Source organism: Notechis scutatus, chromosome 6, assembly GCF_049901735.1.
Source record: "Notechis scutatus isolate UNSWTSFEM ecotype Mainland chromosome 6, rNotScu1.2, whole genome shotgun sequence".
Classification (NCBI taxonomy): Eukaryota; Metazoa; Chordata; class Lepidosauria; order Squamata; family Elapidae; genus Notechis; species Notechis scutatus.
The window spans coordinates 56,010,245-56,082,333 of record NC_142014.1 but is presented as its reverse complement, the minus strand read 5'-3'; the positions used below and the strand labels follow the sequence as shown (position 1 = coordinate 56,082,333).

The 72,089-nt window shown below is 36.9% G+C and overlaps 2 protein-coding genes across 14 annotated transcripts; both read left to right on the top strand.

The window, feature by feature from the left end:
• Nucleotides 1-18,771: 18,771 nt before the first annotated feature.
• On the top strand, nt 18,772-34,718 carry HMGXB4 (HMG-box containing 4). 10 transcript variants are annotated; one of them, XM_087968391.1, is made up of 11 exons: nt 18,772-18,946; nt 21,299-21,392; nt 22,505-22,576; nt 25,617-26,268; nt 26,536-26,603; nt 26,981-27,062; nt 28,485-28,549; nt 28,807-28,912; nt 30,050-30,219; nt 33,307-33,429; nt 33,883-34,718. In XM_087968391.1, exons 4-11 carry the CDS (start codon nt 25,707-25,709, stop codon nt 33,925-33,927), a joined length of 1,221 nt encoding a protein of 406 aa, XP_087824517.1. In that variant the 5' UTR covers nt 18,772-18,946; nt 21,299-21,392; nt 22,505-22,576; nt 25,617-25,706; the 3' UTR covers nt 33,928-34,718. The 10 variants fall into 10 exon arrangements, with proteins under 10 accessions (XP_087824517.1, XP_087824518.1, XP_087824519.1 ...); XM_087968392.1 differs by having other exon boundaries at nt 18,772-19,219; XM_087968393.1 differs by lacking the exon at nt 21,299-21,392.
• Nucleotides 34,719-38,944: 4,226 nt separating this feature from the next.
• TOM1 (target of myb1 membrane trafficking protein) lies at nt 38,945-64,999 on the top strand. Of its 4 annotated transcripts, none has more exons than XM_087968383.1 (16): nt 39,343-39,624; nt 45,444-45,528; nt 46,185-46,263; nt 47,839-47,988; nt 48,737-48,871; nt 50,025-50,171; nt 51,025-51,141; nt 51,367-51,500; nt 51,603-51,636; nt 52,878-52,986; nt 53,365-53,485; nt 59,305-59,380; nt 60,489-60,551; nt 62,802-62,861; nt 63,331-63,370; nt 63,900-64,999. In XM_087968383.1, the coding sequence occupies exons 1-16, from the start codon at nt 39,573-39,575 to the stop codon at nt 64,049-64,051; spliced, it is 1,554 nt and encodes a 517-aa protein (XP_087824509.1). In that variant the 5' UTR covers nt 39,343-39,572; the 3' UTR covers nt 64,052-64,999. The 4 variants fall into 4 exon arrangements, with proteins under 4 accessions (XP_087824510.1, XP_026550739.1, XP_087824509.1 ...); XM_026694953.2 differs by having other exon boundaries at nt 52,872-52,986; XM_087968384.1 differs by lacking the exon at nt 60,489-60,551 and having other exon boundaries at nt 38,945-39,624.
• The last annotated feature ends 7,090 nt before the right edge of the window (nt 65,000-72,089 follow it).

The following is a 72,089-nucleotide window of genomic DNA, read 5'->3' as shown; positions in this document are numbered from 1 at the left end:
TAAATAACTTAATAAATAAATATTTTGAAGCAGGTCTCTGCTGAATATAAAGAAGCTGAATGTCTCTTAAAGGATTAAAAGGCAGTAGATATGAATGCATTAAAGGAAAAAATATCCATCATCCTCATCCCAAGACAGAACCAGATAAGGAAACTGACCCGTTGCATAATATAGATTGCTTTTCAGTTTTTCTGCAAAAGTGGGGTAGGTAAAAGTCATAAAGTAGTTTTCAGGAAGGTCACCAGAACAGGCTGACTGAATTTGTGTAAGATAAAGAACTGTTTAACTACAAGAGTGAACAGTTCTAAGGAGTCATGGCTAAGGCACTTGAAAAGATCAAACATTTTCTGCAAAACAGATTGCTTCTCCCTATGTACTCAGCCACACTGACAATGCAATGGCCACTAGGTTGCAAATCAATAAAACTATAAAACTATATTTGTGGAATAGTATTAACTTATGGAAATCCTTGCCTTTAAGAGGTCATTTCAGCAAAACTTTTATTTAAGAAGGCGGTTAATATTATAGGTTTTTTAGTAACACTTTTACTGCAAAAGCATAAGAATAATTAAAAGGAACTTTTGAGGTCATCAAATGATTGCTTTTGAGGTTAAATAACCCATTAATTTAGCAGGCCTACTATGGATTGGTCGTCTGATTGCTTCCTATACTTCTTCTCTTTTAATAGCCTCATTCAAAGATCATTTTCCAGAGCCTGATCTCTTTCTGAAACAGTAAGAAATTTGGTTGTTGATTTCAGTGGAAAAAATCTCACCCTCAGTGAATTAAAGTATAGCCCTTCAGCTAAGAAACAAGAACTAATATTAGTCACTATTTTCTAAATTTTCAGTTGTGCAAGGCAAGTTATAGGAACAATGAAGCTGCAGTCCTTAGAAACTCATCCAACAAATTTAGAAAATGTATCCACAATGGAAAACCACTTCTGAAAAAAACCTTGCAGGGGACCTGCCAAGCAGTCACCAGGAATCAAAAACTGACTTGAAGGCACACACACACAAAATCCACAATGCACAACAAAGCAGGATATTTTCTTTTGTTTGTACTAGTGTACTAGCGTAGCACTCCAAGGGGACAAAAATCCAGATATAATCATTCTTTTGTATCCCTTAATAAATGAGTAAGGTACTAATATTTTAAAGCAGAGGTAGATGACATGACACATTTATGACCTGTAAGAGGTGGATGACATGACACATTTATGACCTGTAAAGAAATATGATTCAAGTACTAATGTTTTACAGGCTTCCCAAATTTAATCAAGGTTAAGTTTCTCTTCGCTATACTATACTTGCAATATTCTTTTTAAAAGATATGGCATTGAAGAGTGGTTTTGTTGCTTGTTAAACTGGTATCTGGGCTGACTGGAGATTTTTTATTAGCTAAAGTGAAGGACAAAATTAAATTTCTTGTACAGATTCTGGTTGAATCTTACTTCAGTACAGACAAAATAAAAATCTCCCAGCAAAAGAGCTTAGAGATCAGGACTGGCCACAAGGAAAAGAAAGCTCTCCCCTTTAGCACAAAGAGACAGTTAGAGTCTTAAGATTAGGATCTCCATTGCTGTGACCTCCAGCTTCATTACCACTCTCTAATGATGGGGTTGTCCCAGTGGTGGGATTCAATTTTTTTTACTACCGGTTCTGTGGGCTTGGCTTGGTGGGTGTGGCAGGGGAGGGATACTGTAAAATCTCCAGTCAGAGGTGGTATTTGCCAGTTCTCCGAACTACTCAAAATTTCTGCTACCACTTCTCCAGAACTGGTCAGAACCTGCTGAATACCACCTCTGGGTTGTCCTTCCCTCTTGTTTGTTTTGGTACAAGTTTCTGTGACTGCACATTTATGGCTGATATTTTTGACAGGCCTTTGAGAATATGCAGCATTGTTTATCAAATTCTAAGTGACCCTGTTCCAATTATCCTTAACTTTATAAAGCTTTGATAGCTTTAGCAAAATACATAACTGATTACCAGCAGTCATTCTATCCCAACACTGTTATGCAAGAACTTTTAGAACAAATGGGAAATCTTGCATTTGCAGAGGATCTACTTTAAAAAAAGCAGACATCCTGAAAGGAAGCAGCGCAATCAACTTCTGTACTGCTGCCAAGAAAATTACATGGATACGTTTGTAAATGAAGCTGCCAGAACTTCTGTTTGATTTGAATTAGACTTTTTATTATAGCAAGTCACACTGAAGACTAGAAAGTATCTCTATTTGTTATTTCTTATACAAAAACTCCAACACAGAAAAATGAGTACAGATTTAGAACTTATGTTCATTTTTTGAACCAAAAGCTTACTTATTTCAAATATGCATGCATACCTTCCAAAATAAAATTATAGTTGATTGGGTGGGATTTTAGTTCCAAAAGAATCAAAGCAGGAAGCCTGTATGAAATGTTCATTCTATGTGAGATCTCTAAAGGACTACTATTACTATACATTTTTATATCATTCCAGAAAGCTGGAGCAATTCCACCTGTCACTTTTCTTTTTCAGAGTTCTTGGTACTGTTCCACTGGAATATTATTGCTTCATCCACTTTACATGGGAACCATCTGCTCTTATGGAAGAAGGAATAGCAGAACCTAGGGGTGGAATGAAAAAGGGATGAGCCTAGGATTTCTACGTAGCCACAAGCAACGTCAAATCTCCCTTGAGTGCTGTTGACTCTTATCTAATTCTAACCAAGTGCTGATTGTTGAGAAAATTCCTGTGCATAGGCTTTTAGCAATAAATCAGGTTAATTTAACCTTCAAGTGTGGACCTGGTCTTTCACACCTGACAGTTTTTTCTGAAATCAACTTATATTTTGAGAATCAGACCTTCTAAGATCACTTCATTCTGATATTTTTCTATGGGTTGCAGAAACTGCAATCCTCCCTTCTGTCTCCATGACCTGCTGTGAGTCTCATGTACTTATTCTTTTACATATAACTATTCACACATATTCACCTGAAACTGTATGTTGCTATACAATATTATATAATGATTAGCATCAGATGGAGATGGATGGAGGAATGGATGGATGGCATATTTAATAAATATAACTGTTATAGACCTACAGATGTTTTCAGGAAGCCCATCAGAAAGCTATCTCTAGTCCTCAAAAGGAAGCTCTTATTTCCTCTCTTCTTCCCTCCTCCATCCCTCCCTCTATTTTTCCAGTAATAATTTGATTATGCAGGTGGAGAGAAATTACCTCTTCAAGTGTCCACAAGGGAATGAATATAATTATATATAAATTATCCCTACATATAACACATCAGGTATTCTTTTCTCTGTCATTTCAAGTTCAATACATAGAGCAATACATTTATGAATGAGTACTGATACCGATGAGGTACCCTTGCCAGTATAACACACCGTTACACTCTGAGATAATGGTATTGTGGAATGCTTCTGAAAATACAGTATAAATTAACAGGGAGGATGACTAAATAAAGCAAGAGGTCCTGGGTTGGATTTCTTGCTCCATTTTTCATAGTAATATCAAGGTAACACAATACATGGCTTGTAATCATCACACTGAATTCCAGTGCTTCCTTTTTTCTATCAGCTTTAATGATGGAAGACAGTGGTGAAGAAATACAAGTGCATGATAACATTATATCATAAATCATGTTCTGCAGGTCTGTACTTGATTTTTCAAGACAGACAAAAAGAAACAGCTCTCCGGATGTTGTTACTATCTGATTCTACTGTACAGTAGCCTTATATTGGTTGCCCCTAACTTGTTGACTTTGAGCAAGGGAGGAAAGAAAATATCTTGAAAAATGTTGAAAGTCTTTAGCTTGAGGTAGCATTAGCATATTTTCTAAAAAAAAAACACTGGATAGTATAGCACAGTGATATGTAATTTTGTTGAAATGCATGTTTTAAAACAAGTCAAATTAAATGCAAGGGGCATTTCATTTTTTCAGAATAAAAAAATTAGGTTAGTCACCGACTGTTCACTCAATCACTGTAAATTTACTTATACCATGAGAAATTCATCCTGAACATTAGTTATGCTTTATGCATGTCATTTTAAAAATCTTCACTGCTTCTTCAAAATGCAAGATGTGAAAAGACCTCTAAAATGCTGAATGAAGTGAATTAAATTCCTTGCAGAAACATATTTGGTGATCTACTTTCAGACTTGGGATGTTGTAGCTCCAGCTTTACATGATACCCAGATCTTTTTTCCTAATTTTTTATGTACATCTCAGAAAGGTATAGCAGTTATATTGTTAGTGCAATAGTAGTTTATATGGGAGATGAAATTAACATCAGGCTGCGGGCTAGTGCTTCTGTTTTCTTAGATATTCTCCAGAATATATTATAGGCAAAATCATATCCTCTCCCCCACAACAGACGTTTTATGGATCACACGACTCAATTATCTTTCTATCTATAAATGAATTTAGATGAGTTGTTGGGATGTGATGAAGTTCACTAAAATGTATTTAGCCTGAATATTAGTTTGCTGTTCAAATTACTTTATCAGAAATCTATTATACACATTACCATTTTTATTTTCAGAGCAGCTAAGGTGATTTCTTTTCTTCCTGTTCCAAGCCAACATAGTTACAATCTACTTTTATAAAAGAAATTGCTATAAATTAAGTTAGCAGCAGCATAACAGAGAGGTAATAGATCTCTGTCTGTATAGTAGCAACTGACAAGTTTATGCAAACTCAACTTGTCATATCTATTTTTGAGTTTATTCCGATGCTGATGAGGCTCCATTAATTTTCTCTCTCACTCACTATTTCCTCTTTTTATTCTAAAGCCTCTGGGACAGGAAATTTTTATGACAGATTCCTTCTGATGAATTTAGATGATAGCTCTAAAGGCTAAGCTATATAGCATATTAGGCAGGCTTATTTATTTGAACAATAAAACTTTATTTAATTATAACATAACAAAAATTTGATGGCATTCAGTGCATTTAGATCCATACAGGCTTGCTAATTTAATTTTCAAGTAATATACAATGGAAATAAAATGTTGGTTAAAGACATAAGTCTGTATGAACTTTGCTATTTTCAAGCCATTAGTGAAACTTTTCAAATACGGATCTGCATGTTAAATATGGTTGAACAGAAGTTATGGTAGATGTTAGATGTTAGAAAAAGCATAAATTCAATTCATTAGAAAAGTATGATTGCTGGGATCCTACAATTTAGAGTTTGAGCTGAAAATATTTTTAAAAAAACTTTTAAAACATTTTTCTTTAACAGGAAAAATGAAAAAAATAGAGGAAATATGGACCTCCATTTTATAGGTTTTGCCACAGTGTCCAGAATGTCCAATAACTGGTAGCCATACTAGCTGGAAATTGTAGAAGATGTAACCCTAATATACTTGGACAGCAATAAATTGTGAAACATGAACCTAAGACATGAGTGTCAAACTCGATCGCATCACATGATGTATCACAACATTTTTTTGCCTTTGCGGAGCCGGGGTGGGTGTGGCCTGCACATGACACATCTGGCCTGCAGGCTGCCAGTTTAACACCCCTGATCTAAGAGAAGCTACCTCAGATGATTTCATATGACCTTGTGATCCCCAGTCTCTTTCAGTCAGGCATATATGAAGCAGGGTAATAAACTGCAGCACAATATGAGCTACCACATACTATTAGGATTGTTCATTGTTGAGTGGCATATAGGTTCTCAGTTCATACTCTAGGATATCTGAAACCATCTCTTTCCAATCTAAAGCCTTGCATAGCCCTGATAATAACCACAATCCTTCACAACCCTGCTAATAAAGCTTTTAATTTTAGTGCTGGCATTATTAAGCACAGTAGTGATTAGCCAAAGGACTAATTGGAAGGCAGCTGCACATTAACTCTAAGGGCCATATCTGATTATGTTCTATTCTGGGGAGAGTGAAGAGCAATAATTAGATAGTCCCAGGTTTAAGCATGATAGTCAGCACAAGGAATAAGCAAGAGAGGAAGCCAAGTTTGAGCAACAGCTGTAGCCATAGCCATGATCAGGAGATTGACTTAAAGCATGTGCAGCAAATAGTTAAGTCAACAACTGTGTGGTTCTCTCTGAACACAGATAAACTTTTAGTTGTTTGTTCAGTGAGATGTATGGCTGTTAATGCTCCACCTAGTCCAATCTACAATTGCCTGGCACATGACTAAGCATAACTGGTCCAAAGAAAAACAGATTTGCACACTCAGGCTTGTGCCATTCAACTTCCTAGCCTTCTGCACAATAGCACAGTTGTTTTATCTTGGGTTTAGGTCTCACAACCCTGGTTTAGACTCTATGAAAACAGATGGAAAAGATTCTCATTTCAGCTGTCTATCAGAGTGTGAATCTCCAGATTTTCCAACCATGATTTTTAGGTATTGGGCCTCAAAATTTCCCCCTTTTCCTCTGAATTCAAGCCATTCTTTGTTTTAAAAAAAATAACCTTTTTTACACAACCAAAGGGCCCTCTGTAACAATATTTTTCCCAAGTAGCTATGAAATACTGTGTTTTAAAAGAAAACATCTTTAAAAGAAGACATCTTAAAGAAAACTCTTTGCTGCCATCTGGTGCTCATCTGGGTTTTTGTAGCCCAGGTATGATATGTGTAACACAGAGAGAGACATATGTATGTATGTATGTATGTATGTATGTATGTATGTATGTATGTATGCATACACACCAACACCGACACAGTGAAACACAGATACACACACAATAAAAAGAACAGTTAATATATATGGGATGTAGGGATGTCAGGTAATAATATCCTATAACTTAATAAAATGATTAATCTTGAAGGTACTAAGAAGCATTTTATTTTATTTTAACAATAAAATATTATTGTTTAGATCAGATGCCCCTCTGGTAGTCAGCACCATCATTAATTTTCTTTAAATCCTATCATAAAGATTTACATCCTGGATAATAAAAATGCTGAATATTTCCAATAAATTGTCCAGAAGGGAACCAAGTAATATTGAATGGTATCATTATATTAAGTTATAGCCCAGCTAAAGATTGCATATACCATTATTAGCATTTTCTGTCTCTTTGATATAATTGCTTCAGTTTTCTACCACAGAATCTGAAGAAGAAAACATTTGAAGGAGAAAAACCAATCTCACAGAGACAGAGATATATGTTACATGCACCATTCTGAAGCAAAGCTGGTTTATTTTACTGCAATCTTTCAAATTTAATGCAGTACTTTAGCATTTAGAAGCCTGATCATGCTTTGCTATGATTATATGTTAGAACAACTATGGCATACTGCCATTTAGTAATTTTAATCAGAAGTTCAAGCTAAAAGACAAAAAATGGAAAGCTTGGTTAATAGCACCACCAAGGGGACATCTATAGAAATAGAAATTAGAAATAGAAATAGAAATGCTTACCCTTCAACAGTGAAAAGTTGCACAAGCATAGCACTTAATTGTTTTGGAGGAGGAGGGGTGGGGGCAGAAACAGAAGTTTTGTGGGATTTGTAATATTTTCACTTATTTACAAATCTATATATGGAAAGAGATACTTTTGGATGTCTGAATGATTAACTTTTCTTTTTTGTTCCATTCTTTGTCTAAACTCTAAACTGAAGTCTCTGTCTTTATACATATACAGTTAGCAAATTTCTGGCTTGCCAAATTAACTGTGTGGCTGTTTGCTGAGACTCAACAATCAGCAATAATTCTGAATGAGCAAAATGATGCCAGAATTAAGGCCCAGAGTTCCCTAGCCAGGGATTTAGGGGAATCATCAATACCTCTTTGGCTAAAAAGATGTTTGTTCACGTTTCTGGTACTGATAAGCTGATTATCATTTTCCAGAGACCTTATTTAAGGATGAGCTTTTACTCTGGTGTTTGTTAGACAAGTAAGAATCAGAAACTTTTACCAACTGATTGCACATTCAGATCAAGTATTTCTACTGACATCAATCACATCATTTTTAATTGGGGCAGTAGGACAAATATTGCTCTAACAAGTATTTCCTAGCTATTTTGAGGACTATTGATTAAGAACTAGTTCATCAACCTAAGTAAAGGTACTTGCTGAACTCTGCCAATTGCTTTTAAAACTGTTTGCGGTCATCCTAAATCCAGTCATACATTATTAATTTTAAAGACAAATTTACAAGAATGCTAAAATGGCATCAACACATCAGTAATTATAAGTAAATAATTAGCAACATTATATTCATTTACCAGCCCCTGGAGAAATGACCTTTAATTACCACCATTATCCTCATGTTATTAATGTGCTTTATAACTTGTTCAGTAGTGTCCTCTTTCACTTTGAAATGTGAATCTTTCTAGATTGGAGTGGTAAATAAATCCCAGTGCATGCACGCACACACACACACGCACACTGACCCATCAGGTAACTAAGACCTAGTTTTCTTAAAAAGACAAAACTGAGTATCATTCAAGTATCATACTTATGTAGATATTTTAAAAGGAGGCTAAGAGTTCATTATTGTAAACATTTTAAAAAGGATTTTCCCAATCATGAGTTTAAAATTTTAGTAAATGCAATGCCATGGAAGTAAATACAAAGTGATGCACATTCAAGCAAAAGAGTCAGTTTTTATATACAGTATACACTAATAAAGTCTAAACTACAAATGATGGTCAAGAAAAGATCAAGAGTTATGATGTCTCAATGAAAATGTCAAACCTATTTGTAGCTGCTATATAGAAAATTGATATTTGACTGCTATACATCAGCAGTAGAAGGAATGAAAATAAAGCTGTAAATTTAATCATGGCTTCAGAGGAACTCTGTGATCACACTAAAGAGTATTGCCCATAATTCAGTTTGCCATATCTCACAAAGAGTATTGCGGAATTGGACAAAGTACTAAAAGGGTAATCAAAATTACTCTGTCTGAAAGCTACAAATTTGGGACTTTCTAATTTAGGAGATTGCCAAGACAGGATATAATACATGATATGTAATCATGCCCTCTCTCACACACACAATATTAGATCTTGCTGAGGCCCTTCTGTTCTAGTTTCAATTAAACTAGCTGCCATCAGATGCAGCAGGAGAGTCCATTTATTATTAGCTATTATTAGTTTACTTTACTGGCATTGCACCTCGTACAATGAAATCAAACACCATCTTCAGTGCATATCATAACCATGACCATGAAAATAAACACAAACACATATCCTTCACCCTCCACACACTGAACCGAAAACCCCCAACACTGTACCAATACTGCACTATACAGCAGAATTCAAAAGAGCTATTGTTTAGATAGTTGGAAGAGTTTCAGCAACATAGTTATTTGTCTCAATGGTTCTATCTCACTCCAGAATCTAAGGCAATATAAATTGTTTCTTCAGTTTTCTCCAAGTTTTCTTAGTTTTCTATCCCAATTTCCTTATGAGATCATAGTGGTATCTCAAGAAAGTCCAAAATTGTAGGCCTCGAAAATTAATATAAAATACTTTTATTATGGAAGAGCATTAAAGTGTCTATTTAGTCCATGTCCACAAAGTAAAAAATCATTTGCCCTCAGGAAGTCTTGAACCAGAGTTTGAGAATTCCCACATCAATTTCAGTGTTTTAGAAATTACGGTTTTTCTACATTTATGTTGGTAGTTTAAAAACTCACAACCACCACCCCAAACATAGTTTTATACTTACGTTTTCTTGCTACACATGTGTATGGAGTATAATACTTTACCTCCCAATTTATCTGAGGAGCAGATGCTACCTTATGACTCAAGGTTTCGTAGGTTTTCAAAGATTTTCTTTTTAATTTAGATATTTACCATTCTATCCAATAGTTGAAATGTTATGCAGTTTGGACAATTATTCTCCTAGCTACAGAATTATGTATACATGTATAATTCCATGGAGGGGGTGGAAATAAAGGAACACTGTGTAGAGCACCTTGAGTTTCTGAAGAAAAAGTTAATGTGGATCTAATATTTTATGGTAGTATTCCATCAATTTTAGACTATTAACCAGATGGCATTTGTATTCCTATATGTATAAGCAACACCCTCTGTGGCTACCATCTCATTTGATTATTAACTATCCGACTTAATTATACAGGATTATGAAATAACTAATACTGTACATGGAGGTATTTCTTTTCTTCTTTCTTATATCATGGATCTTTGATTCTAAACTGGGTGGCCATAATATGCAGCTCTCCAAAACCTGGTTTGTTTTATTTGTGTGTGATTAATGAAGTTACTATGTGATCAAGATTTTAATGTAATAAAGTTTGGCCAATCCTATCTTAAACTGTTATTTTAATCCCATCTTCCCCAGGCACCCTGTCGATATATTAGAACTACAACTCCCAGAATGTCTATCCCCTTAAGAGCTAGAAAATATAAGGAGAATCCTAACAGATCTGAAGAATTCAAGACAAAGAAAAGCCATTTTAAACTGCAAACTGGATAATTTGAGAGAGAAATGGTGCATGTAAAGGCAGGACAACAAATCAGTATGAAATGAGAAAGGCAAGGAACTGGCTATGAAGCCAATATAATCCAAGAGGTCTGTTCATGTTCTTCTATCGACAAATAAAAACTTCTGGTAACAGACTGTTTCAATTAGTGGTTGGAACTGTAATAGAAGACATGCCTCTAAATCACATAGATCTCCAAGTAGTAATAATTTTTTTCTTCTTTTTGTATATATTTTTTGTATGTGGAACAAATAATAAATCAAAATACAGAAACATCATGGTAATTTTATATTGCTGAGATAAAGTAGCAGGTACTGTCCTATCTTAGCATAAAAAGTAATGAAGTTATGAAGGTAACAATGGAATGTTTTTCTTTCTTCATCTTCCTCCTTATCTTTTCGGTTCCCATGTTCAATTGAACTTAATTTATCTCTAATTTTCACTACAAATATAGCTGAATTTCATGTGAAAAATGTTTTCAAATTTATTTACATTTATTACTGCAATATATGCATGCTAACAGCTGTTCGTTCTTGCTAATTTTACCAAAGCAATTTATGAGGGTGGTTAAGCATTGATCATTTACAAATCTATTAGTCATCATAATTTTTCCTTTGAGTTTCTTCAAGTAGAAACAATTAAGGAACAAAAAAAACCTCAGAAACAAGTTAGAAAGAACTAAAATAGGCTCAGTAGGAGATCTCCAAAGAAAATAAAAGTACATTTATTGTGGACTGAATAAGAAATTAATGCAACTTTTGCCATTAAAATAGATATATTTCTCATGGTAGAGAATGGGAAATGCTTTATAGTATTATGTACACTTCAGTTAAATTAAATGGCACTTACATCTGATAATAATACCAGTATATGACCAGAGAGCTAATTTGTATTAAATCCAAATACTGTTTTCAATTGGGCTAGATATCAGGTATGGAAAGCCCATTCTTTCATCTGTTGAAACAACTGCTCTCAAATTCTCCAGGAGGAATTGGGCTATTGGTGGAACACACCAATTTGTTTTGTAAGCAACTAAGCCCCCTATGTTTATAGAAGACATATAACTATATGACAGAAAGCCTAAAGCAAGGATGTCAAACTCAAGGCCCACGGGCCGGATCCAGCCTGCAGGGTGTTTAAATGTGGCCCACAGGGCCAGCCTGGAAATATTGTGACCAGCCCACGGTGCCTCTGGTTACTAAAACGGGCCGTATGTGTGGGCCCTGCGCCTGGTTTTCATCCTCCATGGCCTCCTGCAGCACTCTGCCAGCAGAAACCAGGCCAAAAACCGGGCCAAAAACCAGGCCGAAACAGGCCGAAAACAGGCTGAAAAATGCCCAAAAAAACAGCCCCAAAATGGGCCACACAGCCTGTTTTTGGCCAGCAGACTGCTGCAGGAGGCCATGGAGGGCAAAAATGATGGGGGTCACATGCAGACCCCCCCGTGCCCCATTTTGGCTGTCAGGGTGTTGCAGGAGGCATCTGTCCTTCCCCCCACGGCCACCCTGTCCCCACCTCCACTACCGTCAGCCCGCAGAGGAAAACTATAATGCTGATCCAGCCCTTGAAGAAATCAAGTTTGACCTCCCTGGCCTAAAGTGTGCTTTAGATAAAATCTGTATATATCCTCTTTATGCCAATTCCATTTCCAGGGAAGTCCAAGTACACATAATTGATTTGAGTCTACAGATTAGCTACTGGAGGCTGTTGCTAGATAGAAGAATTCAAAGAAACTTTCTATTTTCTGGAAAATTTTAGGGCCCAGTATTCTAATTAGAAAAAGAGCTAACATCAATCTATGAGAGAAAATTAAACTCATTTGAATTCAATAAGGAGCCCTGTTTTCAAGTTTAATCAGTCCATTGTTAACATTTATTGACAATATTAAACATCAAAGACAACAATAATAAATGCAAAATAATAATAATTTCCTCGGTAGCAGCCATATAAATAGCACTTCACAAAGAACGGATGTTATAGTCCTCTATCATCATGTGCTTTCAATTTTTAAGCAAAAAAAAAAAAACTGGAGCAAGAGAACAGGAAATAGAACTAAACAGAAGAACATACAATGTCATGTCTGGCTTAACAACAGAACAGCTTTTTTGCAATTTGGCATTTTCCAGATGTTTTGGGATTGGGAATTGCAATCCCACAACTGGATGATGCCAGACTAAAATAGAATGCAATTGTTCCAAATGCTTCATGAAAATAAATGATATTGAGCTGTACAGCAATTTAACTTTGAAGATAGCACATTTTTAAACAGCTTTCAGGGGAAATTCATTATGTGAATTCTGTATGCTTTTGGACAGGATATGGCAGCTTAAAGCAAAAGCAGTGAGTGGAGTTTTAATTAAAATACAAAACTATCAAGGAACCCAGACATTTTAAGAATGAAATGAGGTCTTTTCAACCATGTATGGAATGCAACATAGTTCCACTTCTAAATCATTGGTAAAATAACTGACCTTCAAAGGGACTACATTTATGCTTCCCATGAAATGAAACAAACACTAATCTTCCATCCTCATTTTCTAATCATACTTCTATTTTTGTCTTGACAGCTTGTTTATTAATAGACTATTAAAAAATCTTCAGCTTCTGATGCTAAAATTGCCTCCAGTGTGTTGATCTTCTTGAGGGTTTACATACAGAGTTGAGCAGTATTAGATTTGCTTATATAAAAAGTTCAAACCGGGCTTTAAAAACCAAACTCCACCAATCACTCATGTCATATCAACATCTTGCAGAAATATATAAAAGTCTGAATTAATTAGCAGTAATTAGCAACATCCTTAGAGTAATGCAACATAAGCCAAATGATGTCGTTAAAACCTGATTGAATGTTATGTTCTAATTAAATGTTCTCTGAAATAAATTCTGAAATATCTTCTAATATAGTGTATAAGTAAATTTCATTATATATGCATACAGTTAAGTGATTATATACTTCAGGAGTGTCAAACTCACGTCGTCACAGCAGCATCACATGACATATTGGGACTTTCCCCCCTTCGTTAAACCAGGTGTGGGCGTGGCCAGCACGTGACACATCCAGCCCAGAGGCTGGAAGTTTGACAACACTTATATACTTGGTAAGTTTTAGGATTTGCACTATACCTTTTCTTAATGGCTCCCTCGCTGTGGACCATCATTCCACAGATTAAGATTAATCCCCACCTTATTATTTTTCTGAAAGGCTCTGAAGACATGATTCCATCAGTGGGCTTGGGGACCTCCGATTATGGAGCCGATCAAGTGGCTTGTTTGACTGTGGTTGTCACTGCCATGGGAGGGGAGATCAAAGTTCAGGGTTTTTATTGCTGTGTATCATCTGGCATACCATGTGTGAGCTGGGCAGCTATATAAATTTGTTTAATAAATAAATGAATCCTCTTATGTCCTGTGATCTTGAGCTTTAAGTTTAGATTTTGCTGGTTTTTAGTGCCTGGTGCAACAGTGTTATGCTTTTGTACTATTGTAGTTCACGTATTCCTACGTTTTGTTAAGGAACTCAGGTTACTTTAGACAGTACTCTTTCCTCCTGTTTTCCTGTTCAGTCCTGTGTGATTGGTTGGGCTGAGTAGAGAATACTATTGATATTAGCAGCCACATTTTTAGATCATTGTAGTCCAGCTATGATGACCCAGGGTGTGACATGAAAGCAACACAAGCAAAGAACAAGTTTATCTCCCCTTTATTGCGCCAACTGTGCCCCCAAACATTCCCACATTCACTACACCACATTCCACATTCCTGGAACAAAGCTCTCACACGCACCTTCAGAAACCTCTGGCTGCGAGTAGTCCAGTAAGCAAAGTTAGCCACACAGCAACCAGGGCCAGCAGTCCAGTAAGTCAGGTTAACCAAACAGCAATTAGGGCCAGCAGTCCAATAAGCCAGGTTAGCCAAACAGTAACCAGAGCAAGAAATTTAGCGAAGCAGGCAAACCGGGCAAGCCCCACAAGACACAGCACAGCAATCTCCAGGTGTTGGCAAGTGCACACAAGGCTCCACACATTCAATGTTTGTTCCCGACAAATGCCCCTTTCACCAGCACCTCCTTACATCTCAATCCCCAGGTGTGCCTTGTGAAAGCGGGTGGGGCACTTTCTTCTCTCATAGCCAGCTCAATCTGGGTTGATCTTGCTGTCTCTCTTCCCTCCTTGCTCTCGGATCAGGAGGGAGCAGTCCTTGCTCTTCACCTGAGCTCTCCCTGTCTATAGGCCTTACTAATTCAGAAAAGCCTTGCCTGGATGGACGAGTTTCCTCCAAGGCCAACAGAGCCGCCCTCTCAATTTGTCAGCTCTTGTTCCAGCTCATCTTCCCCCTCAGATTCAGACTCTGATGGGGGCATGACACCAGCAATGAACAACACACTTCTTCAGATGGCCTTGTGCCTGGGAGTAACACAAGCTGACCCAAAAAATGCTATTTAAGAATTTATTCAATAGGTAGATTGGAAAATCAGACTATGTGCTACCTGCCACCTAACCTATAGTAAAACTGGCTAATGGGATCATTTAAATTTCAATTGCTAACACTAGAAGCATTAAATTCCTAAAGTGTTTTTTATTTTGATTTCCAAGCAACTGTAATATCATTTTTATCTGAAGAGCCATCTCTCCCCAATGGGACAAGCCTGCCCTACTCACGTCAGAGGCCTGCTATGGATCCCATCTGCTAGGAATTGGAGCAGGCAGGATCGAGAAGAGCCTTTTTGGGTGTGGCCCATCTCTGTGGAACATTCTACCACTAGAGCTGAGAACAAACCTCACCCTTTTGGCCTTCCAGAATATTAAAACATGGCTTTGCCATGTGGCCTGTGACCCCAAGGACACTCACTACCAGTGGTGGCTGATGAGGTAAGACCTCATCCCCAACACATCTGGCTCTTAGCTCTCTTAGTTTCAGTTACAGCACAATTTTTGGTACTTTAATCTGGGTAACTTTACTATATTGTTTTAATTAATATACTGCATCTTCTATAAGGACACAGACTCAATTTGTAATACCTTACCTAATAAAATATCTGGAAAATACTGATCTTTTTTGTGTGCAACTATTATGAGTAAAAGTAGTTTCTTTGAATGTGGCTAAATTTTGCTATGTAAAATTACATACAAACTTATAAACTTTAACTGCCCACTGATAATCCACCACCAACCACAATATTAACTGCAATTTATTCTGTCTGCCTTTTATTTTTATTTTTTACTATTATTGTTGTTTTTAATGCTTTTGTTTGGGGTATTGGTCCATGACCATAATAAAGACTGTTGTAATAAATAAATACACTATTGTAAAATAATTCCCTTAGCCAAATTTGCTGAGCTAACATGGACTGCCACTCTACCTACTCTGGCAACTCTAAAATCAAAAGCAATGAAGACATTTCAAATTTGAAATAAAGCATGTCGCACATGTCTCTACACCTAACCGTGTAATTCCTCCTCTCACCACAAAACAAGCACCTCCTGAATCATTTAAAGCAGGGGTCCCCAACCACTGGGCCCCGGACCGGTACCAGTCCGTGGATCATTTTCTACCAGGCCGCTGGTTTGCTGGGCGCCGCCATCTTGTTTCGACGAGAAAGTGCTTCCGAGTGAGTTTTTCCAGTTGGAAAGCGGTGTTTGGGTCCTGAAGGAATCCTCGCGCCTTAGTTTCATCAAAGGGGGGGCGGCTTCAAATGAAGAGCCGTCCCGATGGCGGAGGAGATTAAGAAAACACAAAAAAGCACAAAAAAGGTACAAAGGAGGAGTTGAAGGTGGCGGAGAGAAGCGGGGGACGGCTGGCTGGCCGGTCGCTTGGCTCGCCTTGCCTTGTCATGCGTGCTGATGCCGGTACCGGGCCGCGAATCATTTTGTGATGCCGGTACTGGGCCGTGGCACAAAAAAGGTTGGGGGCCACTGATTTAAAGAACTCTCATTCAGATCTTAGATGCACTCGTGCCTTTTTTAATGCAATTATTTCACCCTGCCATTTTTCCAATTTCAAACAGCTTAAAAAGAGGCAATTTACAGTCTACTGAAGAACAGGCTAAGAGAAGCTCTTAAAGCGAACTCATCCTTAAATCATGCCTTTAAAGCTAAGAGATAGGAAATCTTTTTAAAGAAAACTCAAACTGTCTTAAAGAAGAAATGAGAACATCTTTCTCCTGTCCTGGCCACTTTTTACAGAGGCACAATTGAAGAGTGTTTTAACGAAGTGCATGATTGTCCATACATGTGTGTGGTAAGGACAGCCGAGAAGCTGAGAAGCTCGCTTCCTGTTAAGAGACCCCACACACCTACTTTATGGTCTGTTTCTGTTGCTCCCCTCTGGGAGGAGGTTTCCAAGTATTTCTAGCAGGACCACCAGATTTTGTAACAGCTTTGTTTATTTATTTATTTATTTATTTGATTTGCCAATTGTTTACCAGATAATAAGGTTAAGTGTATACATAGTTGTGAATACATGAAATGGGTACATATAAGAAAAATAAAAGAATAAGAGAAACAATAGGACAGGGACGGTAGGCACGTTGGTGCGCTTATGCACGCCCCCTACAGACCTCTTAGGAAAGGGGTGAGGTCAATAGTAGACAGTCTAAGGTTAAAGTTTTTGGGGTTTGGGGAAGAAACTACAGAGTCGGGTAGAGTATTCCAGACATTGACCACTCTATTGCTGAAGTCGTATTTCCTGCAATCAAGTTTGGTACGGTTTACTTTGAGTTTGTATCTATTGTGTGCTCTTGTGTTGTTATGGTTGAAGCTGAAGTATTCATTGACAGGTAGGACATTGCAATGTATGATTTTATATACCATGCTTAAGTCAGACCGAAGCAGGCGTAATTCAAGGTTTTCTAGTTCTAGAATTTCAAGACTGGTGGCATAAGGTATTCTACAACGAGTAGAGGAGTGGAGAACTCTTCTTGTGAAATATTTCTGGACTTTCTCAATTGTGCTAATATCAGATACGTAATGTGGGTTCCAGACTGATGAACTGTATTCGAGTATTGGTCTAGCAAATGTTTTGTATGCTCTGGTTAGTAGTGTGATATTACCAGAGAAAAAGCTACGTAGGATTAGGTTAACAACTCTTAATGCCTTTTTGGCTATGTAGTTGCAGTGGGCTCTAGCACTTAGATCATTAGAGGTGAGTATTCCAAGGTCCTTTACAGAGCTTGGGTCATCAACAAGTTCTTGACTATTCAGCTTGTATTTTATTTTCTGATTTTTTTTGCCAATATGTAAGACAGAGCATTTATTTGTTGAGATTTGAAGTTGCCATTTGTTTGACCATTGTGATACATAGTCAAGATCTTTTTGTAGGGTAGCAGTATTGTCTGTGGTATTGAACAGCTTTACATCATCAGCGAAGAGAACGCTAATTGCTCTTAATATGATCACAGAGGTCGTTTATGTAGAGTATGAAGAGAGTTGGTCCTAGAACACTGCCTTGGGGGACACCACTATTGACAGGTACTGGATTTGATAGGACGCTCCCGATTTTGACCATTTGTTGTCTGTTTGACAGGAATGCTTCTATCCAGTTATTCAGTTGTCCAGAGATACCATAGGATTTTATTTTTAGGAGTAGTTTGTCGTGTACCACTGAATCAAAGGCTTTACAGAAGTCTATGTAGATTGCGTCTATTGCTTTGTTCCCTATGCCATCTAGTAAAGTCGCAGGATAGTTTTTCTCGCTGGTGTACATGTATACATCCAAATTAGACTCTGCTGTTTCTCTGTGTCATCTATGTGGGTATGTGCATACTATTTATGCATTTATTTATTCATTTGTCACGGGTATGTAGTGTATGCAACGAACTGTATGCAACGAACTTTCAGTTTAACGCATGCCGATTAGTGTACGTTTAAAGCGACAATGAAGTTATTTTAAGTCTAAATTTGATTTGTGAAACATATATGACTATCGTTTGAAATGTCTGTCGTTCAGCAGGACTAGGAACGCCCGAAAAGCGCGCCAAGGGTCCTCGCACCAAAGAAGTAGCGGGGGCGGGGGGGCGGACTACACAGTCCGCGCCGCGCCGCGCCGCAGAGACTTGAAGAACGTAGGAAGGCTTTGGTATCCGTGCCTGAAGTCGAACAGTGTCCACTTCCATCCTCAGCAGGGAAAAACACCCCGCTTTTCCACCCTTAGCCTGAATTCCAGCAGCCCCATTACGGAGAACCGACGCCACTCATCCTGCCTGATTTCAGCCGCTACCAAAACACACAAGAGACAAACTTGCAAAGGCCGCATCGTCTCCCGTTGAAATCTCGCGCGATGTCTAGGACGCCGCCCCTTGCGGGATCTCGCGCCTCCCCTCCTTCTCGCGAGGGGCGGGACTCTGGTCACTGTCAGAGCGGCCTCCCGGAGGCTGCGGGGTCCCGGCGGCGCCTTTGCGGGCCGGCGCGGACTTTCTTGTTCTCGGCGCCAACCTCTTGCAGTTGTTGGAGGGAGAAGACGCTTCCTGCCGGCTCCTTACGGCTCGTGCTTGGCTGTCTGCGAGAGACCTGATCTCTCTGACTGTAAGCACAACCGGGAGAAAAAGAGGCGCGCGTGTTGGCTCGGATGAGAGCGCGGGGCTGTTGGGCCACCTTCATGCCGTTAAACAAGCCTGTGGCTGAAGGCCAGTGGCGCCGAATGAGCAGCGGGCTGCAGGACAGATTTGTGGCGGGAGCTGTTATGACTTATTGCTTGATGGAGGGTGGTCCTGAACCTTCGGGATTTGTCTTCCAAAGCGTTATATAGCGCTTGTCAGGAATGGAGACTGACTGACTGTTGAGCTTTGTGTTTCCCAGGTATACCGCGTTACTTGGAAACGAGGGAAAGTTTTTCTGTCGCGGGGAGCGCATCAGTTGTAATTTGGCTTCATTTGGTTGTTCTTTAGAAGTGGAGGTTGAAACTTGTTTATATAGAAACAACAAATTTTTTAAAAAAAATCTGGAGCTAATATTTTCTTACCTTATTGTAATGCTCAAAAACAATTTAAAAACCCTTTGAAGTGTGCTGGGGGAGAAACTCATGCAGATGTCATTCTGAAAGGGCAGAAGGGAAGGCTTCAGTAACAAAGGTAACAGCAGCTGCCCTTCTCACCTGAATTGTCATTCTTGAGCCAAGATGATGAACCTCTGAACAACCGGGGTCACAAGAAGCTAGAAATGCTGCAGAGGCCCAGGGAAAGTTTTCCTTTTTCCTGTCGTCTTTCTTTTTATTTATTAGAATATACAATACAAAGGTAAATGAAAACAATGGGAAAGTAAGGGAGAGAAAAGACAAGAGAGGGAAATGTAGGGGGGAAATGAAGAAGGGCATTGACTTCTGACTTTTTAGCACAGTAGAATAACATACAGTCTCAACTTTTTATTTTTACATAGTAGTATATACTAACCATTTCTACAACAACAAACTTACCTCATCAGCAAAACCCAAAGTCACTGTTTCATTTTTCCCCCTCTCTGTAATAAAGTCCAAAAGCGGTTTCCAAGTGGATTATTCTATTTATGTCTTGACATAATCAAAAACTATCTTGGTGGCAATTCTATTTGATATTCTCATTCTATATAGCCTTTACTTAAAATACACGGAATTAAATACAACTCTCTGTTTGAAAGGCCATATTGTAAAAGCCATTTCAAGAAAATTTGGAACATAGCATCCAACTACTTGAAATAGAATAGTAGCTATCATCTTCTCTGCCTAATGATAAAGACATTGGATACATGAATTTCTTGTTAAAATTATATCCTTTCTCTGTGCTTTGATCTCTTTGAAAGGTAAAGATAATAAGTTGTAGATAGTAGCATCTCTTCATTCTTCTTTTCATTCTTTCAAATATTTAGTCCCTTTCTGCATTATGATTCCCACTTTATAGGAGGATTATTCTTATTTTCTGTTTCTTATACCTTATCCTGTAGTTGGGAACAGGAAGGACATGGCAACACATTCCCAGATCCCTGCAGGAGAGCCATGGCTTATGATGACTCCAAGGAAAAAAAAGCTAGGATTGTTTCATAATCTAAGCGATGTTGCAAAAAGTATACTAGTTTACCCATGTCTAGGGGAAAAAATCCAGTGCCTTGCATGGATTGGGTGTTTTTCATATCCTTTCTCCTTATTCTCAAATTTGAGGGAATCAGGACTGGAACAAGAATGTCACAAAGAATAGTGTAGAATGTTGACAGGGTAGAATTTTGTCTTAATTCTATCAGCTCCAAACAATAATAATTCAATTTAGAGACTGAAAGCATAACTTCTGCATGGCAGAATACTAATATCTATGTCCTTGATTATACGAGCAGCCTTTTCAGTTCTTATAGGGAAGGAATTGAGTAAAAAAAACGTACTTACAACTTAGAACCACTGATGTTTAAGTGTGAATGGGTGTCTTCCTGTCTTGTATGCTTTCTTTTCTGCATCATTTATTTGGAGCCATAATGTGGTATCTTATAATGAAAGCTTCCCTTCATCAATTGCATTCCTTTCTTAGGTAATAACTAAATAGATGATGTGGGATTAGCAACTAGCAGAACCCCAAAATAAAAGAAACATTCCTGTAAGGATCTACTTCCAGAAAAGAAAAAGACAGCTGCTAAAGTCAGGGGGAATACAGAAAATAAGAGGTGAGAGAACTGAAGATGAGAGAACTGAGAGAGAATGATACATTTTTTTACTCTGATTTTGTTAAAATGGTAACAGTTGAATTAGGAGTGAATTGACAGTGAGTTTATTGTTCAGTGCCATTATTTCATTAACTGAAATACAAGTTTCAGTATCTAAAAGAATAATTATGAATGTTTATTGTTATTACCATTGCTACTAATATTACTATTTCATTTTATATTCCATTTTTCTGCCCGTGGGAATTCCATTCTGAAAAGTGGCAAGAATGGGGACCAAGTGTAGCTCCTGAGGGACTATCCATGGCTTGAGAACAAGAGAAACTACTGTGATCCAGCAAACAGACCTTGAAAAGTAAAGGCAACTTCAAGAGAGTTTCTTTTGCATTTTGTAGCAAAAGTTCTATTGGATAGGATAGATCTAAGACACTGGATGTTAAAACAAGAGTGTTAACCTGTTTTACAGAATAATTGGCAATAAGTGCTGAACTTTTTAACACAAGTGTAATATACATCCAGTATCATGCATGCTCTGCTGCCTTTTTCACTAATTGAAATTTCCAGAATATTCAAAAATTCTAGAATACATAAGCATCATGTAAAATACATTGCTGTGATCAGTTTGGGATGTAGCCCAGACCTGTATAAATGTATGTATTTATTATTAAATGATGTCGGACCCAATTAGATGTACCTTTCACCAGTTTGAATGTTAAAAATGGCTGAAAAGCACTCCCAGCTATTGCAGACCTATTCTTTGAAGTAGTGTTTTACTATCCAGAATAAGGTAAACCCCAATCCTGATCCAGGTTTCCTGTAGCCCAGCAGCACTTTTCACATGTTTGAATTTAATTTCAGCTTTTTAACTTTGACCATTGTTGAAGTTAAGTAAACGTCTAAGAACTCAAGAAGTTCTTATTGTTATTATGTAAAATACTGTGGAGTAAGTGAAAAAAATGACAATAAAATAAAAATACTTTTGCTGAATTCATCCATTCAGTGAAGCATTCTGTTTCCAAAGCTGATTAGTGGGATTTGAATTATAAACAGATCATTATGAAGGTCATAATTTCTGTTCCCTTCCTCTATTGTTCAGATATGCTACTTTAAATATAAAAGATTTAATGTAAGCATATGGGGAGGGGAGGAATAGGGAATAATTTCTGGGAAAGGTTCACAGTTTTTCTTTAAAACAATAATTCATTTTTTCATGATTTTTGGTTTTCTAATGGGAAAGCACATTTTTTTAAAAAAATGTATTCAGTTTTCTCTTGAGGGATAATTTTTCAAATCAGAATGGTTCCAATCTACTTCCATTTTGTAATCACAAGATACCATGTGATCAAAATGAAGTACGCTAAGTATATACAGCTTCCAGTATTAACTATATCAGAATCAAGATCTCTGATTCTGTTTTTCTCAGATATCTAATTTATATTACTTAAATGAAAACTCTTTTCTTTGCAGGAGAGCAACTTCTTGCTGGGGACAGAGTCAGATAAAAGAGGAAGTACTCTTCTAACAAAAATTGTTATAGAGGTATGGTTGGCAATAAAACTCGGGATATGATGAAGGAAAACATTTACACCTCTAAATATCTAATCATACTTTATAAAATGTATGATTATATTTCTTGAAGATAGCATAAGGGATAGGGCCATTTTGTTCTACACGCGTCATCTAAAACCTGATAGAAGATTAAATTTAAAAGAATTAGCATGATATCTCTCTTCAGTTATCAAAATAATTATAAAATTGTGATGGTAGTAATTTGGCATTAGTTAAAAATATAGACACAGCCAAAAGATGATCTAGGCAATAAAAGAACATTTCAATAACAGAGAATGGGAAAGTTACAGACGAGAAACAGTGTTCCTGATAACTGAAGTCAAACTGTTTGGAAAAATATAGGAAATTTGTGGACGTTTAAAAATAACAAGAAATAATACCATTCAGAGAAAAATGTATATAATAACTAATATTTAACTCAAATCTTCCCAGTCTTTCACAGTTCACAATCCTTAGTGCCTCAGTAATTTTTACACAGCCAAAAGAAATACCCAAGTTCTGTTTATTAAATCATTAGGTCCAAACAACATATTATATCCTAACTATTTAGTAATCAATTGACAAAAATAATTAACATAAATTGAAAGAAAATATATGTTTACTTCATTCTTAAATAACCATGCTTACTTACTAATAGGTTTTGTTCCATTCTTGGGCACTGCACAGTTTCTTAAAGTTTGGAATCAGATTGGACACCATCATCTTCATTTGCTGCTCCACATTGATTTTTGTATGTTATTTGCTTTTTATCACAGCCACCACCAGAAACCCAGCTTTGCAAATGAACATCACAAAAATATAAAATATTCCATGGCATCGCTGTGACTCCAAGAGATTACAACCATCATAAATACATGCTGGTTGCCAAGCACCCAAATTTGATCACATGATTATGGGAATGTTATTTCTCATGATCTGATGATCATAACCTGAAAACTACCTGTACCTTCACTAGCTAAATTTACAGGATTTTCCAAGCTTCCCAAGCACTGTTCTTCAGGATTTCAAGCTACTGGATGTGACTTTCTGTTCAGCTGAATTAATCAAAATGTGTTCTTTCTGGTCACTTTCTCACTTTTTGGTCATTTTCCCCTTCTTCAGCTAATCACTTACTATTGGTAAAGATTATATGTATGATAGCAGGCTTTCTTATTCCCTCTTCCATGTTCTGACAAAGTTGTTAACAGGAAAGCCGTTAACAAGAAAGGAGGTTGTGAGATCTCTAATGCTGGGCAGAGTTTGAATATCCAACCTGGGTCAGGATAGATAAAAGCACTTATTGTTGCTATCATGTGGCTCTTGTAAGCTTGTATATCTGACCACAACAATTTCATCCCTATCTATGTTGTCTATCAAGCAATCTATAATAATGATATTTTGTTATGAATTTCTGTACAGATATACATTTTCTTTATGTACAGTGCAATACAACCTCTCTTTATTGTTACAATAAAATGATTTATAAGATACAACCAGAGCTATGTGTCCATCATGTGTCACTAAGTTCAGTAACGCCTATGAAATATTTGATATCTTGTATGAAGTGTTTCAGGTAATATAATTCATCCATACATGAATCACCTTCCACATGTTAGACCTCTGCTACGTTGGTTCTGCAAAGAATCGCCAATCACCACTTCTTCCTTATTTGGTTTCTTTGACCTATTGGGTCCTGAATCTCTTCCACCTTATTCCAAGAAATCAGAGTTAGCATGCTTTATTAGGGTAACCATGAATTGTCTTCTAGAACAAAACCAGCTGCCAAATTCTCTTGCTTTTTGGGGCGTCACATTTTTCTACTTGTCTTCCCCTTCTCTGGTGTTCACTTTTCTGTTTCTCTCCTGAGGAGTTTCATCTGTCTTGTCCAGGAACTTCTCACATTTCCAGGTGTGGTAAAACCGTGCTCCAGCATAGCACTCAGTAATTAACTACAATCAACAGTGCAATCAAAAATTCAGCAATCAATAGATGTTAGGAACCAGTAGTAATCATTGAGCAACCTTCTCAACCTTCTTGCTCTCTTATCTCTTTTCTCTCAAATGGCTTCTAAAAATACCTAAATTGGTTTCTAGTCTATCTGATTAATGTTGCATTAATTTAATCACAATTTATGATGTCAGCCTTTAAAAGTAATCAGGTGGATCAAAATATTGCTACTAGTGTAATTTGTATTGGACATCATGAGTATATTAAGAGTATTCCATCATGTTCACCAGGTGCCATTATATTTTTGAGTCTACATCAAAGTATTGCTTTTGATCTCTAAAAGCTTTCTGGTTCTTGATATTTGAAGAGCTTACACACACACACACACACACACACCCCTTAATCAAGATCCAAACATATTTATCTAAGAAAGGCAAAAGCGCAGATGAACATTCTCTTAGGAGTTCCATGAGGAGGGAGTGTCAAAACAGTAAAGATGGCAGGTGTGATTGTACAGTTGAAGCCCTGCTCTTTTTTTAATGGTTGTAATGTCTATTTAAAACAGTGCAAGGGTCTAATCATATTACCTATCTTGAGGGTATTCAGTTAGTTGTGGAAATCCCTGTTGCAGAAAATCGGCCAGGTACCTGTTTAATATATTTCTGGCCCTAGACAAAAACTTCTCAGTTGTTTTAGATATTTTATGTTTTAGTTTTTGCTTCTTCAACCCTTTCCTCTGACTTCTGATTTCTTACTCTAAATACTGTTTTCTGTTCCTTACATAATATAATTTTGGATATTGATAATATATTATATTTTGCAATTTTCCTTTCTTGCAAATCCAGGAAGTGAGGTATAAGATGTTCAATAAATTGTTGCATTATTTATAGAATTCACTAAAAGAGAATATAATATTGTGAATATAAAATTAATAATATCTAGGGCCAAATCCTGGGTAAGAACAGCAACTGAAGTTTTCCATCTGGATAGTTGAATAATCTGATGTTAGTTTGTAAATAAAGATACAGTTGATTTTGACATCCTGTGCATGTACTTATTTTTACCTCTTTTCTCTGTATTCTAGACTTTTGTCCTTTTGAACTTTCCCTGCCTTTGGACTCATCATGAAAGAATAGAAAAAAAGTATTTTTTTCCATTCTCTGCTAACATTGCCATGGATTTGCTTAAAGCCATCAACACTCCTTTAGCCACCAGCTCCAAATCATCTAAAAGGACTTTGGAAAAATCATCTCATTCTTCATTCAGTGCTCCCAGTTATTCGGAGGGTAAGAAGGAACATCACAAGAAGAAGCTGAGTGGAAGCAGCGATCCACCCTTGGATGATGGTACTTTCCACAAGTCCAAAAAAATAAAACAACCATATGTTAACACTGAAATGCTGACCTTACGTGAGCCTGATGGCTTAAAAATGAAGCTAATCCTCTCACCAAAAGAGAAAGGGGGTACCATAACAGAAGATCCCTTTCCACATTCTGGAGCTACAAAAAAGACCGCTAAGAAACCTGTTCGGGATGAACAAAGCTCGCAGCCCTCAAGCCATGATACACACAGCTTCCTGAAATCCCGTAAGAAGCACAAGCCACCTACAGATCCCCATCACCTTTCTCCTGCTGAGGGATTCAGCTCAGACACATCCCTCTTCCCTGAAGGCCAAAGCAGTGATTTTGAGCTTTCAAACTTGGAACCACAAATGGAATCTGGATCATCATCTGGAGGTGAGTTGGAAGCTGGTGAACTAGTCATTGATGATTCATATCGGGAGATAAAAAAGAAAAAGAAATCAAAGAAGAGTAAAAAGAAGAAAGACAAGGAGAAACACAAGGAGAAAAAACACTCTAAATTGAAGAAGAGTTCTGGACTCTCTTCATCACCAGCAGCAGTGGAAATAACACCACAACTGCCTGTTTCTCCAGCTAGCATCCAGTTTGTTCTACATGCCCCTCCTCCTTCTCCCTCACCACTACCACCTGTTTTCTGTACAGATAGCCTGAATGAGAAGAAGAAGAAGAAAGAAGAAAAAGAGAAGATTGAGAAAATAGAAAAAGAAAAGGTAAAACTGCATAGCAAGTGAGTACTATAAGTTATGATTGATTCTTGTAATAACGAATTCAAAATGTTTTTTGTAACTCCAGATTTGAAGCCATAATCTATTAAATCTAGAGTTTTTGTGTTGCAAAATGTTTTAGGTTCTGTCTTTTTTCATTATCATTATGAAGGCATTAAGAAATACTGCATTTTCCCCTCCAACTATAAAACTGTGGTTTGTTTTAAAAAATATACTACATAACAAAAACTTCAGCTCAGATACTAATGTATAAAGATGTGAACTATGAGATGGTTTTTCAGGTATTTCAGTAGGCATTAGAAACAAATTGAAACTAGTACATACTGTAAAATATTACCTCCCTCCCCCTTTTTTCTAATTAGCCAAAGAAGAAAAATATGTCTGCCTACCAAGTATTCTGTAAGGAATATCGTGTGAACATTGTGGCTGAGCATCCAGGAATAGGTAAAATAACAGCCCTGTAAGGGTTGAGTTTTTGTTGTTTGCTTAAAATTCAACCTCTCTTATATTTTCTTTAACTTATTTGCATAAAGGTTAAAATATTCATTTGAGCAGTAAGTAAGGAGATTATGCACATGCTTATAGAGACACATTTTTAAAATACGCACTTTCAGGAAGAGATACTTTCTCATAAGTCTCACAATGAGAAAGTACATTTTTAGTGATACCATCTGCATTTCATATTCAAACATAAAAAGACATTTTAGCTGGTTGCCGAAAAACACAAAACTCATCATTACATGAATCGTCCTGATGGGAAGATTCCAGATTCGAGATGTCACCTCTAAATTTCTTTTCCTCGTTATTAATAACATTAGAACCCAGAGAAGAATATTTGATACTTACTGTAATAACTTGTCTGGCTATCTTTAAATTAGAATTATAAAGAATCAATTTTAAAGATATTTCCCAGTTCTATTCTAGTGCTTGTGGTTTAAAACAGTTGCAGTTTGTTGTAAGGGCAGGCCCACATAAAACATACTACAATAATTTATATTTTGGCATAAAACAGGGCAAACAGCTTTTAAATTCTCAAGACAACATGGCCAATCGTAATTCGGGTTCCCTTTGTCTTGTTACACAGTTTTTGAATTAAGCAAGTTGTCAGACAGTGTAGCTAGGTGCAAATGTTGAAACCATCTTTAATATTTTTACAGTGTAGGGAACTTTTTGTATAAGGAAAAAAATAAAAGTAAATATTAAGTTTTTATTCAAGACAATTCAGTACTCACTACCTCTTAGTTCAGGTAAGTACATGTACTGTAGGATTACTACTTATTGTAAAATAATTACTTCAGCAGATGCTCTTTTAATTCTTAGTAAAACTAAATAGTTTGGTTAAAGTATAAATTGATTTCCTCTCGGCTCAGTTAAATGTTGATGACTTTTATATCATAAATTTAAAAAATGGTTGCCATCGTAGCTATAATCAAATATGTTAGTAATTACATTTGCAGTACCAAAAGACAAGCATACTAATTTTTGTTAAATATCTAAATAAATTAATAGTACATTCACACTTATCAGTAAGAATTTGTTTTACTGATCCCCTAATAAAATCAGGATAACTAAATATCTATTATTTTGTTCTTTTAGTAGGCAGATGCACCAGTTCCTTTCATACAATTTTTTTTTTAGAACTGCTTGCAGTCTTATGGTAGTAATTTCTATAGCCAAAATATATAAAATCATTCATTTTGGGATGCTGTTGCTTTCTACATTTAATATAAAATCTGACATTGTTACATGTGTTGTCAATATGTCTTATAATGGATTTGGTGATTAAATGTTCATGAATCAGATTCCCCATTAAAATTAGAAACTAACTGCTTTTATTCTGAACCACCTTCTCTGATTTCTTGCTAGATTTTGGTGAGCTGAGCAAAAAGCTAGCAGAGGTTTGGAAACAGCTTCCAGAGAAAGATAAACTGGTAAATATTTGAGAAGAAATTTTAAAAAGAAATCTGAGTTGGGCTTACGCCCGGGATGATGCCACCATGGTGCTTGCATTAATTTACTCCCCAGGGTAGTTTATGTATAGCAGTCCCCATCACATTTAATAATTATGACATGCTTGGGATCTAAGTACTGTATTCTTAACTATGTGGGCTGCATATTTTGCTAATCAATTGCCTAAACAATGCAGTTTTCAGTTCGGTTTTGTTTTCCCTATTTCCTATTTCTCTAGGTTTGGAAGCAGAAGGCTCAATATTTGCAACATAAGCAGAATAAAGCAGAAGCGACAACAGTGAAGAGGAAAGCAATGTCATCAGAAGGTTCCCCAAAATTGAAAGGTAGTTTCCACATTCCATTACATTCATATGTTTTCCTCCCAAGATAATTCTTATCATTATAACTAAATATATTGGGATATTTACCTATTTTATCAAACTGTTCCAAGATTCCACACATGAATTTTATCATTAACAGATGATAAGATGATCTGGTGAGAAATTGGCAGATACTGGCTTTGGTTTTCTCCCAGAGCTCAGAATTCAAATATGAAATTCTGAGAAATATCAGAAAAGCTGCTTTAGGCCAGGATTGCTATTAGTCAGACTATCTAGATAGAATAAGTCTACATAGATTAGAACAATGAATTAAATACCAAAACATCATAGGCACCAAAAATGTAAATTTGTTTCATTTTTTGATAATTGTGTATTAAACTGATTTGACTTTTAGATGATTACCTTTTTAGATGATTGCCTTTTTGAAATAAAGCAATAGATGGAAGGGTATGAGAGATCTAGGAAAGCATTGGTTGAGGAGTTGAGTTATCTGAGAAGAACACAGTCCAAACAGTATATTCAAAGAGACTCCACTTAAATTAATTCATTGTGACCAAAGTTGAGAATTTAGTTTTGCTGTTGTCAAGATTTTATTTTAATCCAGACTTAATGATATTTTCTTGAACTCTCTATTATTCTTGCTTTTATCACCTAAGTAGAGTTTGAACTAATCACAAAAGATTCTTATTCAGTCAAAACCTTTTAACTCCCTGAATTGAACAATTAATACAAAATATTCACAATGTGAAATAGGCACAAATATGAAAAGAGGGAATTTTGGTGGAGCAGTGATTGGAGAGCCGTCTTTCCCAATCTGATGCTGTCCATGTATGTTAGTTTTCATGCCCCACAACTACCTGGAAATTGTGAAAATTCAAATACAATATAACAGAAGGTTAACAGTTTAGGGAAAGCTTTGGACAGAGCCAACAAAGCATGAGTTATTTGATTTGTGAGGGAATTTGATAATAATTATTAAACCTCTATGTTTTCTGGATCTCTGGGCAGCTTTTCCAGCTCTTCTTTTTCCAAAAGGCATGAATTAGACATGTTCATGTTTATGAGATATTTTCCTGTTTTAAATTTTTTGTATATTGTATAAGGTGTACAATTTTAAAACTATTTTATTGTCTTTTTCAGCTTCTCTAACAAGCGTGCCTTCACCCCATAAAAAATCCCCAACTAGCACGATGGTATTATCCTCTTCACCAGTGAAGTTTCCTGAGACAGATCCCATTGATGTAGCTGCACATCTGCAATTACTGGGAGAGTCTCTGAGTCTTATTGGCCACAGACTGCAGGAGACTGAAGTAAGTACAATAGCTATCATGCAGTTTCATTCCACTTTAATATTTGTATAAAGAATACAAGATCTTTTATTAGGCAATAGTGAGTGGAAACACATTTTAAGTCTACAACAGACAGATATTTCGAAGCAGTTCAGATAGGCATCTCCCTAATTCAGGCTTATAATGAGGAAGAAGCACAGTCAGACTTGCATGGTGTTATTATTATAGCCAATCTTAATAAAAGTAGTATTACCCTTCCTGTGTAGTTGCTTTCTTGGTCTAGTCTACCTAGTAGGGTTGACAATATTGTTCTTCAGTCAGATCACATGGGGCCTTCAGTTCTAGTTTTCAGCATCCTAAGATTATTTTGCAGATCTCTACTTTTGGTAATGAGTTTTCATTTTAAAAAACAAACCATTGAAATAAATCTAACTCACCTACAAAAATTGGAGTTGAAAATTCCAGCTCCAAATCCTGTAGTAAATAGTTAAGATTAATGGCAATCGCAATCCTGAAAAAATCTGGAGTATGCTATGTTGTAGAAGATTGTACTGTAATCTGCAAAATTCAGCAGATTATATATTGATAAACATATTCCATATATTTATTGTATTTACCTCTTAAACATAAAGGAAGAGAGCAGTGCCAAGAAATAACAATTCTATTATCCATCTTATATGTCCCCATTTCACAACTACAAATTTATCTATATTATTCCCCAGCACCTTGCAGAATCCCCTCTTCCAGTATCATTAAACCATTATCTCTGTGTAAGAAATTTACCCCCATTTTTTAAAGTTCCCATATTCCTTTGTTCCCAAATCCTGGTTTTTTTCCCTTCTTTCCCCTAACATTTCCCCCTTTATTATTTCACTCCAGTGTTTGATTCCCTCTCTATTTTTAGCTACTTTCCACCTTTTGAATTTCTACTTATTCTTTTCCCCTTTTGTTCTTTTCCGGATATTTCCCTCTTTATTCAATTTCCCAAACCTCCAATATTTATTCCCAATTCTTTTTCTGTTTCCTTCTGGATTCCTTTGTTCTCAATAGTGATTAAAGATAGCCTCTTCTGAAATTTGCTGCACCTCTTCTTCTGTACTTCGTCTTTGTTGTTCATACTCTGCAATCGCCTCTTCAAAAAATTTAAAAACGAAGCCCAAAGTTTCACCTCTTTCTTGTAAAGTTTCCTTAATGTTTCCAAGTTCCATTTTTAGAGCCTGAAAGGATATCGCCATTTTACAATTTTCTATTTAATCCAGTTAATGTCTTTGAAGTTGATTTCCAACAGTCCGCTTTTGTTTCTCAACTTTTAGTCCTCAGCTGGTCCAATACCAAGTCCATAACAGAATCAACAATTAATCCAAGGGCAGTACCTTCCTATGTCTTTCTTTATTTCAATATTTCAATTTTCCAAAACTTTATTTTATTATATCAATTTTCCTTATATTTTTAAGAAACAGAATCTTTTTTTAAAAAAAAGTCAAGTTGAATTTAACTCAGGTGGCACTCTTTATTCTAACAAATCCACACCTCCTCTTTTCTTTTCCTTCCCAATTATTCAGAACTTTTCAAACCACAATCTTCCAAAAAGATAAGTTTCCTCTTTAGCGATCTATAGTTCAGCTTGAATTAGTGCTTATATAAAATCAAGATACACTCATCCAAGTTAGTTGTGTAATTCCTTCTGCAGCTTCTACCTCTCTCAGCTTGAAGCCCCATCACTGTCAAAGGCAATTCACACCTTTTTTAAAACTTCTTTCAATTCGCCGCTTGAGTCCTTTCTTAAAGATACTTTGTAATGTTAATCCAGAGGTTAATTTCCATTTAATTATATCATCCCGTTCCTCCTGCTGTTCGCTTCTTCCACTCTCTCCTGCCCAATACTTTTTCCAGTCTAATCCTCCCCTTCAGGGTGGCCATTTTAGACCACCACTTCAGGCGTCTTTGGGAAGGAGCTTTGCCAAACCAGGGAGGGGATTTGCGGCTCCCCTCTACCCGGCTGATGGTCTCCCCTTCCTCTGCCGCCCATATGAAGCAGCTTCTGCCCCAAATCTAAAAGATCGGGGCTCTCTGACTCTGAAGCACGGACCAAAGCCGCGCGCAATCGCGGTCAGCGGTCCATCTTCAGGGAGGCTCAAAACCGGAAGCCCAAAATTCGGTATTATTGTAATAAGGTTGATATAACGCTACTTCTGCTTCTTATAAATCATGAAGTTTCTAACCTACAGTACATTGTTCAGAGTTGCCATTGATTGTTTAAAAACTGAAATTACTTTAAAAAGAAGAAAACAAAGAAGGAATAATTATCATTATTTAGCATGAAAAATTACCTCATCCAAAGATCTGAACTTATCTGGTAGAGGCAATCGGAAGGTGAATTAGAATAGACCAAAGAAAATATTTGTCATACAGCAGCTAATTAAACTCTGGCTCATATTCACAGGATATGACACGATACCAATGGATACAAACAAAAATTAATGAAGAACAGATTGTATCAAAAGCTGTTAACCTTGGAGATGGAAAGTAATTTCCAACCTCCAAATATCAAATTGGTAGGGGAAATATCGGAAGTAGGCTATTTCTCTACTTCCTGCTGAGAGCATCTCAGAAGCACCTGGTTGTCTAAGAAACAAAATGCTAGAGGAAAATGGAACTTCTGACCTACCATGATCTTCTAACCGATTTATGGCATTACAAACTACCCTGTAGAACAGACTATACTAAGAAGCTGCCTAAGGGGGAAGGAAGCACGAAAGCTCTCCATATTAGATTTATTTTTTTAGCCTGCTAAAGTACAGTGCACTTAATTTGCTAACTGCACACCCAGTGAATATTTGGATTGAAAATCTACTTTGCTTGTGTATTTTATTAAGTGTTACATTTTGTGTATGCTATCTTATACATGTGTGGTACAGAATGTAGCCTTTCTTGCTTTCAGCAGAATTCATGTTCATTTCTCTGTGTGTGATTTCTCTGTAAAAGCTCTTTCGCAGAGCAGAATAGAGCTGCTGGGTTTGATAAAATCATGGTGGACTTAAAATAGGAAGGATACATTGATACTGATATTACATTAACAACTTTTCACATTCCTTTTTGGCCTCCCAGGGAATGGTAGCCGTATCAGGAAGTTTATCAGTACTCCTGGATTCAATTATTTGTGCTCTGGGCCCTTTGACTTGTCTCACATCCCAGTTACCTGAGCTAAATGGCTGCCCCAAACATGTTTTGGTAAGTTACACTTAATTACCAAGCTGTCTTATTATGCCTTAAAATTTAGTTGTGCAGGGTGTAAACAGAGATCCCATTCAGTATAGTAGTTGCATTCAGTGCTGCAGATGCAGGGGCAATGGGCAGGGCTGGGTCATGGGAATAGCAGGTGACAGAAGGTTGGCAGGCAGTCAAAAGGGCAGAGACAGTGGGAGAGATAGGCCGGTGAGTATTATATGAAATGGGAAATTGTCACATCTATTTCAGCCATTGTTGTTTTAAAACAAAGTAAATAGGAAAAATTATACTGAACCAAAAATTGAAGATTTGTTGTCAATTTGGGCAATGCAGAAGTGGGGCTGGGAACCCACAAGTTGCCTTTGGTGAGGCTTTGCTTAAATATTCTATTCAAGCAAAAAGTGTTTCACATTGTAATAAACATATTTAATTAATTTAATGTTTCTGTCTTTTCAGTCAAACACATTAGATAATATTGCCTACATAATGCCCGGTCTTTGACAAAAAAAGTGAATATGGAAAATAATCTGCTGTGCTACTGGTTTGTACACATATATATTGCATTCTTCAAGTCTCAACCTACAGAATTTTAAAGTCTTTTGTCAATAACTGTTTAACTTGATTTTATGAAAAAAGTCCAGAACTTAAATTTACAAGAATTGGAGGATGTTTTAAGTCTGTGTGTTTCTATGTAACTAGAGTTTAGTAATTTTTTTATATATCAGCCTTAATATAAAAGGAAAAAGATATATTGAATTATTTTAATTAGAAATGTCAAGCAAGTTTGGGGCAGACAAGTACCATGGACCCAGTACCACTAATATTTTAACTATAAAACAGAGCCCTGGTGGTGCAGTGATTAAAGAGCAGTGTTGCAGGCAAACTCTGCCCAGAGCCTTGAGTTTGATCCTGACAGGGCTCAAGGTTGACTCATCCTTCCATCCTCTCAAGAACGGTAAAATGAGGGCCTAGCCCTAGACTGTTGGGGCAATATGCAAATAATGCTTCAACACTGTAAACTGTCCAGAGAGTGATGTAAGCACTATGGGGCAGTATATAAGCCTAAATGTTATTGCTACTGCTATAAAATAGTATTACTTTAAGTGGAGACAATGGAATGGAAAAAAATAATACACATGTTGTTCAAATTAATGATGAGAAGAAATTGTCCTATCCCTAAAGAACTGTTCTGACATTAGGAATTCTTATTAAGTGTTGCATTCATTGATTGTCAGGGCTACATGCAAATGTGAGAGTGAATGAAATCAACTCATTAAAATGGTTACTATTTTAATGTGACTGCTTAAAGCAGCTATATTTTTCTCCACACACACACTTGTTTCAATAAGTAGCAATGAGGTGCTAATTCATGTTTGTTCAAGTTTTGAAGCAATTCTTCCAAATCATTTTCAAACCATATATAGCACTAGTAATTACAGTATAGAAATGTAAAATTTTACACAATGTTCAGATTGTGTAAAATTTTACATTTCTATACTGTAATTACTAGTGCTATATATGGTTTGAAAATGATTTGGAAGAATTGCTTCAAAACTTCACATTTAGATAGTGACTTCTGAAACTGTAGCTAAAACTATTGTCATAGAAGGCAAGAGCATTCCCCCAATTACGCAAATTCCAATTTAGCATTCTTATTACCAGCAAATTGACTTCTTTCTCTTATGGTGCTAATATTCATGTACAGGCAGTTAGAGAGGTGATATTGAACGATTTATTAATAAGAGGAAGAGAAATCTAACGCCTCAGCACAGGCTTAAGTGCTCTAAAATTCTTCTCTGGGAAAGCACTTCCATAGGATTAAGTATGGCATTCTTAATATAGGTATTTACATTTTTGAGTATGTATTTTTGTATATAGTTCTAATTAGAACACAAAATGTTCCTTTTATTATTGTTCAGAAACTATGTACAGGTAGTCCTAAATCTATGGTCAAAATTGAGCCCAACATTTATGTTGCTAAATGAGACAGTTGTTAAGTGATGTTTGCCTTTCTTGCCACAGTTAAGTGAATCACTGTAACTGTTAAGTTAGTAATGCTGTTGTTAAGTGAATCTATCTTCCCCATTGACTTTACTTGTCAGGACACAAAAGGTGATCACATAATCTTGGGACGCTGCAGCGGTCATAAATATGAGTCAGTTGTCAAGCATCCAAATTTTGATCACACGATCAGAGGTTGCTGCAATGGTTATAAGCATGAAAAATGGTCATAAGTCACTTTTTTCAGTGTAGTTGTAACGTCAAATGGTCATTAAACAAATGATTGTAAGTCAAGGATTATCTGAATTGGTTTTATGATCTATACATAATTGAATGTCTTGTTATAAGCATTGATTCAAAGGAGATTTTGAATTTTTTAAAAAGTATTCATATGACACTAGCAATAGTCCACAACTTACAACCATTCATTTAGAACATGTTCAAAGTTACAACAGGATGAAAAAGTGATGTATGGTCCTCACACTTAAGACCATTGCAGAGTTCTCATGATCATGATTGGATGCTTTGTGACCGGCATATGTCTATGAGGATTGCAGCATCCCAGGGTAATGTGATCTCCATTTGTGATCTGCCCAGCAGGCTTCTGACAAGCAAAGTCAATGGGGGAAGTCAGATTCACTTATAACCATATAACTTATGTCATATAACCTTATCACATAGGATTTAAAAATCTTAAAACAACAGGAAATGAAATAATTTTGAATCCAAGATTAAATGTACATCACTTTTCTCGGCTCTTAAAGTAGTTATTTTTCTAATTGATAGACTATTAAATTGAATGATTTTCTATCATTTCATCTTAAACTTCCTCTAAATAATGAAGCATCTGTCCCCATTCCTACCCCTAGTTCAGAGGTGACAAACTAGTTCAGCAGCGTCACAGCGGCATCATGTGATGTATGACCTTTTTCCTTTTGCTAAACTGGACGTGGCCAGCGTGTGACACATCCGGGCCGCAAGTTTGACAGCCCTGCCCTAGTTAAGCTTGATGATTAAAGTACTACGTGCTAAAGGCTAGTGACTTGAGGTTTTAAAAACTTACTCAGATTTGATGTTATTTGAACATCAAAAATATACAAAAAATATAAAAACCAATTGAGGTAGTGATTAAGGTATCAGGCTAGAAACCAGGAAAACACAGAAGCCAGCTGGTGACCTTAGGCTAGTCATTTTTCTCTCAAGCCCGAGGAAACAGGCAATGGCAAACTACTTCTAAAAATCTTGCTATGAATCACTGACTCAAGAGTTGTGCAGATATACAGGCAGTATATGAGCTATAAAAATATCAATCTTTAGAGCTGGACATTTAGCAGAATCATTTAATTGCATTTACACTATTATCTCTGCTTTTGGAAAGTTGAGTTTTTAGTATTGAGTGGAAAGTCTTTAAATTAGGAGTTTGGTAGCACCTTTTCCAACTAAGAAATGTAATTAAAAAGCATAACCAGTGTGACAAAATGAGCTACATCTTACAAAAACTTATTCCATTTAATACAATTTGTTAGTTGGTGCTATCAGACAACTGAATTTTTTTGCCAGCCTAGACTAACACAGCTCTCTTACAAATGAAGAAAGTCAATTTTTACTTATGTCCTCCTGTCCTGTGTTACCCCATCTACAGATATATCACAAAAGCTAGAAAAACAGAAGGTGAGCACAGGCGAGTCAGAAATAATTGCCTTCTTCCAGTGGCTGAAATAATGACAATTACAAAGGCTTTAATTCATAGACAGTCATAATATGTAACTTAAATTTTCAGCATCTTGGATTAAATAGATCTGCTTCACATTTACCATTTGCAATGTGGTAGAGTTGATGTTTTTAAACACACAAATGTACTTGATGTACCTTTATTTAAAATTTGTACATATTTGTATAATACATATCTTGTCATATTTGATAGTAAAAAGTTTTGAACCCAAATACTTTTGTTTTTTATATATTTGTTGGTTTCTGCATTTAACCTTCTTGCTATTGTACATAAATGTTTTTATACCTAGAAATTTCATTTTGATTCATTTCTGTTTCCTCCCATTAATTCATGTACAGGTTTTTCAGTATCAAAAATTTTTCTATCCCTCTGCCATCAGTATGACACTATCCTTGTATGATAATCACCTATATATGTCCTGTAGGGCTCTGTATTCTATGCCATTTTTTATTTTGCCTGAAGGTTATTACAGTTTGAAATTCAGTCAGTATGTCTACCAGGAACAGTTGTTATAAATTTTTCAGTTGTAAATGAGTTTGTCATAATTTTCATGTGAGGTTTGCTGGCATTTATAACAGTCTGGATCCTGAAGTGGAAAAGCACAGTACAGGTAATCCTCAACTTACATCAGTTCATTTAGTGACTGTTCAAAGTTACAAAGGCACTGAAAAAATGACTTATGACCATTTTTCACACATGACATTTGAAGCATTCCTATGATCATGTGAACAAAATTCAGATGCTGGGCAACTGTTTCATACTTATGACCATTGCTGTGTCCCAAGATCATCTTTTGCAATCTTTTCATAAGCAAAATTAATGGGGAAGCCTGATTCACTTAACAACCATATTACTAACTTAACAACTGAAGTGATTCGCTTAACAACTGTGGCCAGAAAGATAGTAAAATGGAGCAAAACTCACTTAACAAATGTCTCACTTAACAACAAATGCTGGGCTCAATTGTGGTCATAAGTTGAGGACTACCTGCACTGTATTTACTTAAAATAATGAGAACTGGAGCCTGAAACATATCAACGTGTAGATATATTCTTACATTGTTTTTGACACAAGCTTGATTGGTTTAAAATGGAGCCATTTGTCCCCATATGCATTAGTATATCAAGCATTTTTTTGCTATTAAAAATATTAGCAAGATGCTTTGCTTTTGAGGTGTTATTTCTATTTCCACATTAAATGACAACTAGGCAATAAAATACTGAAATATTAGCACTATGCTCAACGATGCAAAATACCTTCAAATCATTAGTAATCCAATATTGCTGTAGTTAATTTAAAATTACCATAAAATTAGATTTAAAATTTCAGTTAGTTGCATTTTGCATATGTATACTGTACCTGTAACTTTTCTAATAAAAATTCAAACAAGTTACTTTCCAGTATTCCAGTAGATTTAGAGTATGAATAATAGCTTTGCATTTATGGCTGGAGGTTGCAAATGTAGTTTTAAAATGTATAATCTTAAATTCATTTGAATCAGGATGAGAATCCAGACATTTTCTCAGCGCTTTACTGAGTCAACTCGAGTGTTTCTTTCCTGCCTTGAATTGATAGAAGTATTTAGTTTAATGTAGAAAGCTACAAATAACTCCCTGAACATATGGGTTTGGATGGGAAAAACAGTCCGATCACTTTGGCATCTATAATTATTTAAACCAGAGGTCCTCAAACTTGGCTACTGTAAAGACTTGTGGACTTCAACTCCCAGAATTCCTCAGCATAGCTGGCTGAGGAATTCTGGGAGTTGAAGTCCACAAGTCTTACAGTTGCCAAGTTTGAGGACCCCTGATCTAAATGTTGATATTGAAAAAGAACTGAAAGACATCGGGGAATGGAGGATACCTCAGCTCGGCCCTAGTGGCAGCAAAGCGCCTTTTTATTGATAGGTTTATAACTTCATACGGCCTTGATCGCGGCAGAGCGAAATCGAGTCCGTTGAAGCCGCTTTCTCCCGAGTAGGCCCTCGGCGGAAGCCACCAATACTGCGAGGACTGGGAGTTGCTTGGGTCCCAATTTGCGACCTATAATTATGGCATCATCCAATCGTCGCCGCTCGCTGTCACCAGGTAACAAACCCTTCCCTACAGCAAGAGCCTTGGAGAAAAGACTACAACTCCCAAGTGTGCTTGCAAAGGAAATGCCTGCCCCGGAATTAGAAAATCTTATTGCGGGCGAAGATGTTTAAGAGCGGGCTGTGCCCACATCCCGCCAACCCGCTTCGCCCATCAGATTTCCGCGTTAAACTCCGCTCGTCAAGGAGGCGCTTACGCTGCGGGGTGTGTCGCAAGAGCAAAGAACCAAGCACGGCCCCTGCAGCTCAGAGCAGTCACGTGACCCACTCGTGGCCCTGTCAGCTGATCTCTGCTAAGCCGTGGCGGTCGTCTAGTTGGTGATGGAGTTTCTTCTCGGCAATCCTTTTAGCTCTCCGGTCGGACAGCGCATTGGTAAGTGGCCGCCTGATTCTTGCCTTACGCTTCTACAATGCCCCCCACCCCACCCCCGGTGTCTCCCGACTTCGACCGCTCGCGTGATCGTAGCTTTAAACTCCGGATTTTACCTCAAGTCAGTGTCTAACTGCGGGAGGGGCGGAGCTTATAAATCACAGAGGCGGGGTTTTGATATTTTTTTTCTTCTGGCCGATGGGGATAGGACAGTTCTTCTGACGGACAGTTCATACTGATCAATGAGCTATGATCGAGGAGGCGGGTTCTTGGGGGAAGGCCTTGTAAGCCAATCCTGTCACAGTAAGAGTATGGAGGGGGGTCTCGAAGAAGGGATAAAGTTTGCTTGTTTAAAGGGGACGAGCCTCTGGTGCGAACGTCACGCCCCCGGAAGGCTGGTCGCTGCCTGCAAACGGTTGAGATAATTATAAAAAGATCTTCAAGTTTGAAGAAATGGCTCATGTCGCAAAAGCAGGAATTGGCAAACTCTGAATGGGCGGAGGCCTACATGCTTGCTTCCTCTGGTCTTCCCGGTGACCGTCCACAAGAAGCAGACTACAAATTCCATCTCTCCTAGGTGCACGGAATTTTTCAGTCTGTCCCATGGGGATGGCACTCAATGGGGGGACAAAATGAGAAATGGTTAGCTGTTCGGAGCACTAAACCAATTAAAGTCCAGTCCTAAAGTGTCCTAAGCAGCATTTAAGTCACTGATGACCTGTGGCCTTACTGCTGTTGCTGAATCGCACCTTTGAAGCCTTGCTCATTTTTCATCATACAAGCTGGGGCTCTTGGGAAGTGTAGTTCTCAAATGTTTACAGAATTACGTGTTCTCTTACATGCTGGCTTGAGAATTCACAAAATTGTCCTTAGCTGTGCCTGGGTAGCTAGGTTTAACCTTTGTTAATGTTTAACACAACACTTAATGGTCTAATAATGGGCTTTTTTCTTATTTTTATGAATATGTTCTAAATTAAGGATCTTAGGACAGGTTTCAGCAATGGATCCTATACTCGAGGGGTGTCAAACTTGCAGCCTGCAGGCCACGCCTACCCCCAGTTTAGAGAAAGGGGAAAAAGTTGTGATACGTCACATGATGCCATGTCATCACAAGTTTGACACAAGTTTAACACCCCTGCTATATGAGCAAAACATAAAATCACCAAACCGGTAGTTACACTGGTTGGATCCCACCCCTGCATGATCTGTTTCATTCACAAAAATCCCATGTGACTTAACTAAAATATACTTTTGATTTAAATCTGAAGTTAAACTTGCTAAATAAGTTCTTTGCCTAAATTCATATGCACGTACCAGTATATGCTGTTCATAATGCTGGGTAAAATCTAGATATTAAAGACATTAAAATCAACTGAAACAAACTCCGTATTTTGGAATGTGCTTGGATGGTAATAAATGTTAAAAGCATTAACAAATAAATCCCCTTCTGTCTTTAGTGGATAAAAAATACATAATAGTTTTTGATGATACCTGAGTCCTTGGACACTAAAACCTTCATAACCGGTAATTCTTAACACTTTAGTAATGTGTCATAAATTGCCAAATCACCACACCCTGACAGCAGGCTAACATAGATCTTGCTGAGTTTGCCTATAAGAACTGAGGCAATACTCACATACCATATACCAGTATAAGTCGATTATAAGCCGAGGATAATTTTACAAAACTGAAACTATGATATATGAGGTGGAAATGCAAACGATCTCACTATCATATTACTTGTTTGGAATATCAAATTTGCTGGCAGCTTATACGAATATACATTACTGTTTGATATCAATTACATTTATTTTTATGGTCTTCTAACTAGAATTGTTTATTGGTGTCAGGTGAGATTTAAACTGCTTTGTTCATTCCATATAGAAGCTATATGGCCTGAGTTAGACTTCTAGTTGTTGATGGTTCTAATTACAGTTCCGGAGCTAAATTTAGCATCTAACATTCTCATCACTATCAAGGGCCTTGTGTCTTAGAAAAGCTTCATAAAAGGAATAACATTCAGTTGTCCTTGTTTTTCCCCACTTCAAATGCAAAAAAGATATGAAATGTTATAACTCAAAATCTATTTCATTGATACATGTTTATTTGATAGGATGAGGCTCTTTTATGAGGTCTCAATCTAAAGAGGTGTTCAATAGATTGTTCAACACAGCCATGCTTGAGAACAGTGGAATTAGTTGTTGCTCTAAGTGCAATTTTCGTGTGTTTCAAGGGCAGATTGACAACATTATGCTATAATCTAGATTGAAGTTTAGCAATTAAGAGACCATTAGAGACAGTCCAGGCCAGAAAGTGTTGCAACCAGGCATACTTGGTCAGCTATAGGCCTAATAGTAGTACATATGTGGGGCATGAGTAAAGAAGGTGACCTTTTAAACTTCAATAAAAATACAGTAAATAAAAAAGAAAATGACTTTAATGAGCAGAGGAAAGCTCCATTACTAGGACAACAAGGAGATAAATATTACTGAAGCCCAGATGATGGGGAAGTGTTAAGAAAACTTATCAGACAGATGCCCCCCTAATTTACCTTAATAGAAAAAAATGGAGAAGCACATTCAGATTTGTTATATTCTGTCTTGATAACCATCTTAAGATACCAGTCTTAATAAAAAAAAATAGCTTTAGATACACATGGTATCTGTTTCTTAGTCTGGACTACTTTATACTGCTGACAGTGAGCAAGAGGAGCACAAGTAAGTTGTACTCCTAATTTTTTCAAAGCTCCATCAAGCAGTCTTCCACAGCCTATTTGTCCTGCAGGATTTGCAGATCCCAGGGAACTCCTACATAAAAAATTATGTCTACAGTTAGTATTGTTTGATATATGAAGATTTTTTTTCAATCAAACTCATCACCCCTAGCAAGTTCAATGAACCCTAACAACTTAATCAAGGAGAGAAGCAATCAAGGAGAGAAGAAATTTCCTGACAGAACAATTAACCAGTGGAATAATTGCCTCCAGAAGTTGTGAATTCTCCAACACTGGAAGCTTTTAAGAAGAGATTGGACAACCATTTGTCTGAAATGGTGTAGGGTTTCCTGCTTGAGCAGGGGGGTTGGACTAGAAGACCTCCATGGTCCCTACCAACGATGTTCTATTATATTCTAAACCTGTCACAGATCCCTAGGATTTCATGGAAGAATCCCTGTGAGAAAATATGATCTAGAATCAGAGACCTACTAATTTCCTGAACCATGAATTTTCAGTGTTGGAATTGAAGTTCACTTTACAATCTTTACGCAGCACTATGTATCCAGGTGAAATCAAGTGGCACCTAAATCTGATAAATTAAACCTGAGTGATGGAGGGATAGAGTTGCTTCGTAATAGCATATTTGTGACACTCTGTTTCAAACACCTTAATAATTTAATAATTTCTACCAGTGGCTTTTTATAAATATTGTTTTGTTATCTTATCCAATCAGTTAAGAAGCAGGCTTTAGGGCCTTTAGACTTCAAAAGACCTAGGACCAGAATGTTAGTAATTTGCCCAGAAGCAGGCAGGAGAAAGATCTCCAATGCACTCTTATATATCTAATATATTTTAAACATATTGGTTTCACAGCTTTCAGTTAATAGTATTCATTATTTTAAAAACTGAACTACACCTTGGAAATCCCAAGAAGCTCTGGCACCTAAGTGTTTCAGTTTGCTAGATGACTGTGATGCTAGACTGTTATTATCACCTTATTACAGAAATTCATTCAGGAAAAATAGGTGGCATTTTTAATCTGCTCTTCTAAATGAAATTTCTTCTTCTTTCATTTGTCCTGTTTGTTGCTTGCTTGTATTACTGTGGATAACTTCTCCTCTTTTCCATTAGCTAATTACTTGTTATTACCAGCTAGTACTGGTTTAAGTCTAGACATCCACTTTTTGGTGGTGATGGTGGTGGTACTTTTTTTATATATACCGGCAGTAGTTTTCCCTGAAAACTACTGCCTGTATATGCACTTATGCACTGATTGCGTGGTTAAACATTAGCACTAACAGCTTGTTGGTCATCACCCTGGCATTAGCAACATTGTGGAGAGAATATGATCCGTCTACAGTATAAGATTCTATTGTGTACATTATTTTCTCTGAAGAATCTTTCATACATTAGAATTGTGCAATATTTGATTCCAAAATAGAAAAGATGGTTTAGATTCAGTATGGGCATCATATCTTTTTCTACAGTGTGAATCTAGTCATGCAGGCTCAGGAAAATATTGAGTTCAGGATGTACTACAGAAGTAGGGGCAGAGTGCAGCTACATGTTGCCAACTCCTTACTGCCTCTATAACATCTCTGAAATCAAGTACTTTCCTTAGCCTGCACATCTCTGGAGATGGCAACTATTGAATAGACTATTATAACCAAAAGCTGGATAAGCAAACAAAGCAAAATATCAAAGCGTTTTCAGCAATAGGCCACATGACTAATGACTGGGATGGAGGAACACAGTTGCCTTAATAATGTATGGTCAAGGTTTAATTATTGTTTAGAGTTGATGTTTTGTATGTAATTGTTCAAATACGCATAGCTTTTTCTGTTCATTTATTTGTTTTGATTAGATTTTTGTAGTATCACTTTATCTATTTGGGTTTTTTTTCTTTTGTTATAGTTAAAAAGCATTTTTAAAGAGTTACCGCATGACTAAAGACTGATAGCAAAACACATAGTGACTGTATCATGGGAGTAAACAAAAGGATTACTAGGCACCCTAACTGACTGGCTTGGTCCCTGCTGTATATCCTAAGGAGAATGGGCCCTACAGCTAGAGATTTTTTTCAAGAGATATTCCATCTTTAATTTTGGACAAGATCATGCTTCATTATACTGAACTGATTTACTCTGAAAGGGTCCTTTATGATTCACAGCTCCTATTTGAGGAGCAAGTAAAGCTGTATATGAAATCTAAGCCAACTCACCATAGCCACGACAAAAATTAAAATGTTTTCATTATTTTTCCCCCCCTTCCCCCCCCCCCCCCAAAAATTTCAAAAAAAAAAAAAAAAAAAACAAACCCAACCCCCAAAACCCACCCAGCCCCCCCAAAATAATTAAGTTGAATTGGCCACAGTGTGTTTCGCTCATTCCACTCTGCGTTAGGCAGCTCCAATTAATGCACTAACTGCAAACTTTCCCAGAACAAAAGATTTTATAGCCATTCACTCTTTTGTTAATTTATTCCGTTGCAACACCATGTACACTGTGCTATTGTTGAAGACCATTAGAAAGTTATCATTAGCCCAGAATGGAGCAGTTCAAATAGTTGTGGATGTTTCTGTACATTGAGAACTGCACTGGTGATCAGTTGACTTTTGTGTTAATTTGAGATGATGATTGTCACCCTTAAAGCCCTGTATGATTCTATATAACAGATAAATGTCTTGAGGACTGCCTCCCAGTTGTATTTGTCTATTCAATACCATCAGAAAGAGTAGACTTCAGGAATCCCGTCAGAAAGGACTGAGAAAGTATACTTTCCCAACTGCTCCTCCTCTTACCTGAAATATTTTTCCTAAACTCTGACTGGCCTCAATCTTGCTAAGATTCAAGAAACCAATCAAAATCTGGCTCTATTAGCAGACCATAGATCTGCTTTGAGAATGTATTCATTTAATTGAATTATATTTATTCTCTGGTGCACTGTGAATGTTATCAGTTGTAATGATCTTGTTATACTGGGTTTTTTTTTCAAACAAGTTTATGTGTATTTGATTTATAAACCTCTCAGAGTCAGCAATGGCTAAAGCTGTATATAAGCCTGGTAAATTGAATAGTAGAGGTTGCTATTTTTTCTATTTCCACAGAGAAAGCTACTGATGGCTCCTTACAGAATGAAGATTGGGCTCTTAACATGGAAATCTGTGACATCATTAATGAGACAGAAGAAGGGTAAGGAAACAAGTGCTGAAATCAATAGCCATTTTCTGGATAGGTTCACTGTTGATTTTGCATTAGCCTGCACATTTTCTGAGATCCTTGAAGACACACCCAGCTCAGGAAAATGATACATGTAACAGGGAGCATTGATATAAAACATAAAAGCTCAACACTGAGTCTTGTGATGATTTTCAAAAAGGAGCATACTGCTCAAACACTCTTTTTGTTATCGATGCCAAAAATTCCATTACTAAGTCGTAATACTTTGCACAAGGATAAAATAAATCTTACAGGCATTTCCTGAAATCTTAGAAAATAAAAATATTCTTAATTCTCTCGTTAATATATTTTTCTTTAGGTCTGTTAATGTTTATTGTTAATTCTTTAATTCAAATTATTTCCTTTCACTTTTTAGTGCCTCATTTTCAGGTATCTTCATTAAGTTTAGGAGTCTTGGTTCTTTTAATTCATGTGAACAAAAATGTGGGGGACAGAATCGTTTAATGTATTGTGGAGAAGAGTTGCTCTTTTTGTGCTTTGGTGATTCCAGTGTCTAACTGAAGAAGAACAAACCTGATTCTGACTCTTGTTGCTGGCAAATTGCAAGCATATATTTTGTTCGTTTTTCAATGTTAATACTTTTATTATCTGACCTTTGCTATTGTTAGGCCCAAAGATGCTTTTCGAGCCATAAAGAAAAGGGTTGTTGGAAATAAGAATTTCCATGAAGTGATGTTGGCTTTGACGGTGAGTATGGAGCAGATTTCTCAGTTACAGTGGATATAGAAAATATATCCACCCTTTAAAATGGCAAGTTTTTGAGATGAAAAAAAAATCAGATCAAGGTAGTTCATTTCAGAATTTTTTCCATTTTTAATATATAAGCTATAAAATTCAATTGAAAAACAAACTGAAAATTTTAAGGGAAAAATAATAAGAAACCAGAATAATGTAGCTGCATAAGTGTGCACATCTTTAAACTAATACTTTGTTGAAGTACCTTTTGATTTTATGTCAGCATTCAGTCGTTTCCCACATGCTTTTGTCAGACCTGCTATAGGTTTTTGCAAAATGTAGCTGGGCTTGGATGCTTTTCTTTGTGACAAAAGTCTCTCTTTTGCCATTTACCCCACAGCCAAGGCAAATGGTTAATTGGGAGATTGTTGTCAAATGTAGTACACAACTTGCTCAAAATTCCTGCAGCTCCTTTAATGTTGCCATAGGCCTTTTAGCAGCCTCTCGGACCACTTTTTATCTTGTTTTTTCATAAATTTTGGAGGGATATCTGGTTTTAGGTGATGTTGTTGTGTCATATTTTCTCCATTTGTTGATAATTGGCTTCACTGTGTTCCATGGTATATCCAATGCCCTACAAATTTTTTGTACCCTACTTCTGACTGATATCTTCCAACAATGAGATCCCTTTGATGCTTTCTAAGCTCTTTGCAGACCGTGGCTTTTGCTGTAAAAGGTAACTGAGTAAATGTCAGAAAAATCCTACTAAAATAGCTGAACTTTAATTGATGGCACGTGTGTACTGACTACTATTTACCATCATTTTGAACATGAATAATTCTGAACACAGCCACATCCCTGGTTATAAGAGGGTCTGCATACTTATGCAGCCACATTATTTTAGTTTTTTATTATTGTGTTTCTGCATAAAAAAATGCAGTTGTTTTTCAATTGAATTCTATAGCTTATACGTTGTATTAAAAGTGGAGGAAATTCTGAAGGGATTTTCCAATATTTGAGGGGCTCATACAAAGATGAAGGGGTTAAGCTATTTTCCAAAGCATCAAAAGGCAAGACAAGAAACAATGGATGGAAACGAACTAAGGAGAGAACTAAAGAGAAAATTCCGAATGGTAAGAGCAATCAGCCAGTGGAATAGCTCGCCTTCAGAAGTTGTGGGTGCTCCATCTCTTGTCTGATGAACTGAGTGAGAGGCAGTTGTGCCTCATTAGGAGGGTGCTAGCAAGAGGAAAAGCTGTTGTAGTTGCTTTACCTTAAGGATATACCTGGAAAAGAGGAGTGACCTCTAACCTAGAATACTAATTTTTCATGTAAGTAATAAGCACAAGTTTTTTTAAAAAAAGGTATAATGTGAAGATTGTATGAATTAATTGAAAGGCAGAGCAAATACATTTGCCTGTAAAAGAATATTTTTTTATTGGCTTAACATGAAACAATCATATCTTTCTACTTGCCTGTGAACACTAAGGCTAGTTTTTGCAACTTTTTAAAGCGATAGCTGTAATGTGGTCAGAAAATGCAAGTAAACCAGAAGTAATTCCTAATACATCTTGTTTGACTTTGCAGGTCCTTGAGACATGTGTCAAAAACTGCGGCCATCGCTTTCACATATTGGTTGCTAGCCAGGATTTTGTAGAAGGTGTATTAGTACGAACCATCCTTCCCAAAAACAATCCTCCAGCCATTGTACATGATAAGGTGCTGACCCTCATCCAAGTAAGTGCATCCCTCTCAATCTTTCTGTCTTTCAGAGAGACCTCCATGTATAAGAACAGACCCACAGTTACTTTGCCTAAACCACAAGCCAGATTATTTTCATGGCAGTATGTAATATATGCTTATTAAATAGAAGTAAACTTTCTATCCATACTTGTATAGTTATTCCTGAGGAGAACTGAAATCTGAAACATTTATGTACCTTGTAGATTATTCAATTTACATAATATCATATCTTATCTTGTATAAAATAATAATTATAAATAATATCACACCTTATTTTGTATAAATAATTATGTTACTGTTCATGGAAAGAGGCAAAACACAGGCAACAGTCTGAAGCTATCTTTTTAACTCATGAAACCTACTGTTTCTTTTAGATCTCAGCTAGAGTAGCTTACAGGTTACAAGCCTACATCACAGGAGCTAGAAACTTAACATTGTGGGTGGTGGACAAATTTGATAAACATTTTTGAAAAATTAAAATCAGGTTTTCTAACAAGCCGTTTATGCTGCTTGTGTTACCATATATCTAGTATTCATCAGATCATTCCAGCAGTTAGACTCTGACCAGCCCATGCAGCCAAACACCTTTAAAAACGTTCAAATCTGATAACCGTTCTCTGCTTTTGATGCACACTCTGCTTTTGATGCTTGCATGCTTAACAAAATCATAAATGTTCATGCTTTTAAAAAAAATTAGGAGTTTTAAAAATCAAAAAATGTCATGATTTTCCTGTCTTTCTAGTCCTGGGCTGATGCCTTTCGTAGTACACCGGACCTGACTGGGGTTGTGACTGTTTATGAGGACCTGAGGAGAAAAGGCCTGGAGTTTCCCATGACAGATCTAGATATGCTATCACCCATCCATACACCCCAGAGGGTAAATGTTTAATGCACAACAATTCTTTATTTGCATTACAAAATATTATATGAATAATATATGAAATATATCTTGGAGGTATTTAGAAATAGTGATGTTGATTTGCTCCATTTTTTCTCTTTTCAAATTGATGCATGTTATGAAAAAAATAATGAAAGAGCTGGATGCCAAGTGTTGAGGTAATTCCCCGTTAGGAGAATGAGTGCACACACTGAGACGTAGTGAGAGTGGTGAGGAATAACACACAACCAGCACACAGATATACTGGATAGTAAAATGTAGGTTTTTACTTCCAGTAAACGGTTAAGCAAATTCCAACAAGCAGTCCAAGTCATACATGGTTAAAGCAGTCAGTTTTTCAGTCCAGGGATAATCCAAATATCAAAGTCCAGTATCATAAACAGTTCAGTAACAGACTTATAGCAATCCAAGAAGAACGACGATCAGCAACAGTAAATAGGGAAAAATTCAGGAACCAAAAACAGCGAACATCAGAACATAGACCAACTAGCAACTAGCAACAACAGGACTAAACAACCCAGGTTTCTGGCTCCGTCTTATGGCCGTTTGAGGAACCACATCCAATTACAATTTTAGCATTCCCTTAAAGAGACAGTATTAAATGTCTATCCTGGTTTATATATTTCCAACCCAACTATTAGGTGACTATCAGTTCCTAACACCAAAATACATCAAGTGTAGTGAAAGTAAGCAGATCCTTTGTATTCAAAGAGGAATGTATTGCTATCATAATCAAAGTCTAAGAACTATATAGAATTTAAGAAACACGCTTCATAAACACTGTAAGACATAGTTGAGCGTTCTGAACACAAACTACCTATGCAGTTTTGGACATTTCTCCGAAAGCACACAATCTAGTTGAAAGTCTGCTTTGCAACATATTTCATCCTATCTGCTGCTTGCTACTCATGCAGAGAAACGGAAAGAACCAGGCTGAAGTGACCACTTTGGAAGCCCCAGAGAAATAGTAAGAGGAATGGGAAACACTTTGAGCTGCAGGACTGGCTCGTTACTTAGATAAAAGGAAAACACCATAATTATGGGTAAAAAACAGCATATAATATACTGGGCTGATTTTTTTTTGTAGAAATAACTGAACTGTTCTTTCTCTCCTTTATGGGTTTCTCTTTAGACTGTATACACTCCACCAGATTCCCAGCCAGGAGTTATTCCATCAGCAGATTCTCCTCAACCAATAGATTCAATCCTGCACCCTGTATCTTTACCACAAGTTCCAGAAATTGCAGCTGATGCCTCTATCACACCTACAGCAGACCAGGTAAGAGCCACACGAACCACTCCCTTCTATCTCTATAAGAGAGTTTCTTGTTGAAGGACATCCTTTTTTTTTTCTTATGCAAGTTTCTGAAAAATGGAATCCACACACTTAGGGACCAGTGTCAAAGGACATGTTTATCTGAAAGAGCAAGCAGCGCATGTAACAATATCATGCAGATGATTTAGACAGGACATAAGGATTCCTCTCTTTCCTGGGCTGATGGTAAATTGTCCGCAGTCCTATTACCATTTGTCATATAGAGAGGATAGTTTGTCTTTTTTTGCATTCCAGATGTTCAGTATAAAAACAGTGCTTCTGAGCAAAAGCCAAGGGAGAGGGAGAATAGCCAGGCTTCCATGTATTATTCACAAATAAGACCACATCCATTAGTACATAAGTCGCACCTTTTGTCATTTATTCATAATTATCTGCAAAGTTGGAAGTGATGCTTCTTAGCTTCCACTTTTAGCTGTTAGTCTTTAGGTTATACTGACTATAATGACATAACACTGGGGACAAATTTCAAGTTATTTATTATAGCAGGTAGGACACACTCAGCTCCTGTAGCTATTTGCAACTGTCTAATCATAGAGTTGAAGAATTCAAGCTAAAAGAGGAGTATGGGTTGTTAACTCAAAATCTAAAAATTAATTCAAGGAGATTCCTGAAAATATCCAGGAAGGGAGTAGGAAAATACTAGGCTTATTTGTGCTTAAATTATCACACCTAACAAAACAGAGAAAACTTTATAGGCAAGAGCAACCAGACTATACTTGCCGGATAAAGTATTGGTTTGACAAATTAAGGCAACATATTCATCATGCTTTAAAAATGCCTCTATTGTTGTTTTCAGATTGGAAAATTACGCAGTGAATTGGAAGTGGTGAATGGAAATGTAAAAGTAATGTCTGAGATGTTAACAGAATTAGTGCCAGGACAAACTGAACCTTCTGACCTTGAACTGCTCCAGGTAGGAAGTGCTGAAATGTGACATTCATTATTGTTGCTGTGTATATAAGGACTTCATTTAGCAATCACTGAGATGAGCCTTAACCCAACTCCAAAAAACTATTTTTTGGATTCATGACCTGGATGAGTAAACATAGATTTTTAACTGATTAGTTATTAGCAGCTGCTTCTTAAACTAGCTTCTTTGATTCTGTTCTCATAACTTGTATCTTCTTTCTGTGGGTAGGAATTGAATCGGACGTGTAAAGCAATGCAGCAGCGTATATTGGAGCTGATTCCCCGCATCCTTAATGAACAGTTAACTGAGGAGCTGCTCCTTGTCAATGACAACCTCAACAATATTTTCCTGCGCCATGAACGGTATTTCTGAGAACATCTTTCCCTTTCTCCTGTTCTTTCTCTTTTTATAAGTAAAGCAGCCTTGCTGTTTTTCCATTGAAACTATTTCATTGATTCTCATAGGTTTGAACGGCTCCGATCTGGCCAGCCTGCAAAGGTATTTCAGCATTTACTTAATTTGTTTGAGTGATAGCCCACCTTTTTTCCAAAACCTCAGTGGAGCATACATGGCACTCCTTTTACCAATCTGTAGCCTCAGAGCCACCCAAAGAGGTAGTTTAGGTTTGAAGAGCATGTGGCCTAAAATTATCTATACATTTCCTTGGTTGAGATTGGACTTGATCCTGGGATCCTGAGTCCCAGTGCAATTCTTTGACCACTGAACCACTCTGTCACTCCTTCAAAGCATGCTCGTGAGGTCATATTATTGATATTGCTAGAGAATAAAATAAAATATATAGTGGCTGCAGCAGCATACTTGAATTTATTTGGTATAGTCCTTCCTGGCTTTACATATTTGTACTTGGGCTTTTTCCATCTAAAAGTGATGTTAAAAGTTCTAGTGGCATTTTGCTGGTTTGGTGGTGCCAAAATGTTTCCAATACAGGATGTGTATTAGTTTATGATTCAGGATGCATGTCAGTTATGATACATAAAATTTAATTAAGTTTTGCATTGACTAGATGCAGAGAACGATTCTAGAAGGATTGCTCATTGGTATACCTTGTTGTTTGACTAATCCTAAACTAGGACAATAGCTATGATTCAGGGGGAAAAGTTTGTGTAGTCTGTGCCAAAGATCCTAAATTCAGATCCTGGCTTTTCCAGATAGAAATGGGCAAGAACAACCAGTCAATATAAGGAATAGTTTGAGATGGTGAATAATACTTTCATCTCATCCTAGAAACATTTTTCTTCATTTGCGTACATTAGACTTGTAATTTTTATCATATACTTTCATAACCATCCTTGGCATAAACTTCAACTCCAGGGAGCCTGCAGACTTTTACTGATTGCATGGTAGAACCTATATTGGCAGCATGAAGTCTGTCATGTGCAGAAGTCTTAAGATGTCCCAGGAAATGCTTGTGTGAGAGTTCCTTTGAACATTGGATGGCATTTTCTTTATTTTTTCCTTGTTAAAATAGTAATCCTAACACCCTTATTTAACTGATTTTTTCATGTAACAATAAGAGTTGGAAGAGACCTTGTATAGCAACTTTTAATTCATATCACCTTTTTTTTTTTTGGCTTCCATATCCTTGGTTGGATTTCCCTGAAAAATCAGAACATATGATCAGTGAATTGGGAGGCATGTTTTGGAAGAAATGCTATAGTCTTTCACAGTAATCCAATATTAGCAAAATGCATTTTCTTTTCTTTTTTTCCAAGCAACAGAATGACACAGAGAATGAAAACAGTATGCTTGACATGGGGCCTAGTATCACACCAGCAGAAAAAGTTCCTGTAACTGCCAGTACACTTTCATCTCAACTTGCAGGAATTGGTAAGTATCTTTGTTGGATTTGTAAGGCTATAAAATTCTTTTTCCCATTCACATTCATAATTCTGGCCATTTGGCGAGCTCTCTCTAGTTTATATACAATTTCCCTACTTTTTAAATAAACAACATTATCTGAAGTAGGCCAACACAAGCAGTAATAAGCAGATTTATTGAGAAATTATTGAAAACCTGAATAGACATATTTGCCCAAATGCATGCTGTTTAGAAGTCACAATAGATCTTTCTAATACTTTCTTCATCTGGAAAATTTGCCCACTCCATGTAAGAAAGCTTGATGTTTCTTTGCAGATAGATAGATTCATTACATCCTCATATATTTTTAACATTCTAGATGATACCTTGCTGTCCTTTGCCTTCTAGATCTTGGTTCTAATAGTGTCAGTTCAGGTTTGCAATCCCTCAACAATTCCAGCAAACTGGAAGAAGAGTTTGATATGTTTGCACTGACCCGTGGCAGTTCCTTGGCTGAACAACGCAAAGAGTAAGTGAATATACCCATTATATTAATGTGGGCAAAAATAATGAATACCATAAAGCAAACTTTTCAAACAAAGATATTTAAATGCCCATTTTGGTAAATTAATGTATGTCTGTATTCCAGTTTTACTGGTGTCCTTTTGATTTAATTCTATGCAAAATTGATTTTATTTTTTAAATGTAGACATAATTTCAAAAGTTTTCAAGTAGAGAAGGAAGTTGTAAATCCAAAATTCTTAAGTCCTGCAAGTAGAAAAGAAAAATGGGCAAACCAAGAGACTGAAATCAAGGCTGCCAATATTATGAAGAATAAGTTTTGAAAGTTATGTCACTTGACTCATGTAGCGTCAGTCTTGCCATGTTGTATGTGATGTTGAAAATCCTAGTTACCATTCAGAATGGGATTTCCTTTTTGACAATAGACTACAGAATTTCTGGTATTGACTCCTTAAATTTTTAATACAGTGATACTAACAAAACATATTTTGTGCCTTATGCCCCAACAATAATGCTAGTGTGTATTTGGGAATTAGATTGTTGAGATTTCAAAAGACTGTTGTTTGTTCTACTCCAAAGAACTAGGACAAACCTGAGCTGTAATTAGCATATTCCTCTTTTCCACTCCCTGTCCCCCTTGGCATTTCCTCAACCTCTAGTGGTTTATGTGAATTGCAGCTGCAATAAAATAGAAGGTTTGCTGTTAATAGCATGGACCAAATGAAGAACAGATTTATGAATTAGAGCAGTCTAGCAATGTAACTATCAATTAAGACTAATGCTTTAGTTACTGTTATGCACCTCCCCTGCTCACTCTGGCTGTAATGGGTTTTCAGAGCCTCTCCCACCCTCAAGGCACTCTTTGCACAGCTTCCTACCCCACTGGGTTCCACATCCTTGCGTCTCCTGCCCGTCATGCCTTACTAGACTGATTTCTTCTGACCTCCAAGAGTGCCCAGTCAATGCGACATTCTGCAGTCTTCTTGTAGAAACAGCCTTGTATGTTCTGGAGTCGGCACTATTTGTACAATCTCTCAGAGAGCCGTGATTTTCCAAATCATGCAGTTTGGAAAATCGTGTCCTGAGAGATTGCAAGAATGGCAGCCATTTCCAGAAGGGTGAAAGGCAGCCTCTGTAAAAGCCTGTGTGGCACATCAGCTGGACACTCTTGTTGGAAAAGTGATCTTTTGAGATCTCCTTTCCGAAAGAGAGTCAGCTGATGTGCCACGCAGCAGCCTTCCTATATAGAAGCTGCTTAGTGCCATCTTGGAAGCAGGTGCCATTTTGGAAATGACTGCTATTCTTGAATTGTGAGGATTGCGAACTGCTTTTAAAATAGTACATGCTTCCAGCATGGCACCGGATAGTTACTGTATAGGAACGCCACAGAGCACACAGGCAGATTCTCTTTCGGAAAGGCAGTCTTTGGAAGAGGTACTATAAGTGGAACAAGGCCCATCAGGACTGGCCCAAGTATATGGGACTCAGAGGGACAGGGAACAGGCCAAGGTCTGTAGGGGCCGTGCCAAGTGAAAAGTAGGCCCAAGTAGGACAGGACTGAGTGGAGGAAATAGGCTGGTGGGGGCAGTTGTAGCATCCCCGAGATTGGTTGTAAGGGTGGGAAATTGTAAATGCTCCTGAATTGTGATCATGTGAGTACAGGGTTGTTACAGCAGTCAGAACTTCGAGTACAATGTTTAAGTCCCTTCGTTCAGCATGATTGTAATTTCAAACAGTTGCTTAATAGATGGTCAGCAGTTGAGGACTATCTGCACCTTATTTGTTTATTTATCTAGGGGTGGTAATGCAGACTTTCTGCAAGCTGTTACAAAAGCTAAAAGCATGAGCTGTTGCCACGGTGAATGGCAAAGTTAGCATTTCTCTGAGGAAACTGTTCTGCTTGTTTATCAGAAACTTCTTTGATTTTAATTTTCTCACATATCCTTAATTATCTAGTTATTTGAGAGATAAACTTCTTAAAAATTGACACAGCTCTTCACTCTATAAAGCAACAGACATTTCCTACAACAGGACAGGCTGTTTTGACATACTCTACTGACACGTTCCTGGTGGTGCAAAACCATCCATTCATCAATAGCTTTAAGATAACCATAATTTTCTTAGACATCGCACCTTCCCTTTCTTCCAAGATTTGTTTAATGGGAATAATGGCAGAGCTGATCCACTCTGCAGAATAGCTGTGAAAATTGCACAAGGCATTTTGTATAGCAAAAAAAATATGACACGAATTTTAAGTACTATTTATCTGGATTTAATCTTGCAATGATACATGGCTAATTCTGAGGGTCTTGCCCAACTCGGTAGTTCCCAGAAAAACAGAGCTGTATCCTGGCATATTTTTCAGACTTGATGGCATAAGATTAAAGCAAGCCTTTGAGTGGCATTGGTGCTAATAGAAACAGATGTTTTTTTACGGCCATGTGCACTTATACCCCCTCCAACACTTAGCAAAATAGGCTGTGTGCCAGTAGGCTTCTAGGCACCACTGATTCAGCTCTTGCAGCCACTGGAGAGCTTATAATGCTTGCTGCAAAGCTCGCCTTTTCAGAGACTCTGCCTGGTTCAAAGATGAAGGGAAGCCATACCATACCAGAGGAATATGGACACCCCGCGCATATACCAGGCTACAGGAAGACTATTCTTGGCCTGCTTGCTGTTAAATGGAATATGAAATAGAATTGGGAACTATATGGAAAGAAAGCAGAGAGAGTGAACCAGCACTAGAAGCAGCTGAAACCTAATCTCTTGACATCCACTCTGGCTGATCTTTTCCTACTCTGGATAATTGCATATTTTCTCCAGCACTACTTGATCCTCTTACGATTAAGATAAATATAATCTTTCCGATGAAGGGACACTTTCAGTTTATTTTGCTATCTCACGTTGGACTGGTTGCCTCCTATTTTAATTTTTTGGCCAGAAACCAGATTGGGATTATCTATTTTGCAGCTTGCCTCTATTTCCGTATATGTTTGTGCTTTTTTTTTCCTGTACTTTGATGGTCAAATCAAGATAACTTTATTGGAGTTGGGCTTGGGTATCTTTCCAAAACATCATGAACATCATGCAGAAGTTCTGGCAACACCTTAAGCCATTCCTGCCTTTCTGCCTTATTGCTGGTATGGTGGTGGTACTCTGCTTCATCCTTGATGCTATTGTGCACAGTGGGCCCTTCACTGACAAGCATTTCTTTGAAAAGTTTGAGCAGAGGTGGCCCAACCCCCTGGCTGCAAGAAGGAACATGTCTCTGTGATTATGGGTGGGATAGAAATATGGACCGGGGGAGCTCATTTCTGGTGCAACATCATCCAAGGCTGCATTGGCCCTGTGTAGGAAATAATGTATTTAGGTAGAGTGTAGACAGAAGGCAGATCTGGGTATACTTTAGAGTAAATAACAAAGATGAGTTATTTTTTCAAAAGGGTGTAACGCTATGAAATAGTTTCTATGAGATGATGTTTAGCATCGCAATAGCTGTATGCATTAATTAATCTGGAAAAGTTATGCCTAATTTTACCTGAAAAACAGAGCATGTAACGTGTGTGTTAAGTTCGTGCATTATAGTGAAATAGAGTTACAAAACTATATGCATGTGCAGTTCTATTATAATGAGTGCCTATAAAACCATATTTAAATGAAAGTACCTTATTCCCTCTTCCTGTGGAGCTATACTTAAATAATGTTTGCAAAAATCTCAATAAGCAAGCAGACAGACTGCTAGGGGCAGGGCACAGCAGATTAGTACCTATTATAATTCTTTAACCTTCCCCATAACTACCAACATCAGAATACCTTCTGTAAAATATCAAACTAAAAGATAGCATAGAAGAGTGCTTTATTTGTTTAGTGTATGCAGGCTGCAAAGCTACATTTTTCTCAAAATACGATATAGATTTGATTAGAGGATCAGGTTAGATTCTCAAACAAACTGGGTTTTTAAGGTTTAGTTTTTAAGATATCGGGCTGAGAAGACTCAGAATCATTGGGTGACTTACAGCCTTTCATCTATTCTCAACCAACACATTTTAGTACTCTTACAATAAAATTACTTTTTCTAAAATTACTTATTCTGAATCTCAGTTTAGCAGCAAACAAATTGGTTCTCCATCAGCTAAAACTATTATACCAAAATAAAGCTGAAGTTGACTAGGAATGTATTTTTATGCAGAATGACTATGCACTCCATTTAATTCTGATATTTGACAGATATACAAACTCAGAATTCCTTAATTCTAGTCAAAAACAAAACAGATTCTGCAGATATGCAATCTGACTTTCTGTGCTTTATCACATTGGGAAAACATACAGTAAAATTCAGTGAAACTATAATTGAATATTAAATTTTAGAATGAAACACTTGCAACTGTTTCACCTGGTATATATGCATGCAAATCAATATGCAATAGAGAAAGATCTAGATATCAAAGACTTGGACTTAAAATCTTGGTTGCATCTTAACTGTGCTCACTTTATTCTTGCACATCAGTGCTTAAAATGATTTACAACCATTCTAATCTATAGCAGCTACAAAAACAAAATATTCTCAGTCCGCTAAAAATAATAAATAATTCATACCAGTAGCATCATCCAATTATAACTACAGTGGCAAAACATTTTTGACATGCCTCCTTAAAAGAGATTAAGTAGCTGAGAAGGAGATTTCATAACAGCAGTACTACAGCAGTGGAAATCGTACAGAGATGGAATGTGGAGTAAGGACTTTTCTACAGTTTTCACATGGCCTTCTCAACATACAAAGTAAGCCATTTTTTAAAGCACACTACAAACCTGGGATTGATGGGTGGTTAAAGGATATATTACAAAGTATGCTCAAGAATTTAGGAATATTGATACCAGTGCTTCTGTGCTGCCAGTGTCTTATCAATCTTATTAATGCTATCCAAATGTATTTCAGCAACTACAGATAATTACATTTAAGAAATTATTTACAAACTCTAGGAGTCAGCAGTTTTGTCATGGAATTTGGGCAGAGGTTGAATATAGTCTTTCAATCACTCATAAATATACAGAAGAGCCCGCAGGTTCACACATTCTGAGAATGTCCAGCAAAATTGTGAACATACATTGTAAATAATTCATCTGAGAGATCTACTGATTACCAATTATGATATAATTGTTTTCCTAATTATTATTTTACTTCTAAATGTGAATCCTAACTTTGTATGCAACTATCTGAAGCTTCCTTTTCCAATCTCCAATGCAGTTGAATTTGCTGTTTTATTTCATTCTCAGACAAGTAATCAATATAATAAATTAAATCTAATGTCTGATGTCACCATCTATTCCTCGAAAATTCTTTAATATTGTATGAGGCTATATAAAAAGACAATTGAAGGGGAGTTTATTAATTTTGACATTAAAATTTTCTCTAAATCCTTTCTCTCACCTCTTTTTTAAAATTTGGTTTTACAGTCAACCTAAGTACATGTACGTGCCAGTGTTTACCAAATTATGGGCAAGGTAGGCATGCAGGCAGGCAGAGTCTTATAAGTCAACCACAGTATTTTTTTTTCTTCAGAGAAAATGTAGTTTACTTAAACACATTCAACTGTTATGCATCAAATAATAAAGTTTAAAAGAAAACGACAAATCAAACATCTAATGTAATTTATATAATACATTTCTATTGGGCCTCACTATTGGTATTTCTATGTGGTGTATGTGTGTATGTGTGTGTGTGTGTAAAGTACTCCCAACCTCATCCCAGAAATACGGAACATAATCTGTGCTTTAGATAAAATGCCCAAAGCCATATCTACTGGCTAACTTGATTTCCTCTTTCAGGGTGAAGTATGAAGATCCTTTAGCAACAAAAGGTCTAGCTGGAGCCTTGGATGCCAGACAACAGAATACAGGAGCAGTGAGTAGCTGTCTATCAAACTGTTAGACAGTTGTATATATAACTACATAACCATATAAACTGAAGAGGCATATCCTGCATATTCAAGGCCTCCCCATATGTACTACTGACCTCCAGCCAGCACAATCAGTTATTTTGCTGAGACAATGTGAAGTGTAATTCAAAATAATTGAAGGATGCTGAATTTGGGGAGATTGTAGTAATTATCTCTCTTGATAATACAGCTTTCTATGTTTTCATGTATAATTTGTATATGAATATATCTACCAATCCAAAGTCAGACAACATACATCTACCCATAGTGAGGGTTAAATACTGTAAAGTAATTCTAAGAGGAGGCAAAATGACTTCAGATTTCAATTCATTTTCAAGCAAATTTTTCATGATATAGTTCCCACAACAGTTCATAATAAATCACAATAGACTACTTATATACGTTCAGCAATAATGCAAACCAAAGATCCATCATAATGCACTGCATTATGTCCAATAATTCATTAAAATTAAATCTAAATGGAAAAACAACCCAAATATTTAAAAGATATTTCCACAAAGTTCTGAAATATATAACATTTTAATCATCATAATACTTCGGTTCCATAATACAGTAATATTGAAATTATTATACTCAACCGTAAGAAAAGATGCTAATTAAAAATGCAACATCAAAATGCTTCAATTAACAGCCATCAAGCTCCAAAAATACAATACTAAAAAAAAAAATTCTGCAAAAGAGAGTGAGTGCTGTGCATTCATCTTGGGGTAAATACAGTCAAAAAGATGAGCAGTTCTCTAAATATATCTTCTTCCTGTGTTGAATCCACTTTATAATAACACAATTTTCAAACATAGTCCATCTGAAGCAAAAGGCACTGTTTCTCCATTCAGTTTCTTATTTTTCTGTAGATAATTCAACCTTCTCTTATGGACTTGGGACGTAAGTTCCTTCAATTTCATTAAAAAGAATGACAGGCAGGAGAGAAGTCCCCCCCCCCCCATGATCTTTTAGATAGAGAGGGGATAGTTCCCCTACTGAGAACATTGCTCCCTGCTCTCCTCATCACCCATATTTTCAATCTTCTTAGAAAACAAATTTTCTCTTAACTAGCTGGAGCCAGGTGGTTCTACTGACGAGGCCCCGATTACAAACTGGATGATGCGCCAAGGAATGGTGAGAATGTATCACTGCTGGGGAAGATTTTAAAAAACGCTTAAAGAATATTGAGCATATTGTGGTACGGATTGAACACTGTGTGGGGACAACAACAGACAAAGTGATATGATTAGGTTTGAAGCCAAGAAACCTCTTCTTCAAAATGCTACATTCCAGATTCTACCTGGGTAGAGGAAACATTTTTACAAAAGTTTTTACAATAGCCAAAATAGAACCTTCTACAGCTTTTTAATTTATTCCAATGTTTGTAACACAATGTGTATAACTCTGAATGCAGTTGCATTGTATCACAGTCCAAAAATTATGTAAGAAAGATCCGTTATTTCTTTCTGACTATCTGCGTGAAAGACTAAAAATGACCTCCTTATTTCAGGAGGGAGTGAGGAGAAAGTGTCATAAAGGATTATGAAGTGAACATAACCTATAAGGTTCCATATAGGTTGTAGAGAGGGCTGTAAAGCACTATAAAGCAGTATATAAGTCTAAGTGCTATTGCTATATCAAGCAAGGATTTGTACTTTCACATAGTGCACATACAGTTATCTAGTGGCAAGTTCTCTCTTGCCTCTTCTTTGACTTTCTTCACTTTTGGGAGAAATATACGCACAAACACTACGATCAATATCTGGCTGCCTAACATTTTGATCTTGAAATTCCAAGATTATACATGCCATAATAATATCAACCTAGGATTGGAATTGTACTGCTTTGTCCAAGCTGAACCCAAACACTGTTCTGGATTACTTTAGTAGCTCTTATTTCCATCTGTTCTAGAAAGTTCTTCTGGGGATAAAATAAATTATGACCACATTTTTCTTAATGCCTCTCTTCCCCAAATTTTTAACTGAGTTTGATTTGAACAGAAGAAGAAGAAAAGAGCTTTATCTTGGCAGACAGAAGAGAATGAGATAAAAATAGATCAGACTCTGGTAGTGGCTTTAAAGGAACTGATTGCATGATTTCTTCCCTCGGGCTAGTTGGCTTCTATTTTCTTTGTTTTCCAGTGGTTTTGTAAACAAAAGCTCTGTACTTTTTCTGCCTTAATGGTATTTGTGCTTTAACTTTGAAGATTTCTTTCTTAACTTATGAATCTGTCTATTGAGACCACACCTGCTTGCTTTTGAATACTGAAAGCCAAAATAAACATATATTCTTTCTTTTGCACATCCTGGCTTATCAAGATAAGCTTACTTGGCTTAAGATAGGAACATGAACTTAAAAATGAAGAAGTGAGGAAGTAAGAAATGGAGTTTCATCATTACATTGTGAAATTACAATATAATTCCCCAGGCAAGTTTTCATTTTTGGTTTATAAGGGAAACAAAACCCTTTGTATCAAGCTATATGTTTAATAGCAATAAGTAAAAATGGCTGACCTAATACACTGTTTATATAAGAAACCCTATTTCCTTTAAATTTTAAGAATACTTCAAACGTATTTTGCTAAACACAGGAAATGGGCAAAATATGAGAATCTTATTTAAAAATTTTCTTGGATTTACATCCCACCTTTCACTCAGGAACTCCAAGCAACTTATATGTTACTCTCTCCTCCACTTGTCCCCCCAAAAACCAAGTGTAGGAAGAAGATTAGTGTAAGGGATAATAATTAGCCAAAAGAGATGAAAGTGTAGAGGAAAGAAGTGAAGCTTTGAGAGATCTTATTTGTCAGATTGGACAAAACTCAGCAGGACTTTTTCGTGCAGCTGTTGATAAAAATAGGATCACCAACATAATTGCCAACATCCGATGACGGATATGGCACAAAAAGAAGAATTTGTCAGATCTTAAGTGTATAATTTTTGTGCCAGAGTGGCCTTTATATTAGAAGATGGGAACAAAGCAGAAGCCCACAGAAGCACATTTGCTAGACATAAATTACCTGATTTTGTTTTGCAAAATGTTGTTCCTTAGGCTTGTTATATACAATGATATGATCTAACATAAACTAAAACACAGAATATTTTTATGCTTTGCTAGATAAAAATAAAACAAAGCCTTCTAATTAATGATGTCTCTCCATATACATTGCTGTTATCCATAAAATCTGTACCTGCAAAGTAGGGCCCAAGCTATGTGAGAAAGATTTCAAGCCATTCTTCAGTGATGCTAAGAAATGTTGAACCAAGAATTGCACTGATTTAAATCATGGCTTTTTAACCCTGAGGGTTGAGGATATATTTTTTTTACAAACGTGGATATGCAAGGTCTGTTTGGTCTTTTTCTTTTTCTCACTTTCCTTATCAGATTCCTGTATCCCAAGCTGCTTTCATGGAGGAAATTGAACAGTGGATCTCCACTGAAGAGGTATGTAATAAAGATGAAATGCTTGTGTATAAGGAGTTAATTACTGGCACATCCTACCAACTGTCTTGTGGGGAGGAACATAACTAGGTGGTATATCCTGGAGGGTGGGGGGAATCCTAGATTCTGTCTCTAGCTTATAGAGATGATAAGTATTAACTATTAAACCTGACTTCCTCTCTTGCATTGAGAGGGAGTCTTCTTGAGTTTTTTCTGAAAATGAAAAGGAAATGTCTACTCTTCCTTTCTTATGGCCAGGTCTGTTGGTCACTGACATATCAGCATTAAAAACAGAAATTTGATAGCAGTGTCCCAAATTCAACTGCTCCTTGAAACACTTATCTACTCTGTAGATGTGGTGGGTGAACATATACCAAATCTTAGTATTTGTGGAAAATTCTGTTCCAAGTGAGCCCTGCAAGCTTCCATTTAATCTTATTTTATTTCCATATTACCTTTTTGTTCTCCTCAGGGAAACGAGACAGTGGATCCAAAGGGTGTCACCAGTGAAGGCAAGTTATACCCAATCATATATCCTGTCCTTTATGACTGATATTCTCCAGCTACTAGGCCTGAAATGTTCTTCATCTATTGATCTCATGAACAAAATCAAACCAATCATATATTAACAACACACACACATGATTTCTTAGCATACCTGTAATGTTTGTAACCCCCCTAATAAGTACCAGGATTTGTTTGCTCTTGTACCTATGTCTTCAGAACTGTCCTGATGAAAGCAATTGTTTGTCATCGATTATTATCACCAGCGATATGGTCTGTTTAATTCCAGATAGGTGTTTCACCAATAGAAGAGAATATTTGTAAACTCAGACTTGAAATGAGGGGACCTTGGTACTCTCTGGGCTTGGTTATTTTCTTTCCAACATTTCATTATCTGTTTGGGTAATGAAAGGCCTGCAAGAAAACAACCAAGCTCAGAGAGCATCAAGAACCCCTCATAGATATTTCAGCTGTAATTCCCTTCCAGCCTTGTTAATTCTTCCCCTTTTAAAATTATCCCTAATTCTTTCTTGCCAGAGTTTGACAGATTCCTTGAGGAGCGTGCAAAGGTGGCAGATCGACTTCCTGCCCTTCCCAGTGCCCCCACAGGGGCTCCTTCCACAACATCCACTAACTCTGGTCCTCAGCGAAAGAAAGACAAAGATGAAGATGCAATGTTCGCTTTATGAGCCATTCTGCGGCTTGGTGTGCCGTGGTTACAAGAGGACCTGTGTGTTCTGCGCTGCACTTCTTGAGGGAGAGAGGGGAATCCTAAGGAGACAAGATCGGGAAAGTTTCCGCTTTCCTTCTTCCTGCCTTCTTTCCAGACTGCTTCGGGTTAGGTTAATCATTGCTGCAATAGGGAACACTAAAGCAAAGCAAGCAGTAGGAAGATGTTGCAGAGCTATCAAATGTATTTGCCAGATGAATTGGGATTTCTCCTGGGAGATCTAGGCAGCCTTGGGTGTTCTTCATTGTTTTGTTGTGCATATCTTTCTCCAATGATGATGACTCTTAAAAGTCGTGCTGAAAGTGAGTAGTAGGATTTGTCAGTTTTTCCCAATCCCACAGGCAGTTGCACAAAATGGTCAAATTGGGCAGCTTCTTTCAATCTTTTCTGTATTTTTCTTCTCCTCTAGCAATAAGGGAACTACAGATCCAGTTGGCTGTGGGGGAAAAAAGAGTACCGTTTGTGGTCTTTTTTCACACACACATGTAACACTGTGTTACGTACCAATATTTCTGCATGACAAATTCTGCTCGCAAGCCAAGCACATTCGCTCTTCAGTCCAGATACCAGCTGCACAGTGCGTAATTCTGAACAATATCAATTTCTTCCAAGGCTGGCTTCTTTCAGTTTTCAAAGCTAGAATGTCCAGGAGGCACAGACTTTTCGGGGGGGGGGGTGAGGGGTGTGGAAATTGAATCTGATGAAACCCACAATCAGGACTTTTGTGTTTTCACCATAATATTCCCTTAGATTGCGTTTCACTATCATTCTCAGAAAGAACTGCAAATAATATTCACCAGGTTTATGGTTAAAGAACGGTTTTGGGGGGAGGCAATATTGAATTATGCCATATAATTGGGAGACTTGCTTTGTATATTCCATATTAAAGAAATGACTTCACTACAAATGTGTGCTTTCTGTCAAATTTGGTTTACAGTATAATACACTTTCTAATCAAATGTGGAGAAAGAGTACAAGGAGAAGCAATCAAGAGGTTTCTCAGTGAGTGTAGCTCCTGGCAGAAAAGCAAAGCAAGGAAGAAACTCCTAACTGAAGTTTGTCTGTATTAATTTAGCCTTAAAAAAAGAATGTGAACATTTGCTGAGTAGATGCCACTTGTACATACCCAATGGAACATGGTTGCTCATATACCAGGCCCATAAAACCCAAGCTGTATAGCACTGAAATAGGACATAAGCACTCAGATTAAGCTGTACAGTTAAGTTTAGCATATGTCACTTAATTTCTGTAATTCTGTAATTTTCAATGGCCCTAGATTGGGAAACTTGTATATTATAATCATGGCACATCATAACTTCTTTTTAAAATTACGTGAAGCATTTTAGTTTAAAAAGTTTTTCCCCAATTAATTTTCTACTTTTAGTATATTTTGACCATTAGGTTATAAGAAAAGCCAAAACTAATACTTTAAAAAAATGTTTCTATGGTTGTTGGTGACGAGGGACAAATGCAAGTAAAGAGAGAAGTATACTTATTTCGATTAAATGTATAAACGTGAGAGAGGAGTTGGCAAACTTAGCATCTCAGAAAAGCTTCACAAAGCTTCACATTGCCCCGGTAAATGCCAGAGTTGCATCTATGTATATGTAGGTCACAGCTACTATATTTGTAAGGTACCAATCAGATAAGTGCTATAGTGCACATAGGAAGCTGTAGATTCTGAACTTCATGATGTTAAATGGTCTTCTAGTTGTGATCAGTCAGGTGGGTCATATTTTTGGACTTCCTACTCATTCTGCTGAATGAGATCCTGGACTTCTATTTTGATACCACTCCTGAACCAGCTATACATGGAGAAACAATATCACAGAACCTGGCATTCCCAGATAGGGGACAGGGACCATTGTAGGCAATTCCTTGCTGTAACATGATTATTTACACTGAAAGTGACAGAAATGCATGCTGTCCAGGGATGTCCAGATTGTTACAGGCAGATATTCCCAAAATAGTACTCCCAAAAATAATGTGGATGGTTCTGACCAGATGTGCTACAAAAAGCACATTTTGCTAATAGATTTCCAAATGGATATAGTTGTTTTTACCAATTTCACATTCATGGGAGTCCTCATTGGGATGATGGGCTACAGCGCAAAGCTGCTAATTGTATCAGGAACTGTACTGACTGGATAGGTGACTTTCAGGATAAACCAAGAAAATTAGTGGGAGGAAGCTCTTTGTGCCAGCATTAAAAGTTATCAGTGAGGGTTTGGCTATATAGATCTATTTATTTCCTGTGCTGCCATTGCCAAGGCCAAACTTTTTGCTTCTATTATCCCAGCCAGGCTGATAATTATGTGCATCCCAAACTGCTAATGAAAAGCACTTCCATTGTTCTGCTACCTATCTGGAATGTTCTGCCAGCATTTGTCTTATGTTGGACCATCTTTAATTTTGCTGCTCCATATTGCAGAACTCTTGATGAGGAGGTCTCTAGTGCAGGATGACTATGGAAACTGAAAAGAGGGCTTTGACCATTGTGCTACACAGATTTTCCATGCTGTTGAGGAGGGGTAGTATAATAATTAAAATTCCTTTGTTGATTGAACTTTGTAGACTTTTGGTATTAGAAAAAGAATTCTTAATATGCGAAGGATATTTATGCAGCAGATTACTAAAGAACTTGTGTTTTCTCATGTAAACAGTAGATCAAGCAGTTAAATGATCGTTCCTTTCCCAACAACAAAATAATTTGCTATCTTTTTTTTGGGGGGAACTGGTTCCTAAAACCAGAGACATAACACACAGAACATTGGAGTTTGACAAATGCACATTTAAGACAGAACAATCTGCAGATTTTCAGATGCTGGATTTAACCATCAACCATACCGTCTAGAAGCTGACTCATACCCAGTAATATCTGTGTGCAGTTAACTTTTTAATTTAGGTAGTCTGACGAGAATGTCAACACTTTTTTCCCAATCCGGAAACTGTGTTTTATTCATTCATTTCCTAGCCTGTAGAGGCAATGGTGAGATTTTCTATTAAAAATTGACAGGTTTCTGCTTCATTTTGGTGATGTGGTCAAGGCACACTGGGGATGGGTAGGGGTGGGCTGAGTCCTCTTCAGTCTCCCAATCCCTACAGTACGATTAACATTGCATCTTAAAATAATCCAAGAAGTTTGCTACCCTAAAATAAAAGGGACTTAATTCTGAATAAGCACCCTAGAGATATGTACATTTATAAAATACTTGAAGTTTTTATTCTCTTTTACATCCAGAAAATATATTACCTGCAGCACCATTAAAAGTCAATAGACTTCACAGGACTGTTTTCCCTTCCCTCAGTGGAACAGTCTGGGTATTTGCTTTCCCTATAAATAGCACTAGCACTAGCACTTGGACCTATATACTGCTTCACAGTGCTTTACAGAGTTCTCTGGTTGCTTTACAGAGTCAGCATATTGCCACCAATGATCTGGGTCCTCATTTTACTGACCTCAAAAGGGTGGAAATCAACCTTGAGTCTGATGAGGTGTGAACTGCCAAATTGCAGGCAGCCAGCAGGCAGCAGAAATAGCCTGCAGTACTGCATTTTAACCACTGTGGCACTGCAGATCTTTCTATATAAAGATACAGACTTTCCAGACGCCCATTTACCTTATTTTTTCCTCTGTCATTCCCTCCCTGCAGTCCTGATTATAACCTAAGTATTTGGCCTTCAAGAAATTAAATACTTTCTTTAAAAAAAAAAAACAGATGACCAAAGGTGTTGTTTAATTTAGTACTTGCTGCTTGTTGATATCAAATGTCCTCTTGGAAACTGAAGAAGAAGGAGCTGTCTTCAGGTTGATACTCCAAATCCCTTTTTAGACATGCAGTCACATGGAATCCCATGTGCTCTTAGTCTTTGTTGAAAAAGACTGTACATCATGGCTGCACAATCCTTTTCGAGAGGATACTGCACCAGGGGCTTCACTTCTTTGGATACTGCACCAGGGGCTTCACTCCTAAAAGGAGACATGGCCAGGACAAAACAATGTTTGATATCAGTTTTAAATTACATTTTAAATGAAGTGTGGTTTATATGATTATTTCCACATAGATAATAATTTCCTTCTCTTCTCTACTAAAAATTACTTGAGAAGGGTTTCCAAAGGATGTAGAATGCCCAAAGTTGCTGACTGTGCTCTTTAGGCCTCTATAAAATATATTTTTATGTAGGAAGTGGTGGATTGATGCCAAAAGGAGATGACTCTGAATTTAAAAGACAGTTTAGCAACAAACAAACAAAAGTTTGCTCCATAACTAGTCCTCCTTTCATTGTATAGTAAGTTAATCTGGGGAAAACAATTTAGGGGTGTTTTGTGTCTCTGTGTGTTTGAAGATGCTTTTTTCAAAAGGCAACTGGACTTGGTTCTTCCTTAAAGGCATTTCTCATCCAAGAAGGTTCTTCAGAAGTGAAATAAAACAAAGTCCAGTTGCCTTTTGATCCAGATGACTGAGAATCTCCATAGACATCTCTGTGTGTTTGTTTTAGATACAGTCAAATTACATGTTTTCTCATGCCATGTATTGTGTCACTGGCCAATTTCAATACATTCCAGCAACATGCCATGTATCTTACAAGCATCATGCTTTCCTTTTAAGTGTTCCTTAAAATACTTTCCTTTGTGCCTTCCCCCCCACCTTTTTTATTTTATTTTATTTTAAATGTTGGTGTATTCAGTGTGGACTCATGGCAACTGCTTGGACTAGTCTTTGCAGTTTTGACAAGATTTCAGAAGTGTTTACCATTGCCTGCTTCCTAGGACTGAGAGAGAGTCACTAGCCCAAGATTATCCAGCTAGCTACCTGCCTAAGGCGACACTAGAACCCATGACTTGAGCAACCTGGTCTACCCAAATATGGGACAGAGTACACCACTTCTGCTTTCACCTTTCAGCCCCAATCCAGGAGCTTTCACAGGCAGTCGTTTCCACAACAAATTATTTTGTGTTAAATTTACCCGACAAAAGCTATACTAGTCTCCCTTTATTTCTTTGTCAGTAAATTTAAATTTACCGACAAACTAGCTCCCATTGAAAGAGCAGAAACGACTAGACCAGCAGAGGTCAGCAAAGGGCTGTAATGCAAAGATGACCATGCTATCTTATAGAAAATCTAGGATAATGGCATGTTCTGCTTTAGAGAGTGCAGTCTACTGATAAGCATCTCAGTCAAGGGCTGCCAATTCAAGTCTTCAAAAGTAAGAACAAAAGAATCTTAAAATACTGAACATCTGGACAGCAGCATTTCTTATGTAAACATTCCCTGTTCAGGAAAAGAGCAATTTTTATTTCTGCCTGGCAAATAGTGTGGGCGCTTTGGAAGAACAAATGGAATACCTAATTTGACTGTAGATGTCAGTACCAGGCTGACTTTGTTTCAGTTGGAAGCTAATCAGGTTGGGATGGAAGACCTGGAGAGAACTTACCATCTTGGTTTTATTTACAGATATGGGGAAGTAGTCACCCAATTTTGAGTGATTGAATGGTTTGTATAAAGTTGGGGTACCAGCACTTATCCTTTTCTCTCTTTTTTCATTTATCCTTATTTTATCAAGGAAGGTTCTTTGTCCCTTGTTTCAGCAATGAGACTTTCTTAAACTCAGAAGAGTAAACAAGAGAAACTGATAAAGGAATAAAATAAAACATTGACTCACATTCATTCAGGAACTGTTATTTAATCTTCATTTTGGTCCTCCTCTCTTGGTCACCAGGGCTGCAAACTAATCTAGGGAGTGGAGAATAGCACATCCTGGAGGAAGACAGTGGCAAACTATTTCGGCATTGCTCTCAAGAAAAAAACAGACTTACCCATAAAATGACCAGGAGTTCATTGACTGTTTGCGAATACGTTGTTTTTGACTCCTAGCAAGCACCAGGAACTAAGCTATGTTTAAATGGTAATGCCGTTATGTTTTGGGAATGCACACATTTAGTCTTGCATGTATTCAGTTTTAAATCTTCGGTGGTTTTGCAAAATTCAAAGTAGTTTCCAGTCCCACATAGCATTGAGAAGTGAGGTAGATGTCTTTGCTTAAAAATACATAACATACAGAAATTTCTATCTGCCCCCCCATCCTCCCACTCTCAGCTGATATTAAGATTAGAAGTAATATTTACAACCATACAGCTTAGTTAGAATTTCAGGAAGCAGAAGCAAACTGTCCATGTATTTCTTTTTAAAAACGTATTAAGCAATTTTACAATTGGAAGACATTCATATTTCTGAGGATATTTATCACTTTGCAATACAGCAAAAGCTTTATTTTAATGCCTTTTTTATTTTAAAGATGGATGTTTTAAGCTACTTGTTCAGTGACTTAAATTGCTCGATGTAAGTTACGTTTTCTAAAAAGTAGATTTAACTTTACATTAAGTGTTCCATAAACTGTTCAGCCTAGAAAATTGACTGAATGTTGAATAAATGGTAATAGTATGTTTAGCTGTTCTGCAGTTATTCAATTGCCTCTGATCCAATGGACATCATTTTCCTAAATTGTCTGTCCTTAACAGTTTAAATCTAATATGCTTATTTGTGTGCCATCAGTGATAAAATCAGCCTAGTTGAAAATTACAGACCAATCTCTTTATGCTGCGTCATCTATAAAGTCATGGAATCAATTATTAACCAATCCATTATCCTCCAGTTAGAGACAAACAACCTACTCTCAAATAAACAATTTGGTTTCAGAAAAAAAACTATCCTGTAATCTGCAACTCTTATACTGTAAAAACATATGGACTACACAACTCAATCAGGGCAAAGCAATAGACGCAATCTACACTTCTGTAAAGCCTTTGATTCAGTGATACACAACAAACTACTCCTAACACTAAAATCTTATGGTATCTCTGGACACCTGCATAACTGGATAGAAGCATTCCTGTCAAACAGACAACATATGGTCAAAATTGGGAGCGTCCTATCAAATTCTGTACCTGTCAACAGTGGTGTCCCCCGAGGCAGTGTTCTACGACCAACTCTCTTCATACTCTACATAAATGACCTCTGTGATCATACTAAGAGCAACTGCGTTCTCTTCACTGATGATGTAAAGCTATTCAACACCACAGACAATACTGCTACCCTACATACTACTCAACTATGTATCAGAATAGTCAACCAAATGGCAACTTCAAATCTCAACAAATAAACGCTCTGTCTTACATATTGGCAAAAAAAAATAATAAACTTGAGAAATTCCAGAAATATTTCACAAGAAGAGTTCTCCACTCCTCTACTCGTTGCAGAATACCTTATGCCACCAGACTTGAAATTCTAGGCCTAGAAAACCTACAACTACACCGCCTTTGGTCCGATCTAAGTATAGTATATAAAAATCATACATTGCAATGTCCTACCTGTCAATGAATACTTCAGCTTCAACCATAACAACACAAGAGCAAACAATAGATACAAACTCAAGGTTAATCACACCAAACTTGATTGCAGGAAATACGACTTCAGCAACAGAGTGGTCAATGTCTGGAATACTCTACCTGACTCTGTGGTTTCTTCCCCAAACCCCAAAAACTTTAACCTTAGACTGTCTACTATTGACCTCACCCCTTTCCTAAGAGGTCTGTAGGGTCCTGCATAAGCGCACAAACATGCCTGCTGTCCCTGTCCTATTGTTTCTTTTTTATTTTTCTTATATGTATCCATTTCATGTATTCATAACTATGTTTATACTTATTCCTATTATACTTATACCTATTATCTTATAATCGCTTGACAAAATAAAAATAAACAAATAAATAAATAAATAAATAAATAAAATCTAGCTATCTTGTCTTTTTCAATTGCCTTATTTTTTTCCCAAGTAGCAGTCTTATACAATAACTTCTGCCTTCAAGTTATGTATCTAAAATATCTAATTTAACTTCATTATGAATTCCACTGAGCAATTTCGATATACCACATGAACTGTAGTTTAAAGCAGGGTTTCCCAAACTGTGAAGTGTATCTTCCTTGTGAACATGCAGATAG

Coding starts and splice junctions, on each gene's coding strand:
- HMGXB4 (XM_087968385.1), top strand. CDS start 25,707: ATGGATTTGCTTAAAGCCATCAACACTCCTTTAGCCACCAGCTCCAAA. Junction 26,604..26,980: donor AGAAAATAGAAAAAGAAAAG/GTAAAACTGCAT, acceptor TTTTCTAATTAG/CCAAAGAAGAAAAATATGTC. Junction 30,220..33,306: donor ACAGACTGCAGGAGACTGAA/GTAAGTACAATA, acceptor TTGGCCTCCCAG/GGAATGGTAGCCGTATCAGG.
- TOM1 (XM_026694953.2), top strand. CDS start 39,573: ATGGAGTTTCTTCTCGGCAATCCTTTTAGCTCTCCGGTCGGACAGCGC. Junction 46,264..47,838: donor AAGTGATGTTGGCTTTGACG/GTGAGTATGGAG, acceptor TTGACTTTGCAG/GTCCTTGAGACATGTGTCAA. Junction 51,501..51,602: donor ATTTTCCTGCGCCATGAACG/GTATTTCTGAGA, acceptor TGATTCTCATAG/GTTTGAACGGCTCCGATCTG.